At 35.3% G+C, this 72089-nt stretch overlaps 1 protein-coding gene and 1 long non-coding RNA gene across 2 annotated transcripts; both read right to left on the bottom strand.

Moving 5' to 3' along the window:
* Nucleotides 1-13715: 13715 nt before the first annotated feature.
* Nucleotides 13716-17250, bottom strand: LOC115424909 (uncharacterized). Its single transcript, XR_003936138.1, has 2 exons — nucleotides 16758-17250; nucleotides 13716-16471 (listed from the first exon to the last, which is right to left on the bottom strand). It is a non-coding gene; the product is annotated as an uncharacterized LOC115424909 (long non-coding RNA).
* Nucleotides 17251-19145: 1895 nt separating this feature from the next.
* Nucleotides 19146-47891, bottom strand: usp31 (ubiquitin specific peptidase 31). Its single transcript, XM_030141983.1, has 16 exons — nucleotides 46697-47891; nucleotides 45167-45301; nucleotides 44911-45005; nucleotides 44728-44820; nucleotides 43700-43835; nucleotides 43222-43369; nucleotides 42925-43105; nucleotides 41053-41164; nucleotides 39949-40043; nucleotides 38111-38188; nucleotides 35468-35597; nucleotides 34088-34207; nucleotides 31294-31519; nucleotides 31051-31209; nucleotides 25656-25808; nucleotides 19146-21574 (listed from the first exon to the last, which is right to left on the bottom strand). The coding sequence occupies exons 1-16, from the start codon at nucleotides 47219-47221 to the stop codon at nucleotides 20091-20093; spliced, it is 3870 nt and encodes a 1289-aa protein (XP_029997843.1). The 5' UTR covers nucleotides 47222-47891; the 3' UTR covers nucleotides 19146-20090.
* Nucleotides 47892-72089: the final 24198 nt, after the last annotated feature.

The following is a 72089-nucleotide window of genomic DNA, read 5'->3' as shown; positions in this document are numbered from 1 at the left end:
ATTTATGTGACCACTAGAGGGAGTAGTGAGTCACTCTGCTGGTCTCCCATGGTGATGGAAACTAACACTATGGGACCTTTGACCAAAGCATCAGAAGATGACCTGATGGGATGTGAACCATGGAGAAACAACTTTTAGAATCAAACAAATTGTTGTTTTCACCAATGGACACAGCTCTAAATGAAAAGAATGGAGTTTGATGTTGAAATAACAGCATTTCTTCTACGCAGTTGAGTTTGAGTTATGACGTTCATGAAGGTATTAAGTTATTATGCGATGTCATTATTTTTGCTAAGTTGCCGTTTGTTGGTCCACAGTTCAGACTAAACTGTGACAGCTCTGACCTTGTTTGTTGGATTCCAAACAGATCTTCAGTGCAGCTACTGACAACACAAACCATACAGCAAACTAGAGGTAGACCATAAGCCATTATATTGATTTTTTTTTTCCAATATCGGCCTTAATTTTTTTTTAAAGCCGATATTTGATCAGTAGTAAAAATGTTATAAGATATTTGATCAGGCATCTGTGTGGGCAGCACTTGAAGTTCAATAAATGTTCAAAGAATACTATGTACATGTATTAATAATTTCATTTATATTGCTGCATAAAAATCTTAATTATCTGAGTGTTTCAATTATATTTTATGGTCAATGTGCTTTAAAAAAAAAACCCAAAAAGCCTTAAATATTGGTCTCAAAAATCGGTTGTAGAGATCGGCCATCGGCTGACCAAATTTTTAAAACTCGGCCATGGAAAAACCCATATCAGTCGACCTTAACAGAAAACGGAGGTGATTTGTGGTTTTGCTGTGGCTGTTTTCAGTCTAAAAACAGAGCTAAGCTAACAGAGCTAGAATGTAAACCAGGGGCATCAAACTCAGATCCTCAAGGGCCGGTATCCTGCATGTTTTAGATGTTTCCCTCTTCCAACACACCTGATTCAAATGATGAGCCTATCATCCAACTCTGCAGAAGCCTGATAATGACCGTCAGGTGTGCTGGAAGAGGGAAACATCTAAAACATGCAGGATACCGGCCCCTCGAGGACCGGAGTTTGACACCTGTGATGTAAACTATCAGCCGACACAGCATGTAAAGAGCACTATTATTTTTAGAGCTGCAACCGATTAATCGACTTGGTGCTTGAAGTCAATGCAAAAAGTCCCGATTCAATTAATTGACTCAAATTGATTGAAGGGAGCTATTCTATTGCAGTTTTCCTGAACTGAAGCTTCTTTGTGCATCACAATAAGCGTCCATGTGAAACACAACAGTGGAACCAATGTTTAACAGCAGAGAAATGAAGGAAACAAAGCTTTGATTCAGGAGAATTGTGGTTGAATGATTTTTTTGGATCACTCGGAGTTGATTAATCGATCGTAGTTCTAATCATTTTGACCCACTCAAAACAAGAAGCTATGAGTTTTAGTTTAAAAAAGAAAACTGGATAATACCGATGTGTGTAAACAATAACCTTGAGTGTTTGATTGACTGCTACACTCCTTTGCTGCTTATTACTGTAAAATATCATTTGACTTTATCCAGTTAAAATGGGTGTTGTCTGAAATCACTCCACAATTCCCTCACTGCTCTGTTCATAAGAAAACCTCTTTTGTTCTGTAAGGACTGAGCAGCTATCAAAGATTTCAGACACTTATCAATTCTTTGCTGTGGGATCAAGTTACACCTACTGACTTTCATATCTGTGATATGCACCAAATTGCATTGTAGGACTATTACAGAAAGTGGCACACTTAGCCTTTGCTTTTCATGATGCATTGTGGGATATTTTGAATCAGATATCATGTATAACAAGTGGTGTCATGCACAACAAACCCCTCCCCTCGTACATATTTCTCCCATTATAAGTAAATGGGAAGATTTTTAAAAGTCATAAAAATTTTGAACTTTGACCTACTTTTCCCAAAATGTAATGACATCTATTCTGGGTCACTGGCGATCTACAAACCCAATTTGGTATGAATTGAACAAATAGTTTTGCTGCTAAAGTGTTAACAAACAAACAAAACCAAAAACAAGATACCCCTCGCCTCCCCTTCAGGGGGGCGGGTAATGATTTTCACCATGTGTTTAGATGCTTCTACAAAATGGCAAACTCAGAACACAGTGAGTAATGTTGGACACAGCCTTAGCATTACCAAACAAATGTTCTTTTTTGGGGAAAAGCTGTAGATTTAGCCAACAGCCACCTACATACAGGGTCAGGTCAAATATCTTTCACTGCCAGAATTTAAACAATAAGAAAATCAAAATGGAATTAAAGTCAAATAAACGTTTGTTTCCTCCTTTCTATTCTTTTATCACTTCACAAGCACCCTTATTTAGAAACTGTGAGAACAAATGTGTGCATAAATGAACATTACTGACCATTTTTACTGCCATAACTTTAATATTTTGATGTGCAAGTAAGACATATACTGTATGTTTAAGTTTTAATGTATTATACAGAGATATATTTGGACACATCACACCTACAGGTTGTACGTCCCTTTGTAATCTTATTACTGTTGACTTGAAATATTACCATATTAAAAATGTTCATGTAAATAATTATCACCATAAATGTCAAATCAATATTTCTTTTAAGCCTAAAGGTTATTTTTTCTTCCCAAGTGAGAGCTGAAGAAACTAACATTGCGTAAAAAATTAAGAAAAACAGCATTTTAGATGGAAATGTAAACAAATTAACCATAAAGACGCAATACAAATGTTTATCACAATGATAATGATCACAATATAAAATCGTGTTATAACACTTTGTCACTATTGTTTTGTGACCCAGACTCATTTTTGCAACAAAACACCTGAATTCAATGTGTCCCAATACTTCTGCCTATATAGTGACCAAATAAAGTCTTTCCAGTGGTCATGGATTAGAAAGCAGTGTGAGCTATTCCTTCATTACTCAATTCATTTTTAACCCATAAAGACCCAGAGGTACTTTTGTGTCAATTCCCAAACTGATTTTTCTCTGTATTTAACCTTTCATAAGTGATTAATCATCATTTATTGTAATTTTATCCTCTTTATTTTAGGTTTTTCAGTGTAAATCAGGTATTTTCCTATATTTAATTCACTGATCATGTAAATGTTCATAAAAGCCCAGAGTAAATTCAAAGGTTATTATATCAAAATAGACAAAAGAAAATTGGAAAAAGTTACTTTTTCAGCAAAAACATCAGTGACTAAACCAACGTGATATCATGACTCACAAATATACACACCACTTTTAATTGGCATGTTATCTGTACACAGTATAAGCTTTCCATGTGTATGTTCATGCTGCGTTACATACCACACACTGAGGGTTAGGGTTATGTGAACCGGACATCTTGGCGTAAATTCACACACCATCAAATGGCGTTGAATGACATGCGAAAGGTTGAAATGCGTACGTATATCACGCCAAATGCCATAAGAACTGGCGTGACATTCAACGCAATTTCATGAGATCAGTCTTGACTAAACATAAAAACAATTGCATCCATCCACTGTCATTGATCCAACTCAATGGGTTTTACTGGTGAATCAATGTTGTAGAAGATGACGGTGTTTCCACGGTAACTACGGAGCCTCTGAACGTTCAAATGGGTCATATCTGATGACCATGAAAAGATGACAAACTGCATTTTACACTCTTTTCCCTACATTTAACCTTTCTTTAGTGATTTATTACCCTTTACTTTAGTATTATCCTCAGTATTTTGCATGTTTTTAGTAATAATCAGGTATTTTCCTTTACATAATTAATCGACCATGTAGATGTTAATAATAGCTCAGAGTAAATTCAAAGGTTATTATATCAAAACAGATAAAACTGAAAAAAAAAAAAGGACTTTAACACAAATTATTTACATGTATTGCAGCTAAAATTTACTTAGGGGATCAAATGAGTGGCCAGTTTTGTCAAAAAAAAAAAAAGTTGTAAGAAATGCATAGAACTGTGTTGAAATAATGCTAATACATTTGTGCACAGACTACTGATATTATTTGACAGTGGAAGCTATATTTTCAGAAATATTGGATTTTGAATAGCACGTGTATGTGAAAACTTTTGCTGGTGGACGGACGTGACATTACCCATGATGCTCTGGTCAGTACCAGTACTTTATTAGGAATAAACTTATATACTTACTATTGCTAATTATCCTCGTATTAATAAATGTTAGTATTGTGGGTCTAAAACAATAACAGCTGACACAAAAACACAAAATGTGGCAGTGGACGGATGTGACATGGTTGTTACAGATCCCATCATACTGATGCTCGGCAGCCATGTCACCGTTTTCACAAATGATCACTGTGCAAAAACTAGGATCAGAATTATTTATTGTATAGTTTATCATCATACTAAAGAGTAAATAACAATATAGAATTATTTCTTAAAAAAAAAAAAAAAAAACGCTTATTATTAGAAAACTGTTGATTTAAAAAGTGGCATGTGACATTCTTAATGTATGTATTGGCGTAACATAAGCAGGATGGATCAGCACCACACTCCATATTGCAACCTGTAAAAATAAAACATGTGATATGTAGGATAGAATCTTGTAAGAAAAAAATGGAGAATCTAAAAGAATAGAATATTTGTTTTTCAGGTAAATTCAGTTCAAATATAACTTGGCCATTTGTGACATGAAAATATAGCATTAATTGTGATGAAATTGGACATTTTTGAGCTGAAAACATAGTTCATATGACCATCAACATGTTGCAACAGAACTGAAATCCTGTAAATTTGTATAACTTGCATTTACCAAAACAAAGTTCCTTTACGCACAAAGACATAAATAAGACCTCTAAGCAAATTTTAGCCGATTGATAGGATTAGTGGATCAACAGGTATTAAACAGTTTAGATCAGTAGATGCTTTGGGTCGATGGTGTGTGTTTGGGTCTTTATGGGTTATTTTTTTGCACATGTATTTGGTGAACCAGCATTTGGGAGCTGTAGTTTTAACGGGGTAATCTGTAACATCTTTTACTTCAATATTAACCTTAAATGACTCCGTGCCTCTGGCTGTATGACAGTAAAATCCACCCTCTTTTTGTCTTCAAGTTCACTCTGTTTAAGGTTAAGAGTAAGCACCGGTGTTCATATCCGTCATTATTCCTTTCTCATATGCCAGACTTCAGTATCCGTGAGACTCCGACACTTTATAATGTGTTGTTACAGACAGGTTCATGTTGGTGACCTTTAGCTGTGCCAGCACATGCATATTACGCTCAGGGTCCTGCATCTCCACGCTCCTACCTCTCTGTCTCTGTCTCCTCCTGCTTCTTACCCTGAATTCCAACCTCTTTTCCTGCTTTCTAAAATCAATTATTATTGATTTTTCTCCTGTCTCTTGGGTGGAGTCAAAAGAGGGGACAAAGGAGATAAAACCACAAGCGAATTGCTAAAAGTAACTCCACTGTACCACAGGGGGCTGATATTATCATGAGGCTGCTTCGGCTGCATCTAAAAAGCACTGGAGAGTAGACGCCGTCGTCTGCTTACCAGGAAATCTGAAATGATTCATGACGTGGGCGCCGGACAACAATGTGTGAGCTGTTTCATGACACAAGCAAATATGCGAACGTCAAATGAAGTGTGAAGTGTGGACAGAGACGATCCCATTGCCCTAATTTTGATTAAAACTTCTTGATGCAGACGACGGCTGCAGCTTTCAGACCTTTGTTCAAACCACTGGATATTTAATAAAGAATATCTGATACATAATTAACTCAGATCAAAGTTAAAATCCTAGCAGATATATGTAGTTCTCTGTAGGGGTGTGTATTGGCAAGAATCTGGTGATACGATAAAAATCACAATAATACGATCACGATACGATATATCATGATACTGTTGATACTGTTTTGTTTCTTTTTTAAAAGATTATTTCCTGGAAGAATTGAATTACACCAGGAATATGCACAAATACTAAACATATTTTTATTTGATCACAACGGGATCTAATGCCATATCACAAAATTTTCCACTGTTAAAACTTAAATTATGTTTTACAGACATTACAGATTAAGATCCTGCTCAAATGTTCATATTCTATTAGCTCATAACTAACATCATAACATTATTTTTGTGCGATCCGTGCAAAGGAACTTACATCTGCCTTTCTCAGACAGTAAAAAGTGCTTTTAGGATGCTTCAAATGACCATTATTTAACAGCATAGTGTTAAAGAATAATTAAAAAAAATATAAACAAAAATGAAAAAAAAAAAAAAAAAAAAAAGAACCTTCACCATATCCGCATTTGAATAAATGCCTAAAAATATTGATACAGTACATTTTAATATCGATTATGAAGTTCCCATTTATGATGTCAGTACACAAGTGATTAGCATTAGTTGACCTCTTACACCTCACACTCCTGTAGCGCCACACCTTTTGTCCAAATATGGTCACTTCCAGTTCCAAAACACCAACATAGCGATAACCAAATCAGAAAATACAAACATGATGAAGACAAACAATGAAGTTTACCATTAACGATGTCAGTACGCTAGTGGTTAGCATTAGTTGACCTCTGACACCTCACGTTCCTGTAGCTCCACACCTTTTGTCCAAATATGGTCATTTCCAGTTCCAAAAAGCCAACATAGCGATAACCGAATCAGAAAATACAAACATGATGAAGCCGCACAATGAAGTTCACCATTTACAATGTCAGTACGCTAGTGGTTAGCATTAGTTAACCTCTGACACTTCACGCTCCTGTAGCTCCACCCATTTTGTCCAAATATGGTCATTTGCAGTTCCAAAACACCAACATAGCAATAACCAAATCAGAAAATAGCTACAAACATGATGAAGACACATGATGAAGTTTACCATTTATGATGTCAGTACGCTAGTGGTTAGCATTAGTCAATCTCTGACACCTCATGCTCCTGTAGCCCCACACCTTTTGTCCAAATATGGTCATTTCCAGTTCCAAAACACCAACATAGTGATAACCAAATCAGAAAATAGCTACAAACATGATCAAGACACAATGATGAAGTTTACCATTTATGATGTCAGTACGCTAGTGGTTAGCATTAGTCGATCTCTGACACCTCATGCTCCTGCAGCCCCACCCCTTTTGTCCAAATATGGTCACTTCCAGTTCCAAAAAGCAAACATAGGGATAACCAAATCAGAAAATACCAATACACAACAATGGCAGCTGAAAGGCAAACAAACTGGTGACGTAACAGCTCCTCAGTTTACAGTCGGGAGTAGGAAGTGTATTTCATTCACCACTGTTTTATGTGACTAAAAAAATGTTGGTATAATTCAGAAGTTTGGGTTCGGAGGAGGCACCAAATTACTCTTTTGGTTTCTAATAAAAATATAAAATAGAAAGATTTTATTGGTAACTTCACAAGAGATTTGATGAAGATTTGAATCAGTTCTGGAGGATAAATATTTATTCACTAGTATATTATTAATTAGGCTATGTTTTATTAGATTTTCATGAATTAATTTTTGTTTTTTATCCATAAATAAACATATTGCCACGATAAACTGAAAAATGACTGGCATAAATTGGTGCATATGTTGGGCCAAATGCAGAAAATAAATGAAAGTGTCAGTGGTAGAGGAACCTTAGTCCTTAACTTGATGTGTCAAAGTCCTCAGCCATGTTTACATTTCACAGCATATCATCTATAGGTTGTGTAAGTGGCTTATGGTCCTTTTTGGATTCCACATATTAAGATGTTGCTGTGGAGTGGAGGTTTTTTGTTTTTTAAGTCATCTGGAGCTCCCAAACAGCATGAGGTCCACGCAGCCGCCTGCCTTTAATGCTCATAATCCACATCTGTTCATCTGGATTCAGACAGAATTTGGAGATTTGTCAGAGCTTATTTAAAAAGTCTAATGTCACAATGTTCACTTAAATGTTTTATTTTTTTAATATCAGCATATTTTTAAAGAATTTAATGACAAGTAGACATCCGTCATCGAGTAAAAAAAAAATAAATAAATAAATAAATAAACTCATGCTTGCTTGCATTGGAACAGCTCTATAATGTGCAGCTTGGAGAAGCCTGAAATAATAATCCTGCCCAGAAATTTAGAGCTGCTCATGTATTGCACAGCCTTGAGGTCTGGGATAATGCGCCGTCTCTGCAGCAGGGAGACAATGAGCAGCAGATTTGTGTGCTCATGCACTTTCCCAACTGGTTCTGTGAACATTAAAATAAAAACACAGCCTGTGTCTCTTGCTGCCACAGTGTTTGAAAATGCATTTCCTGATTTAATAACTGAGCCCATTATTTAGCATTTTACATACACAACACAGTCAACAGTTAAAATCCTGTTGGCTGTTGAGTTCAAAGCCTTTTTCTGACATTAATGCTGCATCAGACAGTCTCTATAAACCAATAAAGTCATGTGGTGGATTCATACTGAGGGGCAATTAGTTGGACAGATGCTCCCTCTAGTGTTGGAAAAAACAAACACAACCTGTGCTGCCTTATTCCACATAGTGGTTTTATTGTAGAGCTAATATTTGTAAATGTGTGAAGAGAGTCGTGCTCCTGTGTTTTAGTGTGTGTGTGTGCACATATTCAGATTCATAAATGTGTAAAATACAGGGTTGTCATGTATTTTTTCCTAAAATTTCCAAGCTTTCCATGGAGTTACAGGGTGGGGAAGCAAAATTTACAATATTTTGAGGCAGGGATTGAAAGACAGTGTATGACCAATTAGTTTATTGAAAGTCATGAGAATTTATTTGCCACAAGAAAATTGACATAATAGAAAATGTTTTTATTCTATGTGACCTCCTTCTTTCTCAATAACTGCCTTCACACGCTTCCTGAAACTTGTGCAAGTGTTCCTCAAATAGTCGGGTGACAACTTCTCCCATTCTTCTTTAATAGTATCTTCCAGACTTTCTCGTAATAGTTTTGCTCATAGTCATTCTCTTCTTTCCATTATAAACAGTCTTTATGGACACTCCAACTATTTTTGAAATCTCCTTTGGTGTGACGAGTGCATTCAGCAAATCACACACTCGTTGACGTTTGCTTTCCTGATGACTCATATGGGCAAAAGTTTGTGAAAAGGTATGGATAATAGTGTTAGGTATGATTATGACATCAATATATGTTTGGTTTCAAAACAACTGACGTAGTGCCTGCTGAGAAAAAACAACTAAATCTTCATTGTAAATTTTGCTTCCCCACCCTGTATAATTTGTATGATCAAGAACATGATCAAAACATCAAATTTATTCCAAAAAAAAAAAAAAAAACACCTTTTCATTCTCTTACTGTTGCTGATTTGCATAATTCACTTTAAATTCTCACAAATTTTTCATAATTCACTTTAATAGATCAACTGATTTTCATCATTCACTTTAAATTCTCACAAAAACTATCAAACAAATAGGTCATTTCCAAAGGATTATAATAACACGGATTTAAAATGTGCAGAAATGCAATATATTTGTGGTCATATAGTAACAATAAAAAAGCAACCATAAACCCCTGGATTTTCAAATTTCTCTTACGGGTCTAAATCTAAATATGTTCTCTTATTTGATGAATTTTATCACAGGGGAAATTAAGACTTAAATTAATTATTGTGTTTTATTGTTCATTGTGTATGTGTTTTATGTTTTTTGGACTTTGTATGGCTGCTACCTTGGCCAGGTTTCCCTTGTAAAAGAGATTCCTAATCTCAATGCAGCTTCTTGGTTAAACAAAGGTAAAATAAATAAAAGACAAATCAGCAAAAGGAATAAATAAATAAATGGGAGTAAACAACCTGATGGATATGTCGAGGCCCAAAACGGAATCTGGCCCGATTCAGAATCGGGCCGGCCCAGAATGGAATTCTATTCTAGGCCGGCCTAGAATGGAATCCTGCTGCTATAATGTTATTTTTATACCATGTTTAATGCAAATGATCTAAATTATTACAAAAATCAATACAGGGAATTTGCAAATATGTGAAGAAAAAAATGAAACAAACAACATTTTAATTGTAAACTATAATACACTTTATTTACAAATAGAACCTAGTGGTACTCCCCACCAATATATGGTACAGTGAAATCGACTGAAATTGACAAGAGTTACTCATGGTATGTAAGACTGAAAATGTAAAATTATGACAAATTATGGAATTATGGATCATTTGCATTAAACATGGTATAAAAATAACATTATAGCAGCAGGATTCCATTCTAGGCCGGCCTAGAATAGAATTCCATTCTGGGCCGGCCCGATTCTGAATCGGGCCAGATTCCGTTTTGGGCCTCGACAGATACATATTTATACATTAACCCTTTCATGCATAGCGGTCACTACAGTGGACAGTTATTCTACAGCTGTTTTTAAATATTTATGGATTTTGTTGTTTTAGTTCCATATCAGCCAACAGTGGATGCTTATGCACCATCCTATAATACACTGACATTCATACCATTACTGTAAGTTTGCCGTTCAAGATAAACCTGATCTGCATTAACATGTTTGAGTGTAAATCAATTGCTTGTTATTGTTATTAGACTGCAATTAAAACGTTTTTATTGCTATTATTGTTATTATTATTATTATTATTATTATTATTATTATTATTATTATTATTATTATTATTATGTTGCATATTATCTCCATGAAGTGAGTAATAACTAGTATAAAAGTATGTTAACCCTTTCATGCATGAATTATGAGAACCTTAGTCAATACTTTTTTCTTGAGTGTTTTTGTTCCTCTTTAGGTATGAAAAACACAATGCAATTGATTTTTTTTTTTTTTATGAACCTATTTTTCATGGAGTTACAAAAATGTCCACTCAGCTGGACACCATGCATTTAATTTTTGAAGCAAAGAAACGTTTACTTAAAAATCATCATCAGAAAGTGATATACTGTGTGAAAACTATTAAATAAAAACATTTTTAATGCCACTAATTGCTAAATTGCTACTGTTTTCTCACATGTTATCATACTCTAATATTAGTTATTACTCATTTCATGGAGATATTATCCTCCTGAGATCCAGGAAATTGACAGTTTTAGCTTTTTTACATTAAAAAATTGTCTTGATTGGAAACTGCATAATGCAACAGTTTTTTCAGATACATTTTTAAAATTATTTTTATTGATTGATTGATTTTTTTAATGGAATGTCCTTTGCAATGCACTGCATTTTTTGAGTAAAACTGTCAAACTTTTGTCCCCTATAGAGGACAACATGCATTGCTGGGTCTCAGGAGGATATGATTTTTTTTTTTTTTTTTTTTAATTACAGTCTAATAACAATTAGCAGTTCATTTACACTAAAACATGTTAGTGCAGATCAGGTTTATCAAGAGCAGCAAAGTTACAGTAAATGTATGAATTGCAGTGTTTTGGATGATGCATAAGAGTCCACTGTGTTGGCTGCTATGGAACTAAAACAACAAAACTTATGAATAAACAATAGAACAGCCGTAGAATAGCTGTCCACTGGAGTGACCACTGTGCATGAAAGGGTTAAAATGTGACAAAACAGCAGATTAGCAGCATTAAAAATGTTTTTATATCATAGTTTTCACACAATATATCAGTAAATACATGTTTCTTTGCTTCAAAAATTAAATGCATGGTGTCAAGATGGGTGGACATTTTTGGAACTCCATAAAAAATAGGTTCATAAAAATTTTTTCCACCGCATTGTTTTTTTTTTTGTTTTTTTGTTTGTTTGTTTGTTTTTTCAGGTCTAAAGAAGAATAAAAACACTCAGGAAAAAAATCTTGATTAAGGTTGTAATAATTCATGCATGAAAGGGTTAAAATGTGGACTAGGAGTTGATTTTGAAAAAGCCTTCAATGTCTGTACAGCTGCAAAAAAAAAAAAAAAAAAGATTGATTGACAGATTTATTTAGATTTATTTAATTAATTTATTTAAGTACTATGTGGTGTTAATATTCCAAACCCCCCACATAAAAGGGCAGTTGAGAGGAAAACACACTTTTACACACCTTTAAACTGAAGGAGTTACTCACATGTTACACATCATTGGAAATCTTAATTTCTTGAGATTTCATCAATGCATGTAATGTCATGAGTCAAGCATAGCAGAAGGATCAATAAGCATTTGTTTACAAACCAGAGACAAACAAACAAACAAACAAGTTCAACTCACCAGTGAAGCCTCCATAGTTCTCCACCAAAACACAGATGTCCAACAGAAATAGTTTTGTTTCTGTCAAAGGTTCGTTAAATCCACTCCAGTGAGATAAATAATCCTCTCCAGTAAGTATTTCTTCCAAAAAATCTTCAAAGTGATGTCATATTTCACATTTTGCATGATTGAAATCGGTAGCCACGAGCCACAGTCCGGTTTCAAAAATGACGCTTAATGCTAATCTTTTAATTGACACCTCATTTGGCCAATTAGGTGATCGCTATGCTGTGTTTCTAGCTTCGAAAAGCCAATGAGAGCTATCGTTAGGAAAACTCCCTCCCTCTATTTGTCCCAGGTGAATTCCAGCCAAGTATTTTGATGATTGACACATTGAATAGCCAATTAGAACCAGGGATCAACAAACGGCTAACTTAGCAAAGACAAACCCTCATAAACCGTTAATCAAACTCACCTGTGTTGAAGAAACGCCGCCATTTTAGCATCAAAGCTGTGTCCAGTGGTGAAAATAACCATATAAAAATAAATAAATAAATAAAAATACATAATTAAAAAATAATTAAAAAATAATAATAAAAAAAGAAATAAAATAAAGAAAAAAGAAAATAACCACAGTGCTTCTAGTAAAACCTAGAAGCACTTTCTTTGACTCTAAAACTTGTTTCTTAGTGGTTATCATCCCATCCTACATTCTGACATTTTGGTCAAAAGCCTTTTGGCGTTACTTATTATTATCGTGTGAGACCAACAGTAGTCGCTTTTCCACTGACCCTCAAATTGCGCGAATACAACTTGCGCATAAAAATTTGCCTAATGTAAAAATGACAATTTCGCCAAAATTCATTTTTCGATTAAAATTTTTTACACTGGCAAGAGGTGGTTTTTCGGGCGTAGCGAAATTGGTATAGCATGCAAAACTGCAATGGAAAGATCTTTTTCCGCAACTAGTCACATGAATAAAAAAAAAACATATATATATTGACAGACATTAATCTAGTACACAATAGAGGGGTAATATATAATAATGAATATATCTGTAAATCAACATGATGTTTATGTTCGTTGCCATGTTTATGACACTTCTCGTGTCATCTCATGGTAATAAAAAAAAAAAAAAAAAAAAAATTATTGCATTTGTGATTTAATGGAAAAACCATCATAATGCTATTCTGTTTTTCAACATTTAGTAAATATCTGTAAAGTTTTGCACAGATGTCCAATGGAAAAGCCACTACTGACTCACTACTCCCTCTAGTGGACACAAATCTGTCAAATTATGGGTAAAAACATATTCAGTTCGTATTTCTACAATCTTTGTCATACCTTTATAGCTTTTTGTTCCAAACTCTAATAATAATATAGGTTGTTTTTTTAATATTTGAAAGTAGAAATAGTACATATAGCCCCTTAAATTTCATGGCTTTCATGACCGTTCGAACCCTGACAACAACCTCAAAATGTGTATTAATCATCTGTAATCACATCTATAAAATATGTATATATGAAATGTTGTATTTATAGATTAAGATTGATTAAAAGTATTTAAGACAAGACACCTCTGGAACAGTTTCAGTATTTTTAATCAGATTTTTCATTTTGCATGGGTAAACCAACAAAGTATATACACATTTGTCCTTTAGGAAAAATAAAAGAGAAACATCAAAAGTGCATACATAATAATAATAAAAATTAAAAAAAAAAGAAATAAATTAACATAGAAGACTTTGACACAGTCTAATGTACTTGTGTTGAGCTGCATAAATGGCAAAACATTTTGCAAGAAATATGAAAAAAAATTATATAACATCTTAAAAAAGATAAAGTGAACAGGCGAACGCAGAAGTACAGGCCCTAATGTCAAATTATAGAAAAGATCCAAAGTTGACAGATTCTCAAATGCAACATACTGTAATTTACAAATGATTAGTGCTTGCACAACATGAGAAAAGAAGACAGATGTTTTTTTGTTTTTTTTTTTTAATGTTAGCACAAAAACGTCTTAAAAGAAAACACCTCCAGTTGGTTGGAAATGACATTCACACATCATAAAGCTTCCTGGTTTCATTTTATTTGTAGTGTTGTTTAGAGATTTACCCTAAATTCATAGATTTTCTAACTATGTTTACTTTAATTCTGTGCGTTTAATACAAGGGGGCTCCATTTCTTGCTAATAACCGACTGTTTTGTTTTTAGAACAGAGGTGGTTCATTCCAGTTTTGATCTCGCAATAAAGACAAAACACTTAATTACAGCTTTCACTTTGAGAAGAGACGTGGTCGACAAAAATCTCTAATCTTAATTATGTTCTGCCGAGGACGCCTTTGTGACGGATCAGTGTTTCATGACCACTTCACTTGTCATCGGAACAGACGTGCTGCTTTAAAGCCCGTGTGGAAGTTTGATAAACTGCCAGTATGTCATAAAGATCACATGACGAATGAAATGAACGATGTGGCGTAAATACAAAACGTATGGACCCGATATTTAAATCTTACTGTCACTGTTTATTAGATACTGTTATACAAAACTATAAATACTATCTTTTATTGCCTTTGTTGTGTATTGTATGTTTAGTGGATGCAGCTGATACATATCACAAAATATGACCGATGACTCAATGGAAGGCTGTTTTTTGTTTTTTTTTTCACAATACATACATATATGAGGATATTTTAGTTGAGATTATCGCATCCAGAGTGTTGTCTCTGCTGGTGAACAACAGGAAATCTTAAAGAACAAAAAAAAAAAAAAAAAGTAACCTACTGGTTTAGTAGGAGCACCCAGAGAGCATGTATCAGGAGAATACAAATAAAAAAAAAAAAATTGGCGGAATTTAAAAAAAAAAAAAAAGTTAATTAAATTTTTAAGTTTAATTCTTTTCACTGTACAGATGAAATATTCTGTAATTTACAGTTTCTAAATATCGGAATGGTGTGCAAATTAGGCAATCGGATATACCAGCCATGCTCTGCTTTCTACTGTACAGAGCTGCAGACTCTTGCATAGTTAATGAAATACATGCATTAGCGTTGTCATGCAATACTGCATTCCTTAATCATACTCACTTCTGTACACTGATAAAAATACCGAATAAAAAAAAAAACAGGACAATATTAGAAACACGCAGAAAGCTAGAGAAGAACATGAGTCGACATAAAACGTTTTCCCTTATTATGACATTTGGACACAGCACTTTTTCTTTAATGGCAAATGCGCGACGAGTGTCTTGACCAGGGTTGGACACCACTGAAACTTGATTTTATTTTATTTTTTTCTTATCTGTGGTTTTGCGACAGCTGCTATAAAACTTCCCAAAGCTCTTTAAGTCTGAACGCCGCTGCCACAGTTGTCATAAACATCTCAAACTGTAACTGCTGAACCGTTGCGTCTCATCTTATCCCGTTCTTAGATATGATAAAAGGATAATGAGACCTACGTTTTTGCGACGTGGGTGCCTACAGACTACTTTTTTTTAAAAAAAACGGATGGGGAGCAAAAACAGACCGTCTGCATTTTCTGGTTCCACTTCTGTACAGAAATAAACGCCTTTTAACAGATTTGTTTCGTTACAATGAATCCCTAAATCATGACATCTATGAGTTATGTATATATTATGAGGAATATAAACTCTGACTTATATTGTCTATCGATCCTTTGTACAACCCACCACCATCACAAACCCCCCCAGGGATAAAACATCACAATCTTTATACATAGTGAATGGGCATCAGATAATAATGCACTGGGTTTTGGCTACATGAATGGATTAATAATCCAATAAATAGTTTATGTAGTGTAGTCTCTAGTGTTATGGCGTGATTGATCGCTAATAAGACAACAAGTGCACACTAGCAACTACAACTTAGTTACAGACTTTAAAACAGGCAGACGAGGTGAAAGCCAAAAATGATGCAAAAAAACAGTCCTGCTGTGACCCAAAGTGCCATGCACGTGGCTGCATTTGCAGGTACCTGATAGATTACAATGTTATAGAATAGAGCAGCTACAGGAATACCACTGGGATTTAAAGATCAATATGTTACGCTTATGATCTGCTGTGAAGTCAACTCCAGAGTCGCTATGTTTTAGCTAAAAGCATGGAAGTAAAAAAAAAAAGGGTCAAACAGAAGCCTGGGCTGGTTTCAACAAAGTGACATTTTTAAGTAATATTAAAAAAAAACACTGTTATCGCTGTTTGATTTTGACATTCTGCTACATTTAGGAGTAAAATAAAAGCATGGTTTGTTGTAAAGTAGCATTTTACTATTGAGTACTAAGAGCTGAAGTCCTGCCCCTTTGGATTGTGGGAAAAAAATGTGCTATGTTCTAGAGCTGCAACCGATTATTCGACTTGAAGTGATCCAAAAAAATCATTCAACCACAATTCTCCTGAATCAAAGCTTTATTTCCTTCATTTCTCTGCTGTTAAAACACTGGTTCCACTGTTGTGTTTCACACGGACGCTTATTGTGACGCACAAAGAAGGTTCAGTTCAGGAAAACTGCAATAGAATATCTCCCTTCAATCAATTCGAGTCGATTAATCGAATCAGGACTTTTTGCATTGACTTCAAGCACCTAGTCGATTAATCGGTTGCAGCTCTACTATGTTCACAAGGAAGACAAGTAAGTTTTTACTTCCATTTGATTTATGTCATTTACACAATATAGTGTTTGTGAATAAAAAGATAATTCTACAAGTTGATAAAGTTGTCGTTTGTTGTCCTATCAGACTGTGGAAATAAGCAAATAGCAAAAAAATAGATCCAAAAGTTTCAGAAAAGACCTCATTTTAACAAGTCTGAAGATATGTGCATGTTTAACTCTTTAAAACCTGACGTGTCACCGCTGACACACCCTGTGCATATACAGTTTGGATGGATGTAACTCTTTCACTGTTTGTGCGATTGGAAAAACTCCAACTGTTTCGGAAACCTGAGATGTTGCGCTTTATAGGCTTTATTGGGTCATTACGGTAATTTCACTAGAAGCTGGAGAAGAAGCCATTTTAGCAGTATTATAACGTGCAGTAAATTGTAAATCACTGCTTGATTTTGAAAGTTCTAAGTGCTCTCAGCATATTTCCCAACATTTTTATCTTCAAAATACAAAAAAAAAAAAAAAAAAAAAAAAAAAGTCTAAATGGACCGTTTTAGGCTTAAGGTTTAAAGGGTTACCATGATTTGTGGTGTTTTTCCACTTATTTTAATGCTTATTCATCTCGCTTTTGAAGACTGTGTCAAGGCAGTGGGTGTTTTAGTGTTGGTGATGTTTATCAAATTGTTTCTCTACCACCGACAGAAAAGAAAACATGGAATGCCTAAAAGCACTGTTTTTGTCAGTACAATGCCATAGATATTGATGTAAGAACTGAAGTGATTTTGGTTATTATCAAGAAAACATGGAAAATGGATAGATAACAGCTCTGAAATTAAACTCTTATGAGCTATTTTAGTTGTTATCATTATATTTGTCCACATAAATGTACCTTTGGTTGTACCAGGCATTAAAATGAACAAGAAATTGAAGAAAACAAGGGTGGTCTAATAATTTTTCTTGTGATTGTACAGGATCCAAAAACGACCTGTCTCATCTCCATTATCAACGATTCATAGCTTTTCATGGGGCGCAGCAAAATGGGCGGTGCTTCAGCTCATTGTACTAAATGGAAAAAAATGGAACCTTACATCAATAATTAAGTTATTGCTACTCGTTCAGTTACAAGTAACATCTGGAAGGTCTTCACTGTAACATATGTAACCTTTAACATCAGTGGTATATCCTTAAAAACCATCTGAGAACCGATGTAAACCTGGTAGGTGCTACAAAGAGAAACAGTTGAGATAAACACTGTAGATGTTTCGGACAAAAGTATACGATTATGGAAATACAGTAAAAAGAACTCGTCGGATCTGAATAATATTTGAACACATTCACTCTTTAAAAACATACACTATGCTGGTTTCTAACGTACGAATATTGCAACTGCAGGTGGAGTCATTCCACGATGACGATGCTAACTGTTCAAAATGCTTCCAAAACAACTAATACCACGCAGCGTCTGATACTGAGAATCCAGCCTACATATGCGTATTTGGCCGATACAAAGACTATTCCATGGCTCTAGTGCAGCCAAAGGAAGACCACAAAAGAAAAGGTAAAATATTGTCTCTCAAACGAGGTACCACAGGTTATGATAAACGCTGCCGAAACAGTTCAGGTTCGCTGAAGTGTGTGTGGTCACAGTTCTGAACGTCAGCATCTGAAAATATGCTCATTTAAGAAACGTCAGTGCCAGAGGAGCGTTGGCTTTGTTACGACAGCACCAGGTGAGATCGAAGGGGGCGCGACCCCCTGAAACGTTGAGATGAATGTACCCTTTACCAATTCAAGTCTAAGGCCTGTTGACACTACTTCACAATATGTATTGAAACCATGTACAGACGACGTGATAGAAACGAGATAATTCCGTCGTTCAGTTAATGCGTTGTGTATATTTATGTCGATGTTCTGGGTAAAAGAAAACTACTTTATCTACAAAGTGCGAACGAGACAACATTCCTACTCAGTGATGCATACAGTAGTAGACTACTATGTCGCCAAAGGCATTTACTTGTTTCCATGACGGTACTGGAAGGCGCTTAAGATCATGTTTTTTTTTTTATCTTGCTCATGGAAAGGAAAATATGGATTACATACTATATACTTTCTTTCAACATCTGTACAGACACCTTTACATATATATTCACTGTATATATTTTGATTTTAAAAAGGGTTTCATTCCAAAGCACACCATCCCCTTAGAGAAAAAAGTACTTACTTTCTATAAGAATTTAATAAAATACATTTCTATTGTAAATCTACTACTTTTTAAACAAAATAAAGTATTAAAATATCTCACGGCTTACCTCAAATTGTCTCCCGATTCCGTTTCTTTCTCATCTCAAACTATTTTCTGCCTCCACAAACTGTATTTATTTATTTTTTCATATTGTTCATTATTATTAATTATCTTTTCATCTCTGTATAAACCCTACTGCATTGAACGTGACATTATACATTATAATGGACTGATATCTTTTCCTCCTTAGTGTTTGATAAACCTACTCATTCAGCCCCTATGAACCATGGGAATGCGCAAACGTGTCTCAAACAGATTCCAAATGATCGGCTCAAATCAATCAGGAAAAACTACTAGAAAACACATCACGACTCTTTCGGAATGAAACTCTTTTTGTGTGTGAGCGTCTGTGAGCGCACAAACAAACCCAGTTCTGATATTTGTCCAGAGGCGGTTTTTGATGTGAAGGTTTCAGACTGAACACCACAAGGGTTCAGCACTAAAAATTGACATAATTTTTCCATCGCGTCTAAAAATTCTTGACATTACTTTTGGATTTTTTCAAAGCAAGCAAGCTCATTTCTATCTGTAAAATGTTGGCTGTCACATTTCAGATCTCCAGGACAGTATTTAGCGAGCAAACTCGGTGTGTTTATCAAGTTTGCAGGTGTGAAGGGAAGGAAATTGGATTATAAAACTTCAAAGCTGCATCGCCCCAGCTGTCATGAAAGCCCCTGTAACACTACAGAAAATATACACGACTGCTGTACAGATAAATGTACGTTCCACACTCCTGTACTCCCCAATTCCATGCGTACCTTCACCAAAAGTAGAATAATAGTCAAAGGTGCAATGTATTTAATAAAAATATCAGCTAAGAGGAATAAAAGGCTAAGTATTTGGCACCGAAAATATGCAGAGCTTTGCTGAAAAGACTCATTATCTAAACCTCAGAAGTCGTCATAAAGGTCAGATATCAGTGGATGAAACCTTTACATCAAAATATGTCCCTGTGCAAATACACACGGTGCTCACTGAAACTTAGGCACAAAGAAAATAGCTGCATTATGTAAAGTTAATGTAATTACCACGGGCTTATCATTGAGGCCTCTGTGTTGTACGTGCAGGAGATTGCATGCTTGTTGACAGTTTCCGAGAAGACGCCGTCTTTTCCAGAGGCTTCTTCCCTTTTGCAGGAGACTTGAGACTTACTTCGGAAGTGGAAGACTTGGACTTGCCTACGTGAAGCAGAGAGCGACTGAGAGAGCTGGGGGGTTTGGAAGACTCCTTTGTCTCTGCCTTTGTGTCACCTGCGGGGGTTTCTATTGTCTGTGAGGACGCGGTGTCTCCCGTCTTTCCGTTTCCGCTCATGTCCTTGGCTTGTCCGTTCTGCTTGCATGTCCTCTCTGAGGTCTTTTTGGCGAGCACGCTGCTTTTTCCCAGATCAGCCGACCGGCGGCTTTCCCTTTGTCGCAGGGCGCTCTTGAAGAAAGACAAGCCCTTTTCCTCAGATTTGCTGCTTCGCTGCAGGTCTCGGGTAGACACACTTGGTGAGCGCAGGCTAGTGACTGAAGAACTGCTACTGGAGCTCCTCAAGAACCTCCTTTCGGGGCGACTGCTTTCCCCGGTCTTAGACGGGGACGAGCGGGCTGCAGGGCTGCCTCGCAGGTTGTCCACCAGGGGGCTTGTGTGCATAGAATCTCTGCTGTAGCTCCTCTCCACCAGTCTTTTGCGGCTGTTTGTGGTGTTTTTCTCACTGACGTTGCTGTTCTTCTTTGCTGTTGGCGATGGAGACGCTGAGGACTGAGGTGTTGAACGGACGCATGGCTTATGCTGTGGCGTTGCCTCCGATGCTGGAGCCGGATCCTTAGTTTTGGAGGGAGTCCCACTAGGTGTGGAGGTGCTTTTCTTAGTATTAACGCTCTTTTCTTTAGTATTGCTCAACTTTTTGCCTTTAACAGGCGTACTGGAAGACGTCTCCGTAGCAGAGGTCTTATGTGTTGAGCACAAACGCTTTTTGGAGGTTTTCTCTTGCTCCACTTTGCTGGTGTTCTTCGCGGAGCCTGTGCTTTCTGCCTTTGAGCCGAATCCTCCAATACTGCTCTTGCGTTTCTGCTCTTTGGCGGGGGTAGCTTGTGTGGGGAGAATGTTTTGGTCTATAGCTGTAATCTGGTTGTTGTTTTCCGTCGGCTCGTTTTTGGTGCTCTTTTTGTCCACTGGAGTAGGAGCCCTGCAGTACATCATGTCCAGGAACCTTTTATTGTCCTGGTCGCTGATGTTGCTCTCCATCATAGACAATGGCGTCCTGCTGCCGAAGTAGCGCTCGTGTCTGCTGTAGCTGCCGAAGCAGGACGTGGACACTTTGTCGTCGCAGGCTTCTCCTATCCGTTCCAGAGGAGGCGAGCAGCGCGAGTCTAGAGAGAAGCGTGAGGGAGAATTGGACCTCATGTGCAGCTTTGCAGAAAGTGACCATGACGGCCTTATCCCGCTGTCGCTCAAGGCTAAAGGGCTTGCGATGGACGACCTGGAGGACAAGCTCTGACGCTGGATGCTCCTCACGAATGGGCGAACAGAGAATCCTCCTTCAAACGAGAGAAAAAAACAAACGTTTTATTCATTGGATGCAGTTGAATTTGTTTTCGAAAGCTTGGCTGGTTCGGTTTAGCTTTATCCACGTTTCTGATGTACATTGAAAAACAATTATAAGGATTTTATAAGTTTCAAAGACTTTTATGGGCAAATAAATCACATTTATGCAATGAGTCACGAGGAAAACTTTTGGCCTCAACTGTAGACCGTCTCAATGTTACAACTCCAAATGAGTGCAACTGAAAACAGACCTGCCCAAATACAACTGTTTGATATTTACATGGCATTAAATATTCCCAACAATGGGGAAATAAAGTGCAACAGCCCATTTCATTTGTTTGCCTGCCAAGCATCACGTCATTAGCTAATGTACGTACACATGATTTCTGCATGAATTACATCAGACTCTAAAGATCCCACGCTGCTTCATGACATTATCAAACCACTTCTTTCATTGTTGTTTTGGTTCTGAGACCCCTTTTACAGCAGAACTTACACAGTGAGCATTTAAAGAGTTTGTCGCTGATGTACTGCATGTATCAATAACAGGGTAAACATTACATTTTAAATGACTTGTCCGTGTTCAGATCTGCGGGGACGGAGTTAAACACTGGTTTGATTCGCCAACATTCTTCAGGATGCTGCTGAATCTGCATCTCCAAGCCAACATTCATCTCAGTTTGGATTCACTTGGTTTGTGAGGTTTACCAAAGAACAAATGTCTGCCGTGGTGTTTGCACATCCTGCTGAGATGTCATGTCTGTTCATGTCAGTTTTTAGCTTTTCGCAGTAAAAATGCTACTGTTACTGTTACTGAGGTGGCATTTGGAGGTTCAGATGGGAGATGAGTTGTTATGTTTTATATCCAATATAAATATCAGTACTTGTATTATTGGTAATTTTACAGAGGGCTACACAGAATCACTATAAAAAAATAAAGCTATTTGTTTTTATTAAGTTAAGTCTATCATGTTTTTACTCGATCTGATGCCTTCAATCTGAAAGGGGGTTTTTTTTGGTTTATTTTTATTTCATAAAGCAACATTTAAAACCAAAAACAAGGAAAAACATTTAAAAAGAAAAAAAAATCAAAAAGGAGTTTCATCTCTTGGGTGGACAGACACTAAACACAGTTTTGTCTTTTAAAGGTTCAAAATCACAGACTAACATATGGCTTTTGCAAGATCTATGAGCCAAAAAATATATACTTTTGCGCAGATTTTGACAACTCGATTTTGAAATGATTATGAAGGCAATCTCACAGCTATTTCTCACCTTGTCACGCTGGGAACAGACTCCCAAGGTGACAGCGGGCATTTACTAGTGTCGTTTTACAGCGGCTTTATGGTTTCATGGCTGTCATATGACTTACCTAAACCTCTAGTTTGACATTTGAGCAAGCGTCAGTCGATTTTACCTCATATCAGAATCACATTTATCCTCTGCATTTTTGTCTTTTGTAGGGGAAATGAGTTTCACAGCTTTACTTAAAAAAAAAACTGTCCACTGCAGAGGACATTATGTAAAAAATGTATGTGATAAAACTGTTACATTGCGCTGTTTCCAATTAAGAAAATTATTTAATGTAATGAAGCTAAAACCTTTACTTTCCTGGGTCTGAGGTTGTCACAAGCGCAAAAAGGATTGTTGCAATAAACAAAAAAAAAGTGTATTTGTTATTATTTGTAATTGTTTTCCTCTTTTGTTCTTCATCCTTTCCACTCTTGTCCCTGATGATCATCTGATTCCTTTATATAAATTCAAACTTTGTGTTTTATGATTAATTGAAGCACCTACTCCTATTTTTTTTTCCTTTTTCTTGATATTTTAAAGCCTAAAATTGACATCATTTGATTTTAGACTGGGCAAGAATCTACATAAACCAAACAAGTATAAAGATACGGTTCCTACAGGTTTCTACAAGGTAAATTTAAGACATTTTAAAACTTTTTTAAGACTACTTTGAACAGAATTTAAAGCCCATTTCATGACCATACTGGTAAAAATTAGCGACCCCTAAGATTTGGAAAATGCATTTATTAACTTGATTCCCTGAATGCCTTGATTCCCTACATCCGAGCTGAACTAACGGCTGCATATGCATCGGGCTGAATGTTCTGTGAACATTTCTGCAAAGTTAGCGGTAATTGGTTTCTAATTTCAATATAAATTGTCGGGTTGGAACGGGTGGAAATGAGTAGACTAAAGTTACTTTCTTTGCGGCTTGAACATTTAACAGACATATTTAAACACAATGCAGCCAACAAGTTTATGGAAGCATAACTTAAGACCTACCTTATCAAACTGAATACCTTTTAAAGACTTTAACACTTTCAGTGCCATGGGCCGATTAAATCGGCTTTACGAAAACAACCTGTAAAGTGCCACGGGCCGATCAGATCGGCTTTGGAGAACACGCCACATTTGTGTACAAACAAACCATCCACCCCCATTTCTTTCTCACATTTCGATGACGTTCTTTCTGTGTCCCCCTTTTGAGACCAATCAGACGGGAATGTGAGGTCACGCGACCGAATAATATTTTTATATCTTTTTAATGTTTCTTATTCTTCGGTGTTTCATCAGAGGGAGCCCTCCATGCCGGGGGGCGGCTGTGGACTACGGGGGCTGTGGCGCCTTCTCTCACTGGGGTCCGCTCATTTCTGGTGGGTGGGGGTCCCAGTTGGCCCTCTCCCACTAGTTGGGATGTGGGGCTGTGTTGCTGGTGCCTGGTCGCCGGGGTCGGCGGCTGCCTCCTGGTGCGGATGGCTCCCTGAGACAGCGCCTCCTAAATTGATCTTTTACTTTTACTTGTACATTTTTGTTCTGGTCTACCCGTGCTCAGTCAGTCTTCTTAAGTATGTGTGAGCTTGTGGGTTTGCATGTATATGTGTGTGTGTGTGTGTGTGTGTGTGTGTGTGTGTGTGTGGGTGAGTGGGTGTGGGGCGGTACTGATTTTTAAACTGATATGTAAAGCACTTTGTGCTACAGTTTTTAATGTATGAAAAGTGCTATATAAATAAAGATTATTATTATTATTATTATTATTATTATTGTTATTATTATAAATTATGCAAATTACGATCAATAATGAATCGGCTGCGTCCGGTGCGTTTTGAATCTAATCAGCAATCGGTCGGATGTTACCGAGCGGTTTTCTGCAGGATTCTTCAAATATTATAAAAACGACGCAAAATACTGAAAAACGGCCAAATTCTGTGGCACTTTTAAGGCCTATTAGCCCCTTAACTGTCTGGCACTTAAAGAGTTAAGGCAGGGGTGTCAAACTCATTTTAGTTCAGGGGCCACATTCAGCCCAATTCGATCTCAAGCGAGCCAAACCATTAAAATTATAGCATAAAAACCTGTAAATAATGACAACTCTTCATTTTAGTGCAATAAAAAACATTAAATTATGAAAATACTTACATTTACAAACTATCTTTTCACAAAACAATGTGAATAACCAGAAAAAAAAAATGTATTTCTTACGAAAAATAAGCTAAATTTGAACAATACTGTGCCTCCACTTATCACTTGTACATGTGCATTACACACAATGTTACACAAACATAATATTGAAATTTTGAAGTCTGGAATGTTTAACTAAAATAAGAATGTCTACAATATTATGTGTCAACTCATTAACACAATTTACAAATTGGATCTACAAATCCACAAAACATTTAGTAACAGACAGAATATTGTTAAAATTGTACTTAATTTTCAGGTTAACATTTTATTGTAAGGGTTATTAGACTGTTATTTTACTTTAGATCATATTGGGCAAAAATCAGTTCAACACCTTTGATCGTTAATATCTTCAGTGTAATTTTTGTACTCCATAAAATCATGCCGCAGGCCGGATTGGAACCTTTGGAGGGCCGGTTTTGGTCCACGGGCCGCATGTTTGACACCTGTGCTTTAAGGTATTAAATACAGATTTGTAAATTTAAGACTTTTTAAGACCAAGCAGAAACCCTGAAAGCGAATTAGTTCTGTATGTACACATTGGGTCTTACCTTAAATTTTAAAACTAAGAAGAAGAAAAAAACTTTAACTGAAATGTCTCACCATCATCTTCGTTACGTTCCACTGGAAACTCCACCGACTCAGCCAGTGAAGCCAGGGACGTTCGTCTGGACGAAGCTCCGGAGGCCAGGCTGGCCGGTCTGCTCCCAGGTAACCTGTTGATCCAGTGGTCGCACAGAGACGAGCTGGTGGACCCTGGGTAACAGACAATAACATTTTTACTAAACCTGTAAACCCACACTTATTCATGTTATGTCAATTTTTCCTCGATTCCTGTAAAATAAATCACTGGCCTGTGTTATGAGCCAACGGCTACAATTACAAGCATATAAAAATCAGTATGGCCACCAGTAACCAGAGGAAGGTCAATAAACACAGGCTCCTTATGTTATATTAAAATGCTCGTTTCCATGCTTCGAAGCACAGGCTAATTAATAGCTGGAGAGCCGTCACATTACATATCAATTAGTTTCTCTGCAGTGTTCAGTCTCAAACACTAACCTTCAGGCAAAACTAGAGCTGGGACAAACTACTGATACAGGAGTTTATCAATACATGGCAGTAAATTCTTGATATATTATGTGTTTGTGTTAAAGAGGAGACTTTGTAAACATTTTGTAGAATGTTTCAACTGTCATATTCTACAAAAACTGACACTACATAGCAATCAATCAATACATAATTGTCCTTTTAAGCTGCATTTTTTTTTCTTTAGTCACACATATGTCATTTCGCAGAATCCAAGTGTCATGATGCGATTGTTTATTGTGTATATTGTGACAATATATTGTGATGTTATGAGTTGAGACCTGAAAGACAGAGTCAAAATATGGACAAATTATGATTTCAATCAAAAAAACGTGATTCGAAAGCAGTTTTTTTCCCTAACCTTCAGGCAAAACTAGAGCTTGGACAAAGTATTGATACAGGAGTTTATCAATACATGGCTGCAAAATCTTAATATTACATAATTGTCTTTTACATAATTGTCCTTTTAAGCCGCATTTTTTTTGTCTTTAGTCACACACATCATTTCGCAGAATCCAAGTGTCACGATGCGATTGTTTATTGTGTATATTGTGACAATATATTGTGATGTTATGTCAAAACATGGACAAATTATGGTTTCAATCAAAAAACATGATTCAAAAGCAGTTTTTTTCCCCTCATTAAAACTATATTCCATATATGACTAAAGAAACATATTTACATATATATAACAAGAAACAAACAGGCTGCATTTTGAGCTTTTGTTATTTTAAAAGAAAGGTCTCATTGGCATTTTTCCGTATTATCGAAATGAAAAAAGCACAGTTACGCTGCGTTCCAGGCAGGTGTCTGAGCCCATAAGTTATGACTTCAAGCCACTATTCACGACTTTGTAGTGTTCTGGGCCAAGGTTCTCATAGTTTTGGATTTTTCATTGTAGTTTAGTTTTATTTAGTTTTGACTTTTTTTTTTTTCTCTAATTCAGTTAGTTTTAATTAGTTTTTAGAGCAGGTTTGCTAGTTTTTATTAGTTTTCGTTATTTTCTAAATGCTTAGTTTTGGTTTAGGTTTAGTTTCTTTATGTCTTTTCTCTTCTTCTCCGTCGTATTCAAATAAATCCCACACAGGACTCTGCTGCTTTCTCCCAACTTTAGTCTTCATGTTTCCAGGTAGAGTGGGGACCAGAAGACGACTGGAAACCATAAGTGACGCACTGTTAAATATTATATGGTGCCAGCAGATAAAATTGCTTGAGGGAAATAAACCGATTTTATATCAATCCGACATTGACAAAGATGAAAACGAAGGGAATTTTAGCAAGAATTTTTATACGTTTTAGTTAGTTTTGTAAGCACACAATACAGTTTCAGTTAGTTATCGTTTTTTTCTTTTAATTATAGTTTTTATTTATTTCAGTTAACGAAAATGTTTTTACAATTCTAGTTTTCGTCATTTCGTTAGTTTTCATTAACGATAATAACCTTGTTCCGGGCAAGTCATGTCAAACTGCCTGAGGGCAAGGGATTGTGGTAGTTAGATGTAAACAAACCAGCATGGCAGACCGTACGGGGTTTATGCTGATTTACAGTCACTTCTATTGCCAGAGGTGTTTGCTCTTTGCATAAATGAGGGAAACAGAGGAATAAAAACGGCGCACAAGGCAAGAGAAGCTGTTACACCTTTTTTACGTTTTTTGTACAGGGTAGGGAAGCAAAATTTACAATGAACATTTAGTTGTTTTTTCTCAGCAGGCACTACGTCAGTTGTTTTGAAACCAAACATATATTGATGTCATAATCATACCTAACACTATTATCCATACCTTTTCAGAAACTTTTGCCCATATGAGTAATCAGGAAAGCAAACGTCAAAGAGTGTGGGATTTGCTGAATGCACTTGTCACACCAAAGGAGATTTCAAAAATAGCTGGAGTGTTCATAAAGACTGTTTATAATGGAAAGAAGAGAATGACTATGAGCAAAACTATTACGAGAAAGTCTGGAAGATACTATTAAAGAAGAATGGGAGAAGTTGTCACCCCAATATTTGAGGAACACTTGCGCAAGTTTCAGGAAGCGTGTGAAGGCAGTTATTGAGAAAGAAGGAGGACACATAGAATAAAAACATTTTCTATTATGTCAATTTTCTTGTGGCAAATAAATTCTCATGACTTTCAATAAACTAATTGGTCATACACTGTCTTTCAATCCCTGCCTCAAAATATTGTAAATTTTGCTTCCCCACCCTGTATATTTAGATATGTATTTGGTGTTAAGTTATTCTTGCCCTCAATGGACTGAAAACTGGCTAACACTAGAGCAGCTGCAGATTAAGCTATGTTTCTTCTCACTCCTTTTCGAATATCATTCTTTTTCTTTTTTTCTTTTTGTGTGTATTAGTTTTTGCTTCCTTGAATTTTCATTTCTATATGATGTTGTGCAAAGAAGTCAATTAGTAGCAATCAGGAAGCATGTACCATTTCCATATTCGGAATAAATCAATTAAAATAAATAAATAAATAATTACGCATAGCATTTGCATATAAATAACGTTGGAGCAATACCTTGTTTTAATAAACAATTTGCATAAACACTGCATCCGTGGGGGTCGCCATTGTTGTTTCACGGGCTATGTGACATCAGAGCGCGGAACTAGGAGTAAATTGATCTAGTGGGAAGTCATGGGTTTGACTGCCATTCCAGTGCATTTTCACTAGTAGAAGGTTGGAAAAACACGGATTACAGGATGCCTGGAACGCAGCATTAATCCAATTAATTGAATACATTTTCCATCCCTTTTGGTTATCCTGTGATTCCTTCCTCAAGTCTGAACACCACTATCACATACTTTTGTTACTGTATCGAGGCAAATGTTACAATAAAACTGCCTTTTACTCGACAGCAGGATTACTGTAGTTAATGAACAGTCTGGCTGCCTGGATGCACTCTGATGGAAAAAAGGGACGATACTTCAGTCACACAGTGGCAGGATAGTCATTTCCTTCCTTCCATTATCTGTGTCACTGTTTTGAAACGTATCCTCGCTATGTGAATGAACAACAACCTCTGAGCTGCAACTATACATGGATAAGGCAAGTTTTGACAAAGACAGGTGTTTTTTTATGTGGCGTTCTCTTTTGTTCAGGCAGACACAGGGCGCCTCCTCGTGTGCATTTACACCAGCAAAATAACCTCCCTCCTCATCCTCTTTTACAAAGGCGCTGCTGCTGCATTCTGCACTCAAAAAACTGACAATTTTCAAAAAGAGAAAATGTAAACAAAACTACAATGACCGCAAAATTACTCCTCAGTTTATACTTTGATTGCTATAGTACTTTGGTTTATGGGTAATGTTTCATGGTTCAAACACATTTTTCAAAGTCAAATTCAAGTACTTTTCAAACACGTTTAAGGATCGAGTTAAATTTTTTCCAGCACACACCTTAAAAAATATATATCTACTTGGGATGTAACAATTACTGGTAAAACGATAAACCGCGGTAAAATTGCAAACGGTTAGTATTGCCGTTTAAATTCTAATTATCATGATAACCGTGTTTGATTACCACACTTTTAGGGGAAAAAAACCCTATGCAAAGATCTGCTTTTATGTCAAATATTTGAGTATAGTTTTAATTTATTACAATTTTAATTTTATATACCTAATATTTGGAACCAACATTCACTTTTAAGTCTTTGAAAAGGTTCGCTAAGCATCTGTATGTTATTTATGGAATAAAGTATATACATTTTTCAAATCGGATTTTATATATTTTTTGTGTTTTTTGTCCTTTTGTGTTGATAAAGTAGATTAAAGTGAAAAAATAATAGGCAGATGATATAAATGAAGTTGTGCTGAAAAAAAGATACCAAACATGGGTATAGTAAACATTTGTTTATATAGTATATAAAGGCAAAATCAAAAGTACTGAAAAACGGCCAAAATAGGCTCAGACCACTAAGGGTTAATATTTGAATGTTTCTGCCAACAGAAACCAATTATTGCCAATTATTTTATTTGTTTTATTGTTGTTTTTACAAAGTTTCATCCAAAAAAAGAGAAACTACTTGGCGTTCTTCAGGCACGCTCACACTGAGCCAAAGATTAAGATAAAAATATACCTGGAGCCAACTGGAGATCACTCGTTAATTTTCTTTTTTGACATTAAGTTTGATTTTTCAAAACATATCACCTCTCTGTAAGTAGCTTTGGTTATAATTGCAAGCATTTTTCAGACCTTGAAAACACAACATTGAAATTCAAGAATTTCAAGCACCCGTATGAACCCTGTGTGTAGACAATAGTTGTGCAAAAAAATTTTCTGCTTTTATAAATCAAGGATTTTCTCACAAAACCTCAAATAGGGAAATAAAAACTACACTAAATCAGCTCCTTGAAATGAAATGAAAACAGTTTACGCACTTGTAAAACAAAACTTACACTGAAATCTAATAAAAGACTAAATACAGGGTTCCTACAGGTTTCTACATGTTAAATTTAAGACTTTTTAATACTGCTTTAAACAGAATTTAATGTCTATTGCATAGCCTATTTCACAACCAGACTGCTAAAATTAGGGACTCCTAGAATTTAGGAAAATGTATTTATTTACTCCAGTGCCTTGATTCTCACCGTTCTGAGTCATCCCTCACTGGGGACTGCAAAGTTAGCGATAATTGGTTCCTAATTTCAGTATAAATTGTCGGGTTGGAACGAGTGGAACTGAGTAGAATAATGTTACTTTCATTGCGTCTTGGACATTTCCCAGACACATTTAAACACAATACAGTGAACAAGTTTATGGTAACAAAACTGAAGACCTACCATATCAAATTTAATACCTTTCAAAGACTTTTTTAAGGTATTAAATGCAGATTTAAGACCCTGCGGGAACCCTATAAATAAAAAACTATGACAAGAGTGTTCAACAGCAAGAAACAGGTACTGACCAGCGACAGAACTGTTGGCCGACCACGAGGGAATGGCCGTCCTCCGCTGGTAAAACAGTATGTACGCCGTCTGCTGACACACGTCGTCATCGGCGATCGGTGAAACCTCACTGTCATCGAAGCAGTACCACTGACCATCGATGGAGTTCTTACAGTAGGCTGTGAATCCAAACCAAACACAAAGATGAGCTGAAAAGGATAAAGACGCAAAACAGGACGGCGTTGAGTTGTACGTTATATCACCTGTGTAGTGGCCTCCGTGCATATTCCCGTGGTGGTTGCACACAGCATACAGGTCGTACAGGTAGTCGTCGGGGTTTCTCCCAAGGCCATAGGGTCGTCTCCATGGCGACCAGTGAGAGGGTAAACTCCAGCTGCTCTGGCTTCTCTTCACCACATGAGGCGCCATGTCCATGCCCATGAGGGGGAACCGCACCATGTTCTGCATTTTCACCCGCCGGTCTCCCTCCTAAAACAACATCCAGACTCTAATTAAAAAACACTGCGGGGATTCATTATCTATTCTATACTTATCTATTTTCTAAGAGTTAATTCTGAATACTAATCAGCTTTTTTGACATCTATTACCTTTTGTAGCAAAGGATCTAATGAGATAAAACATAAAAAGTCTGAATATAATTGTGTGTGAACGTCATATGGTGATAGATAATTTATTTATCTAAATAGGGCTCAGTGAAAAGTAAAGAATTATTGATCTTTTTAATGATCTCTTCCTGGAACTGGTTGAATTTTAGTCTTTACTTGGATTTTAACCACTATATTCATGAAGGTGCACAGGCTGATAAAGTAGAGTGTACCAATCACTGTGTCACAGTCGTTCCACTAAGTCAGTTTGACATTTTCCACTCGCACACAGAACTGTGAATGCAGCACAGTATGAGAGTTTAATCATTTGGTTATATCTGCGTTGGTTCTGGAAAGTGGCTGACAGCTCCTCTCTTTTTTGTGGCTGGTGTTACAGTACACCAAGAACTCAGAGAAGACTACAGTGTATATGTGGAGCTGTGTGTGACTTACAAATGGATCATCTCCCATTAATGATCAAGACTTCGGCGCACTGTCCTACTCTATTAGCATCTCAAAACTAACTGAAAATATTGGGGTGAGCGGAGTCTCACTTAACCACCTTGGTAACAATATGCATTAACTTTCTGGAGCCTGTTATTATTATTACAGTGCAAATCTGATATCAGATACCCATCAAGTGAGTGATGAGGCTTACGGGTGCTCTATGTGAGTTTGAAGAAAGAAAAATAACTTTAATTCTGATAATATGGTGACAAAAAAGGATGACATGGACAGAATATATAGTAATACACTCATGAGATGAAGCAGAGCATTAAAGTAGAACTTCAAGTTAACCCATAAACACCCAGAGTTTAGTTATAGTTTCTTCTCTATATTTAGCTTTTCTTAAATGATTGATCACCATTTATTCTAATATTATCCACTGCAGTTCGCGGTTTTTCAGTGAAAATCAGATATTTTCCTATATTTAATTTACTGATCATGTAGATGTTCATAAAAGTTGAGATCAAAGTTGAGGGTTATTGATGTAATGTGGCAGCCTGTCTTATCATGTATCAAAAAGATGGACCGTAGAAGCCAATAACGTAATAACAACCGATAACATAATAACGGCCGATAACGAAATAAATTTGCCATTTTTAAAATGTAATAGGTAATAACGTAATAACTGGCCAATAATGTAATAAAAGTCCTGAACCGATAATGTAGTAACTTTTGGCCAATGAAGTAACAACTTATTACGTTATTGGCCTGGTAAAAAAAAAAAAAAATCTTTACAAACATAATAACTGAGCCAATAACGTAATAATAAATTAATATCACTGTTTTTAAGTTTTATTTATTTGATATAACTGTAATGTTCAATAACAGACTAAGACTGATATTTTGAATTTCAGTATTTCAATGAATGCCCTACAAAGGGTTAAGAGTTTAAATGGTACTTTGCATTTAACCCATCAAAATGAAACTATCAAACATCTCATCTATATTTTATTACCCCGCCACCCAAAGGGGAGGCAAGGGGTATTTTGGTTCGGTTTGTTTGTTTGTTAACACTCTAGCAGAAAAACTATTGGTTGAATTCATACCAAATTGGGTTTATAGATGCCAGTGACCCAGAATAGATGTGATCACATTTTGGGAAAAGTAGGTGAAAGTTACAATTTTTATGAATTTTTAAAATCTTTTTCCCCATTTAGGGGTAATTTCACTTGTCTGTAGCAGCAAAACTATTGGTTGAATTCATACCAAATTTGGTTTATAGATTGCCAACAATCCAGAATAGATGTCCTTACATTTTGGTAAAAGTAAGTCAAAGTTTGAATTTTTTGTGATTTTTTTTACATCTGTTTTTTTCTCCATTTACTTATAGTGTGCAAAATTTCAAATGTCTGTAGCAGCAAAACTACTGTTTGAATTCATACCAAATTGAAATTATAGATTGCCAGTGACCCAGAATGGATCTCATTTCATTTTGGGAACAGTAAGTCAAAGTTCTAATTTTTTACAAATTTTTAACATCTTACCATTTACTTATAATTTGCAAAATATGTGCAACGGGTGGGGCTTGTTATGCCTGGCACCACTTGTTATTTATATTTGTTGGTACATTTTATCATGTAGGCTTTCACCTGATTTACAAAACCATCTCATTCTCAAAATAATCCACTACAAAAGCTTTTCTGTCAACAACTGTCATTACATTACAAATACTATGCTCAAAAAATAAGTGTACATAATTTTAAGAATCTTTTATTCTAGCTTGCAAACAGATTTCTATATTCAGTACTATGGGCATGTTTTGGCAGTTTTAAATGAAGTACTGTGATTTGATACCCAGGCCTAATAACAGGATGGTCAGAATTCCAGCAAAGGGTCCAAACCATAAACCCAAACAGAGAAAAAGCACAAGCTGATGCGAAGTCCAATCAAAAACCTATCTGTTGCTCCTTTAATCAGTGTGGATTCGGGTTCGCATTCCACATACCTGCCTGAACCGCTTGAGATGCAGTATGAGCACATCCGGCAGCGTCCACAGGCTGAGCTTAATGCGGCCCTGCTGCAGCTGCTTGCAGTGGGGACAGCGCCAGGCGTCATCAGGGGCTAGCTGAAACACACACACCCAGGCTCTAACCATCACTGAAAGGCTCCAACCACAAAAAAAGGGCCTCACACAGGATGAGGCTGAGGTTTTCTCTCTCTCTAAGCTCTCTTCTATCCCTCAGAACGGAGCCAGGCGAGTTCAACCGCACTGTATATGTAGGTCTGTGCTCCATTTCCAAACATAGCATTAGGAGTCAAATACATAGTAAAACCAGAGTCGAAGGGGTTTAGAACTATAAGCAGAAGATAAACAAACAGAGAGGCGACCATTTAAAATATACACAGCATTGATATGTGTGTCAAGGCAAACGGGCTCATTTATTTTCTAATGTCAGTCCAGTGACAGTGCACTAATCAGCTGTGAGTCGACTGCATTTGTAAGGTCAAGGTCAAGTTTATTTATATCCACCTGATACCCAGCAAAATGCATTTTTGTCCTTTGTACAGGGCAAGAGTTTCACAGCTTTACTTAGAAAACAAAATCCTGCCCACTGCAAAGGACAAAAAAAAAAAAAAATTATATCTGAAAAACTGTTGCATTATGCTTTTTCCAATCAAGACAATTAGACTACATTCAGACTGCAGGCAAATGTGGCCCAAATCTGACTTTTTTGCCCATATGTGACCTGTATCTGATCTGTAACAGACAGTCTGAACAGCGCAAATCCAATTTTTTCAAATCTCACTCAGGCCACTTTCATATGTGGTCCTAAATCTGATATGTATCTGATATTTTGCAATGCAACTTCAGTCTGAATGGCCAAGTCGCATTTATCTGACCTTTATGTCACTGAAATGAGACAAACGTCACAATTCTGCGTCCCAGGAGGAGGAGCGGCAGGAAAAACATATTTACTTCCGTAAACACAGTGCGTCACATATCATATCAGGACCTCTTTTGCGCATGTGGGTCACTTCAGGGTTGCATTCAGTTCATACTCAAAACTGATAGAGGTCGCATTTAATGTGTCATGTGAACAAGCACACAAAAAAAATCGGATTTCACCAAAAAATCCGAATTGTGCATTAGACCTGCTGTCTGAACGTAGCCTTATTTAATGTAAAAAAGCTAAAACATTAACTTTCCTGGGTCTCAGGAGGATATAGCACAATTACAAAAATGCAAAGTGCTGTACAGAGATATGGGTAAAAACAAAAAGACATAGTAAAACAAATCAAAATATATAGATATAGAAGATAAGATATGCTAAAACTGATATAACAGATATACAATAATAGGATGACGTTGCAATCCGGATGTTACCTGCTCCTCTTTCGTGTACAGCTGAAAGCACTGAGCGAGGGTGCAGGCCTGCGGCTGATGATGCTGTTCCCTGTGCAGATACACACTCTCAGCATCAGGAATGTACTCCTCCTCAGTGTGTCCGAACAAACTGTGGGAAAAACGAGCACAAATCCTGCATTAATTCAACTGTTCTGTCATGTGATGATCACAGGATGCACTTAGGAAATCAGTGCATGTCTGAGAGGATTCATCCAATGATATGCAGGTGCTTTTTTTGTTTTTTTTCGACATGTTTACAAACATAATAAACTGGTGAGAAAGACAAAAAAACATGACATCAGATGAAGATATGGCTTCTACTTAGCTACCGCAGAGTGTGTGTGTGTCTCAGCCACACATCACAGTAATTAGCCATGGTTGGGAACTACAAGTATGTGCGTGTTGCCGATTGCGTAGGCGGAACCTGTGGGGTTTGTCTGGTTTAAAAGCTGCACATCTGTTATGAATTAAGCATATTTGTTTGCAGATTAACCAAGTTTATTTTTCAAAAGCTCACAGTCTGATCCATTAAATGTTGAGACGAACCTCATCCAACCGCTGAAAAGATTTTAATGCAGTAAAGCAGCCTTTATTGACAACTTGACAGTTATTGTTTTCAGAAATCCTGTAGAATCCAATGTCACCATCAGGTTTATTAGGCAACACTGTGCCTTGTGAGACAGGTACAGGGATTAAATTACCCTTTTACATGCTGTTTAATACATAACACTATAATTTCATCCTAATAATCACCAGAGGTATTGCATTTTACCTACTCTACAGTTTTTGGTTGTTGCAAGGTTCACCTGTATCATAACTTAAAGTTGAATCAACAACAATTCTGTCATTTTACTTGTGCTTACTATTAAATCTCTTACTGAGAAGTGTGTCTGTTAATAAATGGTTTGTGATTTATTTGCAGCAAATTATTCATTCTACAGCAGCAGATCCAGAAAAAAGGGAAGGGGGGTGTTATACATACATACATATGTGACAACCGTCTCTGAACTGTCATTTTCCTGCTCAACAGGACTGCTTACTTTGTTTACAGAACATACTTTTCATTACGGTCATATTTCACAACACAATATGCACTGTAATCTTCACCGACCCTGAGGCTTTTTCTTCTTCGTAGAAGGCCAACTTGTAGTTCACACAGGAAAATGTGTGTGTGCATATAAAATACTTGACAACCTGTCAAGCAAAGCACTGATTCACAAGATGCTGGCACATGTCCAACAGCCAGTAAATGCAGTTAAATTTGTCTACACACATCAGTTAGATACAGGCCTATGTTTGACAACTTTGTGTGATTCACTCAGTCACTGGCTGTGTTCTGTGGCAAACCCCATGCAGTTCTATAGTTCTGACTGTATAATAATACAGTACATACCTTCTGTGGCTGCCAATTTGTTTTTCATGCAGACCCAAACCCTGCTTCAATAGACAGCTGTCTCTTCATGATTATTACACTTTAGTCTAATTCAGATTTAACTCCCTTTATCATAAAAAAAACACTTGTTATAAATGGCACGTGCACAGTAGACCCCCCCCAAATATAAGAGATACTACTAACAATTATAAACTATCACACATTCTCCCGCATGGTGAAAAACCATCTACTGTCAAACCAAACCTGTAGACATAATGTAATGTGATGTAAACATGTTTAGAGTGTGTGTGACAGACTGTAGTGGAATGAATAAGAGTGAATGGTTGGATGTGAATGAATATTTTACATAGATGGAGTTATAAATATGCATTTTTTTACTGTTCTTTAATGTTTTAGTTTTTATTAATCTCTGGGGGTTTTTTTGGTTTTTTGGGTTTTTTTTATGATATACAGATGGAGTTATAAATATGCATTTTTTACTGTTTTTTACTGTTTTAGTTTTAATTAATGTTTGTTTTTTTAACGACAACATCAGCCTGCCCAGGGACTACAGGTGGAAATTAGCACTAGTGGTAGAACCTGGCCCACTACATCTCTCCTTTTTAAGGTTAATGTATATTGTGCATTGTCCCTGTCTAAATAAATAAATAAAATGAAAATGAAATGATAGGAGAGCCTCGGGTCACAAAGGTACTGAACTGGACTGCTTTAAACATCAAATCCCAAGAAGTACCAAGACAAACAGACAGCAAACAGGTCAGCCCCATTGTTGACTGGGTTTAGCTCAATAGGTAACGCTTTGGACTGCAATGTGGAAGACCAGAGTTTGAGTCCGAGCTATAGTAGCATTTTTTTCTGCAGATTTTCAAACAGGGGTGGGGTACGGCACCGAGGGCGCCGGTAGGTAAATCTGCCATTGATTCTACTAAAACTTAAACAAATGATTAAAATGATAGCTCGCAGACCACAAGTAATGGAATCCATCTTTCAAAGCAGACAAACGGGTTTAATTAAATGTTGCTTTTTTCTTCTTTTTTTTTTTTTCTCACCAAACCAATACACTTCTGCAATAAATTGTCTATTCTTTTGAAATGTAGTCTGATGTTCACACAAAGGTAACAGTAAAATAAACCTAGAACCAAGCTTCTTTTTATTTTGTGGAGATCAAACAAACTGTGGGGGAACCAAAACAGAATAACCACAAGTAAATATTAATCTTTTTCACTCACTAGTCCTTGGTTTCTTTGTCCCACTCCACAACAATCTTCACATGTGGTGGACCTCCTTGTCCGCAGGACTTGTACGCTCTGCAGAATAAACATGAAGATGTCATTCGTGGTGGGTAATTTAGAACACTTGCTTATGTCAGTGGAGGTTCTTACACTCTTTTGCCAATCCTTCAGTTTCTCCGCTATAAACAGGGGTCAGAAGTGGAAAAATTCTCAGATTATATTCATGATACTACTGTATTATAAATGACTCATTGCCCTTAAGTCACTTGATATGTCACTTGGCCTTTATCAGGCAAGTGACTGTTTTTGGTCATTTCTGCACACATTACAGGACAGTGACAGCAACAGTTCCAGTGAGTCAACAATCTCAGGTCCAATGTGGTCTACAGGGTCTGTAAGGTCCACCTCTGCATGAACAGTGAGTGGTCCTGCTTTGTTAGGTACCATGAAGTAATTGTACTAATGTAAGGAATGATGTTCAAAGGGATAATGTGGATGTGGACAGGGGTCTGGATTAGCACTTATGTTGGAATAGAATAGAATAGAATAGAATAGAATAGAATAGAATAGAATAGAATAGAATAGAATAGACTTTATTGTCATTGTGTGTACAATAAGGAGTGCAACTCCAGTCAGTGCGGCAATATTTACAAACACCAGCGCTGCAGAAATAAGGATAGAGTGAATATAAAACTATGAAAAAAAAGAAAATATAATAAAAAAAAAGAAAAAAAAATACAATTTAACAACATAATGTAAGCATAGAACTTAGTAGAATAAAAAATAAAAAAATAAGACTGGATAAAGAATGAATAGGTGCAAATATCAGTATTTCTTTTAAGTAATGCTCTAATGTTTTAAAATACATGTTCCTTTCACATAACATGTGTTTTTCTTGTATGTTTTATATGCATTTCTTTTTTGCCACTTATGAGTAAAGAACAAAATATGGTAACTTCATTTATCTTGATTTTCTAAATAACAATAAGAAATTTAGAAAAATTTCATAAAAGTAATAAAGTCTTGTTATGTCCTCCAATAACACACAGAGCTTGAAATGTTGAATTTCAGAGTATTTGTGTCCTACAAAGGGTTAATGATATTACAGATATGTACATAAATAAACTCAAAGAGATCCAAGCTGTCATGTTAGGACCCTTTGATCAAATCTGTTGCGGTTTTAACAAAAATAACTCAGAGCAAGAAATGTTGTGACTTGTTTTTGTTATGGAGCGTGCAGTTTGTGAGTCGACCTGACATTTTAACAAATAGTCACAGTCGTGTCGGGACATGTCAACCTCACCAGGTCTGTGCAAGGAGCAAAAGTGATCAAGCCAGTTTGGAGAAAACATTAAGCAACTGCACTGATGCAATCTGGGCCTCTCCCTACTACCCAGCAGCATTCTGGTGTTTTGATTCCACCTTTCTACACCTTTCAGGGCAACAAAAAAAAAAAGTGTGAGAAAAAAAAACTCAGCATAGGTAGATCATCCTGTTTAACATGAGGGATGATTGTGCTAGAATGTCAGCTTTACTCTACTACATCTGATACTATCTTCATACCCATTTCACGCTTCGGTTTCAAATAACTGCAGTGCAACCAATGTATTTCCTTGGCTGCGTCTCCTGACTCTGAGCTTGTTTTGCAAGAAAAATGATGGGAACAAACAAAATCTCTTCAGGGTGAAGGTAATTTGATTTTATACCGATATGCACATTGATATCAGAAGCAGTAGAGTAATGCGGCGTTTTAGGCGAAACTAAAACTCTGTGTGTAATTCATCATCATATTTATTTAACAGTTTGGAGATACTATGCAAAAATATCACACAAACCTCTCCACAGTTGGATGACACAGTGGTCTCTCATCTTGGGGAAGGAGGTAGGTGATACCAACGACGCCCACCACCCGGAGACTGAAGGGTCCCACCTGTATTCAGACACAGAATAACATGATACCAGTTTACTGGATTAGTATAGTTTAGCAGTTTATTGTATCGTGGACTATCCCAATTAATTAACTGTGTCAATAACAGTAAAAAGGGGCAGCTTTAGCCAACATGGCTAGTATCCTGCTGTGGTCCCCGTCTTCATGACAATAGGCACTCTAAAAAAACAATATATTACAGCACATTAATTAAAAAGAGAGCGTTAAGACAGCTAAGAGACAAGATAAATCAATAAACACAAAACAGATAAAAGAGAACAGTACATTATATTAGATTTTACTGATCCCACAACGGGAAATTCAACAGTCAAGGGACAACAGAATAAAGTTAGGGTTCGTACACATTTTTCAAGGTCAAATTCAAGCACTTTTAAGGGTCATTTTCAATTTTTTCCAGCATATCACCTTATCCAGCTGTAAAATACATATCTACAGGAATACATACACTCATGATTTTTTTTTCCATTTTTTATCCCAATGATGTACATTGTGTTATGCTATAAACATCTAAAATTATGTTTCATACTAGCAAAAAGTTTAGAAATTCTAGAACACAAAGTTTTATCCAAAAAAAGGGAAGCCACTTGCTTTCTTCAGGCACACTCACACTGAGACAAAGATTAAGATAAAAATTTGACAATTTTATTTTTCTAAATATATCACCTCTCTGTAAGTAGCTTTGGCTTCACATCTAACCTGGCAGAGTTAATATTAAAAATAAATAAATAAATCACATACATAAATCAAGCACTTAAACTAAATTCCAAGCACCTGTACGAACCCTGTTAAGCGCAAGAAACAAGTGTACATGCAAAAGGATAGTGCAAACGCAAACAATATAATATAAAAATAATAATAGTAATAAAAAACTAAACAGATTATATACATATTTACAACAGAATGGAAATTGCAAATAGTCTGAGAGTAGGAATAAATGATGAATGCACTGATTCATTTCCTTTAATTGAGTACAGTGTGTTCCTTTTCCTACCTGAATGTAGACCCCAGGTCTCAGAAGATGGCGCATTTTCTCCAGAATCTCTTTCTGCAAAGCATCCCAGGTCACAGTGCGCTCCATGTACAGTACGAACGGCAATCCGAACCTGAAAAAGTATCATTTGTGTAAGCTCTAACATGGGGTTTCTGCAGGTTTCAGAACCTTTTGAGACCACGCTTTACACCACTAGCATCGGATTACATTCCCCCTTCTAAAACCACATATTATGAACACAACTTCATCTCCAAGCTGGAAAAAGTATGAAGACGATGAAGGAAGATCAGACTCTGACTTTGGTGACTTTGTTGATGCTCCCCATGTGAATATTGTATGACATTGGGTAATAACAGCGGCTTTGTGTTTCTGACTTTATCCTAATTTGAGCATTTTCTCCCACAAGCTGCAGGGGGATTCATACTCACTATTTTCAACTGGATTCAGTCAAACACTAAATGATCTTGAGTCACATCTTGTTGAACTTGCATTTACACATATTAGATTCAAGGAATGTTGACAGAAACTAACTGAACATATAACTTTTAGGAGGAACTCAGTTTTTTATGAGCTGAGACGCTGTATGAGTCCACACATCATTTTGTGACACACGACCTGTGTGTGCTTTAATAAAGTCTGACTGGGCTGCTCAGTTTACACTCATGGTTCTTCTGTTTCCCACATTAATAATTTAATAAATGGTTAAATCCTGTCAAATTTATGTGACACTTTCAGACATTTTAAGACCCATGGAAAAGCTGAACTAAGAACACAATTGTTAAAAAAAAAAAAAGGGTTTCTGCAGATATCAGCAAATCTCATTTAATGCTTTTTAATGCCCTTTTTAACCCTGTAAAGCCTGAACCATTAAATCACTGACAGAAAATTCCAGTTCTTTGAAACTGGAGCCTTTATTGGTCCTTCTGAACGACCCAAAACATTTTTTTTTTCAAATATCAATTTCCATGTATGAGTTTCAATTTTGTATCATATTTGATACATCAGGTCTCAATGCTCAAATATTATTATTTTTGAACAAACAAAAACATAACACATATAACACAAACATGTCTGACAAATTGGTAATTCCTTTTCAAAATTGACAAAGTTCTGCCTCCTTCCTCATTAATGACAGTCTTGTAGTGTCACTAGAAAGGCCTCTGGTGAACGAATTCCTCCCCCTGGTGGATTATCTGAGTATTGCATGTATCTAATTGTATACATCAGGTTTTTCAAGAAAAAAAATATCACACTGATCATGTAGAGGGCTTCGAAGCTTATGTATTAAATATGATACATTTGGCGCTATAGGGTTAATGCCACTTTACAACACATTTAATGCCCATGTCCAACTGCAGATACAGTTTTATATATACTTTTATGACAGTTTACTGTCGACAGGCTTTAACCAGGTTCTGAATAGTTCCTCCTCCAATCACTTCTGCTGAAACATGTATTTTCCCATTTTTCTGACATTTGTTAAAATTCCCTCCACTCTTTCGCCACAGCATGAGCACGCCCACAGCACGTTGCATTCCAAGCATCCGGTGTTGTGACTTCGTGTATCAGCCATAAACAATAGCCAATTAAAGGGTTCCACTTTTCAATCACACTATACATTTGATCAAAATTATTAAATGTTTATATAGTCAAAATAAATCATGAAAAACAATGCTTTTTTCCATCAAGTGCATTTAATTTTTTTATGCCTCTGGACATCGCATTTAATGCTTTTAATGCCATTTAAGGCCTAAATTTTCACCAAATCTATTTAATGACTTTTAATGCTTTTTAATGAACCGCAGATACCCTGAAAAAGCAGATATTCCACAGACAAAATACAAAACAGCCCTAAGCCCATTAGTGTAATACCTCTTTCCTTGGTGTCCAGTACAAGCTCTGTTACACACCAGTAGGATCATTTTTTCAGGTCCCAAGTTTTTATTGGGTGATGCAGTTACAGGAGTCATGGCCCCCTGCATAAAAGACGGCGTCCTGCTGATTTCCGTCCCATACTTCAGATTATTATGATTCAGGTTTGCCAGAAGACTTCCTGTAAAAACACATAAAAGAAGTCTTGTTTGTTTTTTTTTGTATGGATCTAAGAGACACACAAACAGGATATTTTTTTTAAATGCCGTTATAAATAAATATCACAGCATGAATTACCTCTTTTTGTACGTATGTTTTCCAGTTTGAAGGTCTCTGGTGTCTCGAAGGCAAAGATAGAATCGCTCTCTTGGATGATGTCAAGATCATCATCGTCATCGCAAAATGAGCGGTGAAAGCCGTCATAGTACATTTCAGTCAAAACAAACTGCAACAGGAGAGAGAACATTTTAAGATGGTTACTACTGAAGTGTTTTACACGGAAGCTTGGCTGCCAGAGTATATTTACATTCGCGGCATTTTAACGCTGCCATTTTCCATCAGTGTTAGCTCTCAGTTGTTGCACCCAGAGGCCAAATTAAAAATGTGTCACTCTCAGCTGCCTAATAAGTCCCCTCTATAAAAAAAAGCCGAGATTTAAAATAAATTAGTGCGCACAGGTACAGCTGGAATTATGAACATGGAAATAACATTTGTAATATATTTATTATAGTTGCACTGCGGCCAAGTCTGAGGTGATAAGAAATGGGAACAGCACCTGGTCCATTGGGATCTTGGTCTCACGTGACACGGCATCTCTGAGGCGATAGACGGTGCTGTTCAGGGGGACAGCCACTCCGATCCTCATGCAGTGAGAGTACTTCCCCTGGTACACCACGGTCACATAGAGTGGCCTGCAGAAAGCGTCAACACATCTTTTTACTCATTAAAACCTGATGTATCAACACTGACACACCCTGCGCGTATGTATTTTGGATGGCTGTAACTCTTTCACTGTTTGTGCATTTAAAAAAATTCCAGCGGTTTCTGAAACCTGAAATGTCATGCTTTAATGGGTCATTATGGTCATTTCACTCACACCTGTACTAGAAGCTGGAGAAGAAGCCGTTTTATCAGTATTATAATATGCAGAAAATTGTAAATGACTGCTAGATTTTTAAAGTTCTAAGTGCTCTGGAAAAATTTACAAAAGGAGTGACTCACAACATATTTTCTAACCTTTTTATAGTCAAAATAATTTTTAAAAAAAAGTTCAGACGGAGCATTTTAGGCTTAATTTTTAAAAGGGTTAAAGACCTATATGCTTAAACATATTTGACTGGATAAGCAGTGCTTCTTCTGCCAACAGCAATGGTCTAATTTTAATATTCTGTGCAACACAAAGTTTCAGAACATGTATGGTGTTTATTTCCCCTTCCTCCTTCTGCCTCTGAACCCGACTAATGAAAATGAACACAATGTTTTGGTTTGAAAATTGAAAGTGCATGCTCCTCCCATGCCAGTTTAGTCCTCTTGCAACACATTCCCTCTCTTTTCCCACAGCAGATAACATTTGTGCTTCTGCACCCACACACTCTTTACAGTTACTCCCTGACAAATGTCAACATGCACTGTTTGTTTCCGGACAAAAAAGAGCTACCAAGCACTTTAAGTACATTTACTTGGTTTGAACTTCACATATTTATGGACCAATCCTTGCGGACAGTACATACTAGTCTCATACATGCAAAAACCTGTCAAGCACTTAACTGCTCAGGCCGTTACACAGCTGATAAGGATACTCACCGTGTGTGCGGTAGCGGGATAGGCAAGGATATGCAGAGGAAAGGATCAAATGTATTGCTCTGCTTTTGACAATGTGGGCAGGTGAGAGAGGATCTGAAAGCGAAAATAATCAAATAAAGTCTTTAATTTCTTAAACCTAATAGAGAAATAATGTGTAACACAAGCTGTCTATTGTAATCTTACTTGTATTGAGCCTGAAAAAGTTCTTGTACAAATGACCCAGCAGATAGAGGGGGAGACGGCCCTTCTACGCTCTGGTCATCTTCTTCAATAGGTGGCTGAACAGTGCAACAAACACACAAGTCACAAGATAACCAGTCTATCAGGGTTCAGAAATTACTGTGTTACTCGTTCAAGCTTCATACACTCTGTTATCAGTGACTACGTCTAACAGAGTCAACTATAATCATTGCTGTTGCATTAAAAACCACCAGACTACCTTTATTGTAGGTCTGCAGTTGGGGTTGACAGTGTTGAGGTCCTCATGTACCCTGTCCAGCAGCCACAGCAGGAACTCCTGAGCGTCATGCTGAGCGTTACCTTTAAACTGCGTGGCATTTTTTGACACAGCATTCTGCAATGAAGAAAAAACACAAAAGGTTACATAGTCTCTTTGCATTTCATTAAAAACAAGGTCATCAGTGTGGAAGTCAAGGTTTTCCCTAAATTATCAAGCTTAAGTGCAAACCATTCTAGGCACTACTTAAGACAATTGAATGTTAAAATCAATAGAAAGAGCATTTAAACAAGGCAAATGACTTTTCCCAGATTTAACTGATTATACTTTTTCCCAAGAGACTTTTTATGTATATTGTGTACTTAACCCATAAAGACCCAGTGTTACTTTTGTGTCAGTTCCAAATATTTTGATCTATATAACTTTTCTTAAGTGATATTTCACAATTTATTATGACATAATACTCTGTATTTTGTGTTTTTTCAGTGAATATCCAGTGTTTTCCTATATTCAATTCACTGATCATGTTGATGTTCATAAAAGCTCAGATTAAAGTTGAGAATTATCATATCAAAAACAGAGAAAACTGAAGAAAAAGTGACTTTTTCAGTCAAATATATCATTAACTGAACATAAAACAAGTGTGTCCATCCACTGTCACTGATCCAAATTCATGGGTTTTACAGGTGAATCAATGTTGTAGAAGATAACGGTGTTTTTACGGTAACTAGAGCTTCTGAACATCCAAATGGGTCATATGGGTCATGGTCTGATGACCATGAAAAGATGCCAAACTGCATTTTACACCAATTATTTACATGTATTAACAGGATTAGTGGATCAACAGTGATTGAACTTTCAATATTAGTAAATGCCAGTGGATGTTTGGCTCTTTATGGGTTAATATGACTTAATCAACATGTGCTACGCACCTATTGTGTTTTAGTTACACCAAATAATCTTCATGTGCACAGGTGATTAGATAGGAGTTCAGAGGTTATTAAACATTTTAGATCAGTAGATGGTTTTAGTCACCAGTGGTTGTTTTGGGTATTTAAGGGTTAAGCTTTTTGAGTGTTATTTCTTTTCTGCTGTTGCTTGTTGGCATATTTCTGCACAATAATGACATTAAAAACTTCCAAAATTATGTTAAATTATATATTTCTACAGAAACCACCACTGCAGTTGGGGGGTGCATCGTATGACTATGCCTTCCAAAAAAACTATGGGACAATACCGAGAGGAAAGTTGAATACACTTTTGTCTACTGGCACAATAAGCACTGGCAGTTTTCTTTCAGAAATATGATAATTTGAAACTGCCAACCATCCCCAAATCCAGACCTAAGCCTCTGAAGCACTGTTAGTGTGGTCAGTCAGCGTTAGCAAAAGCATTTTTCACGAGTTTCCATGCAACTTTCTTTCACTTTTGATTATAAAAAGTGCAGTGCAAGTTAATCTTTAAATCTCCTTAAGAACCTGCTGTGTCTTGAATCATTCATGCCACACTTACCTTGAAATCCCTGCTATGCTGAGGAGTGTACTCAAATGTCCATAAAGCCCGGACAAGTCCTGACAGCTGCTCTGTAACCTCTCCTTTGGCCAGCGGACCCTTCCTCTGCAGATGTACACCGTTTGTCTTTGGTTTGTCCTCATTCAGCTCTTCTCCTTTGTAGTGCTCCAAAACCAGGTACTCAGCAAAGAGTTCAGTGTTACTGAGGCACTGCAGTATTGCATTCATGAAGCAGGTATTCCCATGGTTTTTCAGCCCTGACACTCCAGGTACTCTCTCCCCACACATGAAGCCTCCGAGGTCTCCATCCTCCATGGGCACATCTTTACTTCCAGATTTAAAAGTGGAGAAGCCTCCATCGTCTTTGTCGTCCTCTGTTTGTACTTCAGATCCAAAGTGGGATAACGCCGTCAGTGTCCTGAGAACTCTGCTCATGAAACTCCCCACAGACCGGACTGAGCCTCGCCTGAACAGCTTCTTACTGAAGCTGGATTTCTTGTCCTTAGTGGCGGCTTTGCACGACATGATTTCACTTTTCAGAAGCTACAACTCAGACTGATATGTCGAGCAGTCGCTTCCTATCAGCTGCTCCATCACAAAACATGTAAACAGCGACGACGCCGACTGTTTTTGTTTTTGCTAGGCGTGTTAGCTCATCTTAGCTACTAATAACATTTTAAGTGAGGCGGCTCTGCCCAAAGCATGCACAAGATAGTACTGTTACATTTCACTTGTCAAATAATGTTAGCATATCATGCACTGCAACCTTGCCTAAATAACCGATTAAGGCCCATTGTTAAACGAATTAAAGGACATAAACGTAAACATAAACAGTGCTCGGGTCTGTTATTAATACTTGCAACTTTCTCCGGAGTTGTTTTTGCGGTTTTCCTGACCGCAGCAATGAATCAACATGGGTTATGCTCAGAGCGAACACAGCACTGTTAGCTAATTCCGATAACGCTAACGCTAGCTACAATAACAACAGCCGCACAAATGGCGCCAGTCCGGTTTCACCGACATGTCCGAGTCCCACAGAAAACGATAGTCCGCCATGGTTTGTGTCTGAATGCAGCTGAGGCCAGCACTGTGCCTGAAACCTGCTTAACCTTGCACTTCTCACATATTTGGAGGCACATTCGGGCTAGGCTACCAAATAGCAGAATCGTTGCACTTCTTCTTCTTCTTCTTCTTCTTCTTCTTCTTCTTCTTCTTCTTGTTTTTGTTGGCAGATGAGGACACTGTTTACAGACGCCTCACCGCCACCTACTGGACAGGAGGTAAACAGCAGCCTGCACCAATGGGAAAAACTCTACACCCCCCTCCTTTTTTTAAGAGAAATCAGAGTTTATTAAAAGGTCACATTCACATACAGTCAGAGGAAAACCACAAACACAACCTGATTTGACCTGATTTCCCATATGCAGACTACAGAAAAGAGCAATAAGGATAATAAACAAAGCAGGATACAGAGAACACACAAACCCACTATTTATAAAATCACACACATTGAAATTCATGGATTTGGTTCAATTTAAAACAGCGCAGATGATGTGCAGAGCAAGAAATAATTTACTGCCAAAAAATATTCGAGGAATGTTCACTGAAAGAGAAGGAGGCTACAATCTAAGGGGAGAGCGAAATTTAAAAAAGCATTAAAGTAAGAACAACAATGAAAAGTATGTGCATAACAAGCTGTGGAGTGACTTTGTGGAATAATCTAGAACAGGAGATAAAGGAAAGTATGAACATAAATGTATTTAAAAAGAGGTATAAAGAATGGTTTCTAAATAGGTATAGGGAACAGGAAGGATAAAAATAGTATTGCTGCAAAGTTCAGGTGTGGTTTCTTGGAATTAAGAGAGAGTAATTTGAATTTCAGAGATTTTCATATGTGTGAGCTGATTAGAGTGAGGGCAGATGTGAAGTCTAAATGAATTGGGATTGTGGGTGTGAAAATATGGAATGGACCTTATTATGCATTTAAGTTATCCACTCCTTTGGTGAAGTTTGAAAAAAAAAAGAGAAAAAAAAACAAAAAAAAAATGTTAAGTTTAAATTATTCAGAAATATTGAATTGAGATGGTAGATGTGTTTTTGTTGCTGACTTTTTTTTTTTTTTGGTTATTATTATGGTGTAAATGCTCGATGCTGTACACATTTAAGTTGACGTAAGCAGTGTATTAGTTGAAAAGGATAGGCAAAAAAATAAGCTTTTGCTTCTAGCCTATTCCGTTTTTGGTTTTTATGTTTATTACAATTGATGTACTGGTACAATGACTGATGTAAAACCAAAAATAAATTCATTCATTCATTCATTCATTCATTCATCTTGACTTGAACACATGGTCACTGTTTTTTTTTTTCCCAAACTTTATTGAAAATTATATGTATACAGAACGTAGAGAAATTTGAACAAACATCAAGATATCAAAAGGAAATCAAATTGTCCAAAACAAATAAATTAATATAACACAAAGGTTTACAGACACAAAGAAAAAAGACAAATAATAATAATAATAACAATAATAATAATAATAATAATAATAATAATAATAATAATAATAATAATAATAATAATAAAACAGCTTTTTCCTACGATGGACCTTGCTCGTGGAACAATTTGCAAAACTCACTTCAGCTTCAGCATTTCATTACCCTGAGTGAATTCAAATCCCTTCTATCAAACTGTTTAACAGAAGTGTGTGACTGCTATTCTTAAACTGGTTTTTAGCTTTTATGTTTCTACTCATTTTATGTTGTCTTAATTGTATGTAGTTTTATACTCTGTTACTTCATTTGTATTGTACGGATGTGCCTCTTGGTCAGGTCTCCCTCGAAAAAGAGATTTCATCTCAAGGGACTTCCTGGTTAAATAAAGGTTAAATAAATAAATAACTAAATAAATAGATAGATAGATAGATAGACAGATAGATAGATAGATAGATAGATAGATAGATAGATAGATAGATAGATAGATAGATAGATAGATAGATAGATAGATAGATAGATAGATAGATAGATAGATAGATAGATAGACAGACAGACAGACAGACAGACAGACAGACAGACAGACAGACAGACAGACAGACAGACAGACAGACAGACAGACAGATAGATAGATAGATAGATAGATAGATAGATAGATAGATAGATAGATAGATAGATAGATAGATAGATAGATAGATAGATAGATAGATAGATAGATAGATAGATAGATAGATAATTTAAAATCTAAGAAAAAAAAAATACAACAGAGAGTAATTTCATTCCATCTCAAGGCATTCTTTATACATTGCCTCTAGTCCTCTCTTAACCCATAAAGACCCTGTGTTACCTTTACATCACTTTCCCAAATGAATTTTTCTTTGTATTTAACCTTTATTCAGTGATGTATCACTATTTATTGTAATATTATCCTTTGTGTTTTGCATTTTTTCCCATGGCAATAGGGTATTTTCCTGTTTTTATTTTGCTGATAATGCGGATGTTCATAAAAGCTCAGATTAAAGTTGAGGGTTATTATATCCTCCTGAGACCCAGCAGTGCATTTTCATCCTCTGTAGGAGACAAAAGTTTCAAAGTTTTGCTAAAAAAAAAAAAAGAAAAAAAAAAAGCTATCCATTGCAAAGGACATTCTATTTAACAAAAATAAATAAATAAATAAATAAATAAATAAAAATAATTGGGAAAAAATATATGTGAGAAAAAATGGTTACATTATGCAGTTTTCAATCAAGACAATTGTTTAATGTAAAAAAGCCAAAACTTTCACTTCCCTGGGTCTCAGGAGGATATCCGAAACAGAGAAAACTGAAGAAAAAGCTACTTTTTCAGCAAATATATCAACAACTGAATGTAAAAATAAATATCTACATGTACTGTCATTGATTCAACTTTGTGGGTTTTACTGGTGAATTAGTGTTGTAGAAGATGATGGTGTTTCCACGGTAACTGCAGAGCCTCTGAACATCCAAATGGGTCATATGTGATGAACATGAAAAGATGGATAACTGTATTTTTCACCAATTACTTATATGTATTGACAGGGTTAGTGGATCAGAAGTTATTAAACATTTCAGATCAGTAGATGGTTTTAGTTGCCAGTGGCTGTTTGGGTCTTTATGGGTTGAAATGTATTCATTCTTAAAATACTTGCTCAGTTGCTCTAAATTTTATATGATATTTACATTTTAATTGTTAGATAAAATGTACATTAAGTTCATGTGGAATTAGGGTGGGACAATGTGGGCTCAACTTCTTCCTCTCTTCCTTTTTGGACATTGAGTGTTGTTGAAGAGTCACAGTGAAATTGTTGTTTTTGTGTGATATTTGTGATATTGTGTGACATTTGTTTTCTTTTTTTGGTTGATTTATCTCCATATATTGGAGTGTCCTTTTGGATCTGGAATTTCTTTTGCCTACTTACAGTATGTTTGAAGTGAAGTCTATCCATATGCGTAATACAGGTATGAAATGGGCAGTTTATTTTTGATATGTATAATAATTTAGCATTTTGTGCAGGACTGGTCAGAATTTATTCTGACATGTGCAAGACTTAAGTTACTTTGAGGAACTTACATGGGATTTTGTGATCAGTAGAAAAAGATGGGGTAAGGGGGCAAGAGTATAAAAGTTGTATGTCAACCTGCTCCTTTTTTGAATGTTTTTTGTTTCAACTTTTTTTTAAAACATTTTTTTCCTTGTTTTTGGTCTTTTTTATATTCAAAATAAAAAATATTAAATTCATTCATTTTCTGAACCCCCTTTATCCTCAATAGGGTCACGGGGGTCGCTTGGAGCCTATCCTAGCTACATAGGGGCGAAGGCGGGGTACACCCTGGACAAGTCGCCAGTTCATCGCAGGGCTGAACTAAAAAAAAAAAAATAAATAAAAAATAATAATAATAAATAAAAAATTCAATATGAATCAGCTACTGATTTCACACCTTTACAAAAGGGACACAGGGGAGGGGCTTCCAGCTGCTGGAGACGATGTGGGATGGTCAACACCAATCATTATCATGTTTTCTGGAGTTGCCCAGTCATCATCCCTTACTGGCAGGAAATCCACAAACACATTAACAATATAATAGGAGTGAACATCCCTTTTACTTTTGATACAGTTTATATGGGAGATATTCAGTTTGACAGATGGAGAAATAACGATAAAAAGCTGGTCCAAATTCTCCTGGCTGGAAGTAAAAAAGTTATTACGAGAAATTGGCTCAAACCCCATCTACCCGCTATAGATGAATGGATCGATATTATCCATGAAATTTACATGAAGGAACGGCTGTCATATTCCCTTAGAGTCCAGAAAGAGAAATTTTACAAAATCTGGAGTAAATGGACTGAGTATGTCAAACCTATAAGACCAGACTTCTCTTAAATTATTGGAAAAGGGTCAGGAAACAGTGTCTTATTGATCTAGACATTTTTTTTTCTCTCTTTTTGCCTATGACCTTTAACCTGAACCTTTTTTATTTCATTATACTGCTACACAGGAATTTTGTCTTTGAAAAACTTTCCAATGTGAAAGCTTACAACGTTCTTGTTGAAAATAGTTCTCACCAATGTTTACCTAAAGGTCTAAAAACATCTGAAAGAGCTACATGGAGAAATACTCAGATGATCTGTGACTGTTCATATGTAAATGTTATGGTATAAATATATATGTATGTGTGTATGAGGAAGAGTGTAACAGATTGTGGCACTGTCATTTGTAAGTGCTCTTTATTTAAAAAAAAAAAAAAAAAAAAAAAAAGAATCAGCTACTGATTTCAGACGGTTCTCCTTTATTTCTTCTGATTATTTGACTCTGCTTCTTCCAATTCTGTCACAATTCCTGCAAATCACCCACTGGTACTCTTTTTAATATGTTGACCAGTTGAAACCATGGGTCAGCTCTTCTGCAATAACAATTTTAAATATGATATTTAATATGGAACTTCAGTAAACAGATGATTTCAGTATTTCACAACACACCAAAATAATTAAAACCATAAAATTAAGTACAGTCATTGCTGCTGCCCTTTCCATCTTCCACCAGAAGGAGGCACAAGTAGCACGGAGTGAAAAAGAAACAGTGAGACATGTAAATTCTGTAATTATTTGAGTACTTCACTGCACTTGTGTTAAAAGGTGTGAGAATTCAGTAGCATGTAGTCGCTTGTCAGGGATCCGGATGAGTTAATGCACTGTTGTGTTTGTATCTAATTGCATCTTTGAAACCAAAAATATCCATTTTGTGCAGCATGTGAGAACAGAGGCAATGTGAATTCATGGTTGGATGAACTGTGTGAGTATAGTGGGTTAAGGAATATAAATCATCCCACTGAAAAAAACACTGCAATAAGATGATTTTTTTTTTTTTTTTTTTGTCTCTCTTATTCTCTTACTCTGTTGCTTCTTGTGTCTTTGCATTTTCATTTTGTGTGTTTGTTAAAAAATGTAAAATCTGTCAAAAATAAAGTATAAAAAAAGAGATTTTTTTTTTTATATGGTTAGTGGTAAAAGTATATGGATAAGCATAATAGTGAAAAGGAAACAGTCAAACACGTCTCAACTGAAGGAAGCCAAAGTGTAAAGGAAAAAAAATGCTGTAATTTTATTTATTTATTTATTTATTTATTTTTCAAGAATAGCATATTCACACTGTAATATTAAAATACAGACACAGATGCAGATTAAGTTTATTAATCCTCAGGGGGAAATTCATGTTCATCAGCTCAAGGCAAGAAAAATGAAAAATAATGAATAATAATAGTAATCGTCAAGTCTGTTTTTCTTATTTTATTACATATAACACATATTTGCTTCTGTGAGTAGATTCAGTGCTTTTAAAAAACATGTAACGCCTTTTTTTTTTATCATGAAAAGCTCTTAGTTCTTACAGATTTTTCTGCGTTTATGTATTCATTGCACTTATGCCTCTTGTAATGTTGGTCTCTATGTCTTCATATCACTTTTCTGTGAAACTGCACTTGTGTTTTATAAATACATGACCTATTTACTTACTACCAATATACTGTATGTCATGTTCTGTGCTTTGCTTTCCAGTTCGAATATAGAAATATTCATCTGCACATTCTAAATTTATATTAAAAAAAAAAAATAGATAAAAGGTAGACGATAGCTCAGGAACAGCCACAGATGAGGAATCCATTTTCTATTTTCTCAAACATACATGCTCTACAGGGTGGGGAAGCAAAATTTACAATGAACATTTAGTTGTTTTTTCTCAGCAGGCACTACGTCAGTTGCATTGAAACCAAACATATACTGATGTCATAATCATACCTAACACTATTATCCATACCTTTTCACAAACTTTTGCCCATATGAGTAATCAGGAAAGCAAACGTCAAAGAGTGTGTGATTTGCTGAATGCACTCGTCACACCAAAGGAGATTTCAAAAATAGTTGGAGTGTCCATAAAGACTGTTTATAATGGAAAGAAGAGAATGACTATGAGCAAAACTATTACCAGAAAGTCTGGAAGATACTATTAAAGAAGAATGGGAGAAGTTGTCACCCGAATATTTGAGGAACACTTGCGCAAGTTTCAGGAAGCATGTGAAGGCAGTTATTGAGAAAGAAGGAGGACACATAGAATAAAAACATTTTCTATTATGTCAATTTTATTGTGGCAAATAAATTCTCATGATTTTCAATAAATTAATTGGTCATACACTGTCTTTCAATCCCTGCCTCAAAATATTGTAAATTTTGCTTCCCCACCCTGTATATAATGTATATATAGAAATCTGCACATGTATTAAATGTATACATACAGTATAAAGCAGTGATATGGCTTTTATTTCAGTTTTATTTGTAATGTCATTTCAGTTTAGCAGATCTGAATTTGGAAATAGGAAACAAATAAAAGTGATAATAAGTCAGACGTGGTTTTAGTTATCATTACTGTTGTAATTAATTAATGCGCAATCATTAAACAGCTCATGTCATTAAATATAGGCCCTTTTCCACAGCGGGAACTTTGAAAAACCCTGATGCGTTTCCATCTAAATTACCCACATAAAAATCTTTCCCTCACCCCCAAACTTTCCCCACAGAAGTTTTTGGTAGGGAGGTCGTACTTATCAGATTACCCATAATTCTTGAGGGGCGGGGTTGTGTGCTGGAGAACGCTGATTGGTGGACTACTATTTCAGCGTTCCGCATTCCATTCACCTGCCATTAAGCCATCGTGTAGGACAGCAAACTTCGCTTTATTTCATTTCCACAAGGTTCGTTGTTTGATAATTCAGGAAATGGACCAATAGAGAAGCTACGACTAGTGGACGGATGACGAGGTCCAGGCTCTTTTCGGTGTATTTACGGTGGTGGAAATTCAGAGCGACTTTGAATCGACGAACGAAACAACTGAGTTTTTATTAAATTAAAAAGGGTTTATAAAAAGGGTTTGTGGCAGCACTCTAGTAGGAGCAGCAGCCCGATGTCTATAATCATCAAACTCAATTTAGTTTGATGTACTTTGTACTGTCAAATGACAATAAAGGCATTTCTATTCTATTCTATTCTATTCTATTCTATTCTATTCTATTCTATTCTATTCTATTCTATTCTATTCTATTCTATAAAATTAGCCAACAACCTAGCGGCGCTACCATACCAGAAATACCTACTGTCATTCGATTTAGGCAGTCCTGTATATACACATATACTGGAACGCATTTCATCCATCTCACGGTCAATCTCCTCAACAGCTTGTAAAATCCTTTTTTTTTTTTTTTTTTTTTTTAAAGGAGTGATATTTTGCTTTTTTTTTTTTTTTTTTGTGATCAAATATTTATTGACTTTTATAATATAAAAACTAAATTAACAACCTAAAACAAACAAACAAACAAGGTCCAGGACATTAATTACAAAAATTTGCATCTGCACATGACAAAATAATATAGCATACAATCATACAACAAAACACAAGAATACGACAAACACACGCACGCCTCATACAAAAAGGGCTTTAAGATCAGACTCAGTTCGGTTCCAGAGCTCGATAGTTTCTTCTTTGGCATTATGCATCTGCGCTGTGGATAATTCCAAGTAGGCCACATCGATAAATGTTAGTACCCACTGACGCTGAGTCAAAGAGTGTGGAGGTTTCCATCTTGTGGCTAGCATCTTCTTAGACGCAGTCAAGCCAGCCAAAAAGACTCTTTCTTGCATTTTACGACATTTCAGCTGAGACGTATCATTGAGGATCAAAACCAAAGGCGAAAGGAGGATATCACATGACAACAAATTAGACAGGCTATTCCTCACCACCTCCCAGAAATATGCCATGCCTGGGCACTCCCACACCATGTGAAAATAGGTACCTAATGAGCCTGTATGACAGAGAGAACAATTTGGGTCAGCCTTCAGCTTCATATTGTAGAGTTTACGAGGTGTGTTTTGCATTTTTTTTTAAATGGAATTATGCATTTTCAAACATTTCCCTGTGGTCTATATAAACTGTAAGTGCTATGCTGGGGTCTGAATTCTTAATTAATTCAACTCCACAGGTCCATCTTCAACCCTATTTCTGAGTAATGACACCAGAAGGGTTGTTTTGAGCGCTGGCCCTTTAAATGCAAATGAGCCACTTCAGGCCCCACCCCCTCCAGGTTGTTGACCATGTTTTCTGTCCTGTTCAGCAACTTGTGTTTGTTAATACAACCAACAACTGAACATTTAAGGTAATCGGCGCAAAGTTTGGACATATTTTTAGTTTTTCCTACGACCACAGTTATGTCGTACTCAGAGAAATGTTCGTCTGAAGTCTTGACCTTATATGTGCAAACGTTGTGACACAACTGGTTATAAAACTTGACAAATTAAGCAGGGATTAAAACAGGTTGCAGAAATCTACTGGATTTTTGGCAAAATGAATATAAAGATAGCTTCGCAGCACCTGGAGGGTTCAAATTCAAACTTTATGAACCATTAGGGTCCAAATACACAAATAAATGAACCAAACACTAATAAAAATGGGTTTAGCAAACTATGACCCCTTAAAAATTTTCTTTTTGTTTGTTTGCAAATATGTTTGCAAATAACATCTGTCGTCTTTCCTATTCAGATCGTATGGTTTTATTCGCGATCTAGTAAAACATGGCAACAACTCGTCCGTCCTCCATCCTGGGCGTATTGTGTCGTACAAACAATGACGCATTCTTGTCGGTCATTGTGCTTTATGGGCATTCAGCTTCTTCTTGGTGCCACCTGTTGGACTGGAGGTGTAGTGCAGCTTATTTCACCACTCCCCCATAAGTCATCAGCCTGATTTGAATAAATTACCCCGAACGTTGGGGTGTGGTGGAAACACAAACCACCTAGACCAGGGGTGTCAAACTCATTTTGGTTCAGGGGCCATATTTAGCACAATTTGATCTCAAACGGGCCAGATCAGTAAAATAATGACTTCATAACCTATAAATAATGGCAAATAAAAGTTGTTGTTTTTTTTGTTTTAGTACAAAAAAACCCCAATTAAATCATGAAAATATTTACATTTTACAAAAAAAATGTGAATAACCTGAAAACACAGAAATGTCATTTGAAAAATTTGTGCAATTTGAACAATATTATGCCTCGACTTATTATTTATACATGTACATTTACACACAGTGTTACATAAACATTTGGTAACAGGCAGAATATTGTTAACATTTTGGAGTTTGGAACTAAAATTTGAACAATTCCTACAATATTCAATCTGTTATTATTAACACAACTACCGATCACAGTGGATCCATAAATGCACAAAACATTTAGTAACAGGCAGAATATTGTTAAAACTGCACATTTGGGGTTGTTCATCTTAGTTTTTTTTATGTATTTATTTGCGTTTTATTGTGAAAGAATAGTTTTGTAAATGTAAATATTTTCACAGTGTAATGTTATTTTTTTCACTTAAATTTTTTCCACATAATTTTTCACAATGAAAATTTGTCGTTGTCATTATTTATGGGTTGTTGTGTTGTTATTTTTACTGGAGATCACATTGGTCTGTATGTGGAATCTAAACCAAAATGATTTTGACAACCTGGACTGTTCAAGTTCATTTTTGCACTTTCATCCTGCGGGCCGGAATGGAACCTTTGGCGGGCCAGATTTGGCCCCCGGGCCGCATGTTTGACACCTGTGGTCTGTCAGACTGTCAGGAATTCTTTTTAATAAGTTCCCGGTAATAAAAGTTCCTGGTATTTTGGTGGAAAAGGGCCTTATTCTATTCTTTTTCTTTCACGTATCTTGTGTTTTCTTTTTCTTCTTCTTCAGTAGCTGCAGTTCTTGGTTATTTCTACCCCCATGTTAGAGGCAACATGTTGAAAAATAAGCAGTTACCATGTGATTGTAACGCACTGTGAAATATAAGCTGCCCATAATATCAACACTTAAATCAGCTGAGGAGAGCGTAAGGTGCAGTTACATTTGTCATGTTTTTCTGGACATAATACGTTTTGATTTGTGAGTGACAGCTGATAAGTGCTGCTTTGAGCACTTCCTGTTCCTTGAGTGAACCAGAGACTAAAAAACACTGTCGTTGCTGATGGCAACCAATGGATATGTCTCTGACAACAAACTCTGATATGTGCTGCAAAATCATACTATTCTAATATAAGAATATAACTCCTACAGTGTGTGAAAGTGATGAGTTTTTCCTCTTTTCAATGAAAAACAGCAGTTGTCTGAATGACGATGAACTGTTTTCTTCATTTGTCTCTGTATCTGATTTAATATCCCTTAATTTTAATCTGGGCTTTTATGAACATCTACATGATCAGTGAATTAAATATAGAAAAATATCAGATTTTCACTGAAAAAAAAAAAGAAAATAAAATACAGAGGATAATATTATAATAAATGGTGATAAATCACTTAAGAAAGATTAACCCTTTCATGCATAAGTCACTCCAGTGGACAGTTCTTCTCCAGCTGTTCTCTTCTATATTAATGGGTTTAGTTGTTTTAGTTCCATATCACCCAACACAGTGGACACACATCTCATATCCTGACATTCATACCATTACTGTAATATTACTGTTCTTGATAAACCTGATCTGCACTAACATGTTTGAGTATAAATTGATGTTATTTGTTAGACAAGAAGTTTTTTTTTTTTTTGCACATTATCTTAATAGCATTAGAATATATTAAAATGTGAGAAGACATCAGATTAGCAGCATTAAACATGTTCTTATTTCATTGTTTTCATATTCCTCTCTGATATTGGGTTTTAAACACGTTTCTTTACTTCAAAAATTAAATGCATGGATATTTTTTGTAACTCCACAGAAAAAAAAAAACTTGATCGCATTGTTTTTTTCATGCCTAAGGAGGAATAAAAACACTGAAGAAAAACAATCTTGACTAAGGTTCTCACAATTAATGCATGAAAGGGTTAAATAGAGAGAAAAAAATTATTTGGGATCTGCAAAAAAGTAGCACTAGTAGCGAGTAGTGAAATTTTACCACTAATACAGAAAAATTAAGTCAAATAAACTGGTTAGTTGTAGTTTCTAAGATACAGTCTTGGGTCAGAATGTGAAATTTGAGGACAAATGAGAGAATGGGTTTGACTAAAGAGGAATATTTGTCTCTAGCTACCAGATCTGCTTCAAAACACTGCCTGCATATGACTACACAGTCGCGGAAAAAATTATTAGACCATCAAAAGTCATCAAAAACAATGGTAATGCAATCAAGTCCTAACTCCTGTGTGTGTCATGTGACTAAAACAGACAGAAAAGAAAACATGGAGTATCTAAAAGCACTGTTTTTGTCAGTACAATGTCATAGATATTGATGTAAGAACTGAAGTGATTTTGGTTATTATCAAGAAAACATGGAAAATGGATAGATATCAGCTCTGAAATTAAATTATTATCGCTATTTTTGTTGTTATCATTATTTTTTTCCCAAACAAATGTACCTTTACTTGTACCAGCCATTAAAATGAACAAGAAATTGAAGAAAACAAGAGTGGTCTAATCATTTTTTCCGCAACTGTATATTCACTTTACAGGTTCTATCTAGTGGAAGATTTATAAATCTATTATATAAATGTACATAAACCAATGTATATATGTGTAATAATAACACTTTATGATATACCTTGAAAACATCAGCCAACCAGCACTTTTGTAAATTTTTTTTATTTTTATTTTTTCAATTAATCTTATTAAAATACATAACATTTAGCATATTTAATCTCTGAAGCAGATAATTTCTAAAAAATAAATAGATAAATAAATAAATAAAAAACTGTAGACAAGTGTTATTGGGTGTCACAGTTGCTCCACTTAAGTATAATAAAAAAAAAAATAAAAAAAAGTAGCAGGAAAGAATGATGAATACAACACAAAAAGAAAAATATATAAATACACATAAAGCTCTAACTATTATGAGCTGTTTTTGTTCTTATCATTATATTTGTCCAAACAAATGTACCTTTAGTTGTACCAGGCATTAAAATGAACAAGAAATTGAAGAAAACATGGGTGGTCATTTTTTTTTTTCCATGACTGTATATTCACTTTACAGGTTCTAACTAGTGGAAATATTTATAAATCTATTTTATAAATGTACATAAACCAAAATGTATGCATAAAATCACTTAATTATATACCTTGAAAACATCAGCAAACCAATGCTTTTGTCATTTGTTTTTCAATTAATCTTATGAAAATACGTAATATTTAGCATATTTAATCTCTGAAGTAGATAATTCCTTAAAAAAAAAAAAAAAATTGTAGACGAGTGTTATTGGGTGTCACATTCAAGTATAACACTGGGTTACAAAAAAATGTTTTTTGCGAGTTGTCTAGGTTTTTTCAGCTGAATTAGGACCATTTTGCACCGCTAAATCCAAAAATGACATCTGTTTTTCTCAATCAGGTCAGGTTTTTTTTGCTAATTTGATTTTGAAAAATTTGATCTTCTCACAAAATTGATTACATTTTTGTGACTTTATCAGTTGATTTTTTATATAGTTCTCACCCAAAATAGGTTTTAAGAGAAAAAAAAATCATTTTCTAACAGGATTCCTGTTAGGTACAACGGTGTATTCACCACAGATGTAGCAGAATACGTCAGGCTTATTTTTGCAAGATCTTCTAGTCAAAGCCATTTCATTCACCTGTAATATTAAAAAAAAACATTAATCATAAATTGGCAAAAGTAAAATCTTCAGAACTCGTTTATTGCAAGAAATATGAAAGAATTTTGTATTATATGATGTGAAAATGCCCATAAACGTAAGCAAAAATGTTAAAAAGCCAATATGTAGCATAGTTCAGAAAGTTGACCTGATTGAGCAAAATTAATGTGATTTTTGGATTCAGCACACCCAAATTATCCTAAATCAGCTCCAAAAACTTAAACAATAAATTTGTTGTTGACCAGTGTAATAAAAAAGTAGCAGGAAAGAATGATCAATACAACAGAAAAAGAAAAATATATAAATCTATATAAAGCTCTTAATATACAAACATATAGCTCTGACTATATACAGGGTTGGGAAGCAAAATTTACAATGACCATTTAGTTGTTTTTTCTCAGCAGGCACTACGTCAGTTGTTTTGAAACCAAACATATACTGATGTCATAATCATACCTAACACTATTATCCATACCTTTTCACAAACTTTTGCCCATATGAGTAATCAGGAAAGCAAACGTCAAAGAGTGTGTGATTTGCTGAATGCACTCGTCACACCAAAGGAGATTTCAAAAATAGTTGGAGTGTCCATAAAGACTGTTTATAATGGAAAGAAGAGAATGACTATGAGCAAAACTATTACGAGAAAGTCTGGAAGATACTATTAAAGAAGAATGGGAGAAGTTGTCACCCGAATATTTGAGGAACACTTGCGCAAGTTTCAGGAAGCGTGTGAAGGCAGTTACTGAAAAAGAAGGAGGACACATAGAATAAAAACATTTTCTATTATGTACATTTTCTTGTGGCAAATAAATTCTCATGACTTTCAATAAACTAATTGGTCATACACTGTCGTTCAATCCCTGCCTCAAAATATTGTAAATTTTGCTTCCCCACCCTGTATATATTTACCAAATATACATATTAAAACCCTCTATTAAGATATAAAATTAGAACAACAATTTGCACAATATGTACAATATAATATGTTATAGATCTGCATAAATGTGTCATATGTGCAGACCTCTGATCTGTCTGACTATTTGACTCAAAGTCAGTTTTGTTTTTATCTATATTATTACTAAATCATTCACTTGCTGTTCGCCATTGGCGCTCGGAGCAGTTGAAACCAGCTGGGGAAGTTCTCTAATGACGTGTCCATGGAAACAAGGCAAAGGGTCACATGTGTCTTATCACTCAACACAGGATAAGGCTTCTGCTCGGGTTGGCTCGGATTTTAAGACAGTGTCAAAACAGATCAAAATCAGAGTGGAAGCCTACCTTTTGTTTTCTCTCATTAGTGAATTCTGTGATGTAACTCCTCAGAATCCAGCTCCGTCGGCCTTTTTCTGAATTATCTGCCTCTTATTTTCAGCTCAAGAGACGCAATCAGTCACAATAGAAAAATCACATTCTGTCTGTGTGAGAAGACGCCAAACAAAGACAAAAACAATCAGATACAGGTTCTAAATATTGGAGATGATAGCAGTCACGACCCACCTGAGGATCAGCTTTTAATTAGAGACAGCACTAAAGTGAACATGAGTAACTCTGCGGCTATTTATCTTTGAAAACATTTATGGAAGCAAAGAAATTTAGCTCAGGAGACGCAATCTGTCATATGGTTTATGAGGAAACAGCAAACGAAGTTGAAAAATACCCTGAACAACAGTGATAGCTGAGTCATGAGCTACTTAAGGATTGAGTATGAATAACATTAAAGGGAAAATTAGAGATCATGCACTGTAAAAAAACCAAAAAAAAAAACCAAAAAAAAAAACGGTATTATTCCAGCGGCAGGGGTGCCAAAAAAATATTGCAAAATAACAGAAAATAACCATCTCATTAGAATATGGTAATTTTCCATAATTAAAATACAGTTTTTTGCCCTAACTTTACATGAGATTTTGCATCTTTTATTGATTTTTTAATGTTTAATAAAGAATATTTACATGTATTAAAATAATCAAATTGCCTATAAGTATATATATAAATAAATTTAAATGAGACTAAGTTGTACAATCCACTGATAAAACATGTATTTGGACAGTTTATCAGTGCTTATACATGTTATACATTCACAAAAATACATTTATTCAACATTTTTGTTGTGAAACCTCCCGTAATTACACAAGATATTTGTCAATTAACAAACAAGTCTTGTTAAACTTACAGAACAAATACTTCTTTTACAGTTAATTGTCAGTAATTTTATCTGGTTTTATCTATTTATTTATTCTACAGTGTCAAACTTTAACAGTGTAATCTCATAAATAGAAAAGAAATATTTGTGAAATTATGATACATTTGCAAATGTATTTTAACTGTTTTTTTTCTGTGAAAAAAGAAAATAAATCTTTAAAAAAATGTAAATTTTATGGTTATTCACACTTAGTTTTTTCCGTGTTATTTTACATCTGACGTGTAAAATCACAGTCTGTTTTCATAATTTTACTGATATTTTCCTGTATCTGAAAAATACAGGAAAACGCTGTAAAATAAACAGTGAAAATTCTGTTAAATTACAGATTTTTTACAGTGTGTTTTCACCAACAGCTTATTTTCCTCAAATTAAAAAATCTATATATATTTATCTATTTGTGTATTTAGTTTTGTTTTCTATGTGTGTTTTGTGTATGTTCTGCTCTGTATAAAAACAACAATTCCTATTGTTTAGACATTTTTTCTCCACTATTGCTGTAAAAGATTCAATAAAAATGAATATATTAAAAAATATCTATATAAATTAAAGAATCAATATTCACTTTATTGTCACACAGTTTGGGGAAGTTTACTTTGGCATCTATCCACACAAACCCAAATAAACGACATTCAACAGATACATTAGAAAACATCACTAGAATGGGAAAAATGTGCTCATAAAAGACCATCTGTCATACGTTTGGTGAGAAATTGCCAAAAAATAAAACTCAAAAATGACTAGTTAGTCCTTAATACTAGGGAACACTGACTCATTGACATTTTTGTTTTAAGTATCAATAGTTTTAAAGTTGAAAATTTTCATGAATGCAGCCTATTTTCTGCTCATTTCTAAGTAAAAATGGTAAAATTCAGCTCAAGAGACACAATCTGTCTCATTCTTGGTGAGAAAACATTAAATAAAATGGAGAGAAAACAAACAAACAGAAGGTCGTCAACACCACAGAGTCATGACCAACAAGTACTGAATTAATAGCATAGTTTCTGCTCATTTAGAGCTAAGAGGGTAAAACTCAGCAAGAAACTGGCATATTCTTTGTAATAAAACACCCAAAAAACAAAAACAAAAAAAAATTTAATTAAATTACAGCTCCACCAGGTGGAGTTTTATGGGAAAAATTGGTTTTCTGACAATTCTTCTGCCATTATCAGGTCGATGTAGCTCAAATGGAGTTCATATAGACTGTCTAACAGTTCTCTTTCTTCATGTCACTACCTTGAGTTTACATGATTCATATTTTGGCACCAGGTGGTATGTTTTTTACAAATGGTTGGAGGAGCTTCTGTTGATTTTTTTTTATTTTTTTTTATTATTAACTCAAAAAGACTCACAGCTAATTTTGTAGCAGTTTCAAAATGAATTTTCCTTTTATTTTTAACCTTTTTTTCTGATATTAAGCTCTGTATTTTGCATTTTAAATAAAAAATCAAGTATTTTCCTATATTTAGTTCACTTATCACGTAGATGTTCATAAAAGCTCAGATAGTAGTTGAGGGTTATTTATATCAGAAACAGAGAAAACTGAAGAAAAATAGTGACTTTTTCAGCAAAATATATAATTAACCCATAAAGACCCACTGTTACTTTTATGGCAGCTCCCAAATGAATTTTTCTCTATATTCAACCTTCCTTAAGTGACTTATAACCATTTATTGTTCTATTATCTTCTGTATTGTGTGTTTTTTCACTGAAAATCAGGTTTTTTCCTATATTTAATTGACTGATCATGTAGGTGTTCATTAAAGCTCAGATTAAAGTTGACGGTTGTTATATCAAACACAGAGAAAACTGAAAAAAAAAAAAAAAAAGTGACTTTTTCAGCAAAATCTATCATTAATTGATCATAAACCAAGTGTCTCCATCCACTGTCATTGATCCAACAATTTGGGTTTTACTGGTGAATCAAAGTTGTAGAAGATGATGGTGTTTCCATGGTAACAACAGAGCCTCTGGACATCCATATCTGATGACCATGAAAAGATGAAAAACTGTATTTTACACCAATTATTTACATGTAGGATAGGATTGATAAGATTAATGGATCAACAGGTATTTAACTTTTTATATCAGTAAACGATATTGGTCACCAGTGGATGTTTGGGTTTTTATGGGTGAAGGAAATGGTCGACCAATCAAAGTCAAACTTGGTTCATATTGATCGTCCAACAAATATCTCATATATTTTTGAATATTATTCAACAAACAATTTTCTGACATTATTCAGGTCTGATGTCCTTTGTGTGAATGTGATAACTATCCCCCTTTAGTAGGTGACCACTACGGATGTTGGGTGGTCCATGAATATTATCAGTTGTCCAAATGGGGGCGCTCCTGGTTTTTTTTTTTTTTTTTTTAACATTATTAACCCTCCAGTATCCCGTCCAGCAAGGCCCTTACTAAGCACCAAGTGTGCCATTTTGGCACACTTGTGGAATAATGTCAAAAAAAATTCATACAGTTTGTTTTTAATTCTTGTACACTTTTTTCTATTTCATCAACTTGAGCCATAAATAAAAATACCAAATACTCAATAATTGTCACATTTTTTAACCCTTTAAATGCTGTGTTTGTAATGTAAACAAACCATTTTTTTGGATGCAAAAAACACAAAAAAATTATTTTTTTCAATATACTACATAAAAAGTGGATTGCATATTATTTGATTTTTGCAGCCTGGCATATGTCAGTGATTAACTCCAATATTGCTTAATCTGCATTATTATTTTTGGCACTAGGTCAAATGTTGAAAAATATTAGCATCTGTCACCAAGTGTGCGTAAAATGCACACCTATAAATCAAACTATTAAATATTATATATTGATTTATTTTTCTGCTCTAATTTGATTTTATTTTTGTAAATCAAACTCAGCCCTAATCATACATATCAAATAATCATGCATTTTAGATTTTTTTTTTTTTAACCCTTTAACTCTTTCATGCATACTGGTCACTACAGTAGACAGCTATTCTACAGCTGTTCTCTTGTATATTCATGGATTTTGTTGTTCTTTTCGTTGTTGTTTTTTACACATATCTTTATTAAAGTTTTAAGACACTACATATCTTTTCTGGCATGCTTGGTAACATTATGTAGATCTCTCCTGAGTATAAACCCCCAGAATCACAAGCCCTCCCCATAGTTTTCCCAGAATTTATCAGTAAATACATATTTCTGTGCGTCAAAAATTAAACGTGTGGTGTCCACCCGAGTGGACATTTTTGCAACTTCATGAAAAATAGGTTCATAAGATTTTTTTTTTTTCATTATTATTTTTTATGTATTTTTAACTTTTTTTTTTTTAATTCTTATTTTTTTAATTATTATTTATTTTTCAGAAGAAAATTTTTAATGGCATTTTTTTTTTCGTGTCTAAAGAGGAATAAAAACACTCAGGAAAAAATTTTGATTAAAGTTCTCATAATTCACGTATGAAAGGGTTAAATGATCTCTTTTCATCATGATGTCACTACATTTTTTGATGCAAAAAACACAAAATATGATTTTTTTCAAAATACTACATAAAAATTGGATTACATATTATTTGATTTTTGCAGCCTGGCATATGTCAATGATTAACAGCAACATTAACAATGTTAATAAATTAATTTAGACCCTCACCTCTCAAATGAAGCCCAGATATCAGTAAAAGCAGGATTTATGCCTTAATGGCTCACAGATCAAAAACAGTGGTTATAATGGAAGAAATAGTGCGTTTTAGGCACATTTGGGAGAAAGATGTGAGTCTTGTAATTTTCTTTTGTTTACAATGTGTAAATTTGAGTTGGTTGCCAGAATTTTAGAGATCATGCAAAAATGAACAACTTTTGAATTCTAACCTTATTTAAATTGTGAAAAATAAAATGAATTTTTTTAACACAAAGTGCAAAGTGTGCCTAAAAAGTGCACCCGGATACCGGAGGGTTAACAGATATTTTAGGCCAATCAAGCTCAAAAATGGTTCATACCAATCATCCAAAATTAAGGTGGTATTTTTTTGTACATTGTGTTTTTTTATTTGCTTTAGCACATAGCAGAGGATTGGGGGGATTTTGGGAATGAACAGTTGCTGTCAGCCCGTTTTACTCTGTGTACACCTGAATTATTGTGATATTGCTTTGACTTTTGCAGGAATAAGAAGTCATGCACTTTTCTCTGCACTTTTTTTTTTTTTTTTTTTTTTTAGATTTTCTGATACCTGACCTTTACGGGGACACAGTAACTGATTTTACCAGCCCTCTGCCGCATAATGAATACTTTATTATTTATGTAAAATACTGCAGGTACACAGTGGTATTAAAGGCTCCCTAATGGCAGGACGCTGCTGATGTGCTTTTGGCCTTGTTGAAGGATCCAACCTGTAAACTGTCAGCCATGAGACGAGCCTCTGTTATTTCTATGTGTGAAATCACAAACGCACTTCTCCCCAGACAAGCATATAATTAATGTTCCTGTGCCTATTTAAAGCACTTGAGCACTGCCCTTCTGCACATGTGCCACTAATGTGCAAATAGATGAGTGAGAAAATGCCTAACATATCTGCTAACACAAGGGCTTCAAAGTAATGGGTATCGCCTGCTGGGTTTGCACAGAGGCTAAATGTTAAAGGTTTAAAGTCAGGGAAGCTTTAATGCATGAATAAATGAACAGGTGGTCAATGCAGGAGCAAAAGGTGGATGATTATGCAACAGCATCACTTACAACATAAAGAGAGAGAGACTGTTAATATAATGCGCATGCGCACATAAAACTAACTCTCGACTTTCTTCAAGCACTTTAGAGGCTAATTAAATATTAAATGCAAAAAAACAAAGTAAAAGTGCATGGTCCGAGTCTGACTGACTACTGAACCTGCTCCCTTGTGTCGCCGAGAAAAATTTTCTCTGCGACATCCCTCAGCAACAGTCAAATGATGCCTTCAAGTGCAATCCGGAAACTGGAAATTCATTTCAGTGTAGCGCTTTATATAAATGAAAAATAATTCAAACACAGCATTTGTGTTGTGGCACTATTTGTGAGTATTTGCAACAAAAAGGATAGTCACTTTTGCTTAAATCTGTTGCATATACACAATGTGTTGAATAACAGAATAACAGATTATAATACTATCCTCTCTATTTTGCATTTTTCAGTGAAAATCAGGTGTTTTCTAATATTTAATTCACTGATTATATTGATGTTTGTAAAATCTCGGAGTAAATTCCAACATTATAAATCAATACTGGGAAAAAAATGGAGAAAAAGAGAGTTTTTTAACAAAATATATAATTAATCAAACGTATAAACAACTGTTTCCATCCACTGTAATTGATCAAACTCCATGGTTTTTTTTGTTGTTTTTTTTCATGGTGAATCAATGTTGTAGAACACAGGTGTCAAACATGCGGCCCGGGGGCCAAAACTGGCCCGCCAAAGGGTCCAGTCCGGCCCCTGGGAAGATTTGTGAAATGTAAAAATTACACTGAAGATATTACCAGTCAACGATGTTCATTGTATTTCACTGGGTCAGACCAGTGAAATACTATCATAATAACCTATAAATAATTTAAAAAAAAAAAAAAGCTATTTTTTTCTTTTTGTTTTAGTGTCAAAAAGTAAAATTACACAAAAATGTTTACATTTACAGACTGGCTTTTCACACAAAATATGAACAACCTAAAATGTCTTAAGAGAAGCATGTAGTATTTTAACAGTATTCTGCCTTTTATCAAATGTTTTGTGTATTTGTAAATCCACTGTGATCTGTAAGTTGTGATTCACATGTATAAATGATAAACTGAGGTGTAGTATTGTTAAAATTACACTTATTTTTCTTAGGAATTTTCAGGTTGTTCATATTTTTTCATCTTACATTCATGTACGGTTCGTAGATGTAAACATTTTTATTACGGAATTTTACTTTTTTCACTTAAAACCACAGAAAAAACTTTGGAGTTGATATTATTTATAAGTTCTTATCCTATTATTTATATTATTTTACTAGTCCAGCCCACTTTAGATCATATTAGGCTGAATGTGGCCCCTGAATTGAAATGAGATTGACACCCCTGTTGTAGAAGATGACACTGTTTCCACGGTAACTACGCAGCCTCTGAACGTCCAAATGGGTCATATATATAATGACCATGAAAAGATGACAAAGTGTGTTTTACACCAATTATTTACATGTATTAATAGGATTAACGGATCAACAGGTATTCAACAGTTTAGATCAGTAGATGGTTTTGGTTGGCAGTGGATGTGTGGGTCTGTATGGGTTAAACTCATTAGTCTTTTTTTTTTTTTTTTTTAATTCATCCTGTATTTTCCCAAAAAGGTCCCAGTGAAATGCAATATCTCTTATTTTTAGTCAAAATGGTAGCAACATTGGAAGCAATTCCATGATTAAACACACTGAGCACATAAAAGCTAACATAAGAAAGGTACTAAAAGAAGAAGAAGTATGTTGATAAAAAGCAGGTATTGATTGTGACTCATTATTTTACAGTAGGTCAGTGCTCATCACACATGTAGAACCTGCAGATGTAGTTTTCTCTGTATTTAACCATTCTTAAGCAATTTATCACCATTTATTATAATACTATCCTCTCTATTTGGTATTTTTCTGTGAAAGTCAGGCATTTTCTAATGTTTAATTCACTGATTATATAGACGTTTATAAAATCTCAGAGTAAATTCCAACATTGTAAATCAACACTGGAAAATAAAATGAAGAGGAAGAGACTTTTCCACAAAATACATCATTAATTAAACATAAAAACAACTGTCTCCATCCACTTTAATTTATTAAACTCCATGTTTTGTTTTGTTTTTTTTGGTGAATCAATGTTGTAGAAGATGACAGTGTTTCCACGGTAACCATGGAGCCTCTGAACATCCAAATGGGTCATATATAACGACCATGAAAAGATGACAAACCGTATTTTACACTAATTATTTACATGTATTAATAGGATTAATGGATCAACAGGTATTTAACATTTTAGATCAGTAGATAGTTGTAGTTGGCAGTGGATGTGTGGGTTTTTATTAGTTAAACTACTGCGCATGCGCGGATAAAACTAACTCGACTTTCTTCAAGCACTTTAGAGGCTAATTAAATATTAAATGCAAAAAAAAAAAAAAAAAAAAAAGTAAAAAATGCATGGTCCAAGTCTGACTGACTACTGAACCTGCTCCCTTGTGTCGCCGAGAATTTTTTATTTTTTTTTTCGCGACATCCCTCAGCAACAGTCAAATGATGCCTTCAAGTGCAATACGGAAACTGGAAATTAATTTCAGTCTTGCGCTTTATATTGAAGAAAATAATGCACACACAGCATTTGTGTTGGGGCACTATTTGTGAGTATTTACAACAAAAAGACTACTCACTTTTGCTTAAACCTGTTGCATATACGCAGTGTGTAGTAACAGATCCCACGTGGATGCTTTTTTTTTTTTTCAGGTCACACAGACTTTTAGTATCAGTTGTCAACATATATAACAATATTCATCATCATTACGGCTTTGCTGTGATTTTTAAACACCCTAGTTGCGTTTATTTTTTAACATCCAACCGCTCGGTGCACTACGACACCAACATTTCCCACTCTAGTCTGTGGACATGAAGTATCCCCGCACTTCCTATGTCCATATATGGGTGAGCATCGGTGCGGCGTGAGCTCAGGGAAGCATTTGGAAGGACTAAAATGAGCTTTTGTCCACCGTCTATCACAGGAAAAATATTGAAACGTTGTTTTCACATAAGTTGACTGAAACGCATTTGGTCGAGAGGACTCATCTGAGCTGGAATCTGCAGGAACTCTGACACACGCAGCTGCAAAAAAAAAAACATTTTACACTGGAAAACTGTCAGACACAGGTAAGAGGAGGTTTTCACCATTTATCAGCTGGTATAAATGCATATTTAGTTTAGGATAAAAACTGAAAAAACAATATTTATATTGAAGGTTAATCTTGCTGTGATTGTTGGTTTAATGGCACCTGTTGATTTGACTCCCAGTAGTTGGAAATAACCTGAAATGATGCTTTTGACAGATAAAATAAAGTTAGGTTGATGCTCAGATAATTCCATTCTATAAATAAATACAGTATAGTGACTCTAATGATGATCCCCAACTCATCAACCAGACCAGTTTTATTTATTTTGAGTAGAATTCCACAAAACAAACCAGTCTGTTTTAACCCTTTCATGCATGAATTATGAGAATCTTATCCAAGATTTTTTTTTTTTTTTTCTGAGTGTTTTTATTCCTCTTTATGCATTAAAAAAACTCAATGTGATTGAAATTTTGTTTATGAACCTATTTTTCATGGAGTTACAAAAATGTCCATTCAGCTGGACACCATGCGTTTAATTCTTGAAGCAAAAAAAAACATACATTTACTGACTGAAACTATGAAATAATTTCTTAAAATGCTGCTAATCTGACATTTTTTCCACATTTTAACATACTATAATACTAGTTATTATTCACTCTGATTATATGCAACCAAAAAAAAAAAAAAAAAAAAAAAAATTATATTAAAGGTTAATCTTGCTGTGATTGTTGGTTTAATGGCACCTGTTGATTTTACTCCAGTAGTTGGAAATAACCTGAAATGATGCTTTTGACAGATAAAATAAAGTTAGGTTGATGCCCAGATAATTCCATTCTATAAATAAATACAGTATAGTGACTCTAATGATGATCCCCAACTCATCAACCAGACCAGTTTTATTTATTTTGAGTAGAATTACACAAAACAAACCAGTCTGTTTTAATCCTTTCATGCATGAATTATGAGAATCTTATCCAAGATTTCTTTTTTTTTTTTCCTGAGTGTTTTTATTCCTCTTTATGCATAAAAAACCCCCCAATGAGATTGAAATTTTTTTTTTTTATGAACCTATTTTTCATGGATTTACAAAAATGTCCATTCAGCTGGATACCATACGTTTAATTCTCGAAGCAAAAAAACATGCATTTACTGACTGAAACTATGAAATAATTTGTTAAAATG

Source organism: Sphaeramia orbicularis, chromosome 8 (genome assembly GCF_902148855.1).
Source record: "Sphaeramia orbicularis chromosome 8, fSphaOr1.1, whole genome shotgun sequence".
Lineage (NCBI taxonomy): Eukaryota > Metazoa > Chordata > Actinopteri > Kurtiformes > Apogonidae > Sphaeramia > Sphaeramia orbicularis.
Note: the sequence above shows the minus strand (reverse complement) of the source record. Positions and strands in the feature narration are given on the sequence as shown.

Coding starts and splice junctions, on each gene's coding strand:
- usp31 (XM_030141983.1), bottom strand. CDS start 47,221: ATGTCGTGCAAAGCCGCCACTAAGGACAAGAAATCCAGCTTCAGTAAG. Junction 45,006..45,166: donor ACTGCAGACCTACAATAAAG/GTAGTCTGGTGG, acceptor TGCACTGTTCAG/CCACCTATTGAAGAAGATGA. Junction 38,189..39,948: donor TGTCATCCAACTGTGGAGAG/GTTTGTGTGATA, acceptor TTTATTCTGCAG/AGCGTACAAGTCCTGCGGAC.